Source organism: Balaenoptera musculus, chromosome 4, assembly GCF_009873245.2.
Source record: "Balaenoptera musculus isolate JJ_BM4_2016_0621 chromosome 4, mBalMus1.pri.v3, whole genome shotgun sequence".
Lineage (NCBI taxonomy): Eukaryota > Metazoa > Chordata > Mammalia > Artiodactyla > Balaenopteridae > Balaenoptera > Balaenoptera musculus.
The window spans coordinates 128631512-128703600 of record NC_045788.1 but is presented as its reverse complement, the minus strand read 5'-3'; the positions used below and the strand labels follow the sequence as shown (position 1 = coordinate 128703600).

Genomic DNA, 72089 nt, shown 5'->3' with positions numbered 1-72089 from the left:
TGGATTGGGTTGTTTGTTTTTTTGATATTGAGCTGAATGAGCTGCTTGCATATTTTGGAGATTAATCCTTTGTCAGTTGCTTCATTTGCAAATATTTTCTCCCATTCTGAGGGTTGTCAGACTTAGGTTTTTTTTTTTTTTTTTTTGAGAAGGGAAATTCTTTTTTATTTATTTATTTTATTTATGGCTGTGTTGGGTCTTCGCTTCTGTGCGAGGGCTTTCTCCAGTTGTGGCAAGCGGGGGCCAGTCCTCATCGCGGTGCGCGGGCCTCCCACTATCGCAGCCTCTCGCTGTGGAGCACAGGCTCCAGTCACGCAGGCTCAGCAGTTGTGGCTCGCGGGCTCTAGAGCTCAGGCTCAGTAGTTGTGGCGCACGGGCCCAGCTGCTCCGCGGCATGTGGGATCCTCCCAGACCAGGGCTCGAACCCGTGTCCCCTGCATTGGCAGGCAGACTCTCAACCACTGCGCCACCAGAGAAGCCCAGACTTAGGTTTTAAAGAGCATTATCGGCTTCTTGAGATCCAGCATCATGCAAGGGAGCTTGAGCTTCATCAGCTCCTAGAATTTTTAGTCACTCTGGATGTCACCAAATACTGAGAGTAAAACCATCTTAGAAGTTCAGCTCCAGTCCAACACCCTGTTAAGTGTACTGTAATATCATGAGAAGCAAACCACCCATCTAGCTGAGCTCAGCCAATCCATGGAATTAAGAAAACTATAAAGCTTTTTGTTGTTTTGAGCCACAAAGACTTGGGATAGTTGTTAGGCAGCAATAGATAACTGATACAATCACCAAGTCAAAAGATGATTTTGTTTGCACATACACTTCCATTCTCGGAGTGGAAATAGAGTGTGGTTTAGTGAAGTAGTTGTTGGGGATGATGGAGCCCTTCTTCAGTTTTCCCCCCACTTATTCCCATACCCTTGTTCAAGAAAAACAGAGACTGTTAAATGAGGCAAAACTGATTGTATTCAGACTACTGCAATAGGGAAGAGGGACTCCAGTATAAAGTGAATTTCACTCCAATTAAGACATCATTGACTGAGGTTTTTAAAGGAAGAACAGATAGGGAACAAAAAGGGACCATAAGGAAGTAAAATGGGAAGGGACTAGGGGGCGAAGTGGAAGTAGAAAAATTACAGAAGGAGATAGGCGGAAAATTACTGAAAATGGTTTAGCAAGGTGGGTTGGGACAGTGTATTTTTTTGCAGTTTGGCAGCTTTGTGTTTTCTTGAGCAAAGACAGCCTGAGGGTTAGGGTTACTTTTAGGATTATGGTCTAGTGCAGGTGGAAGCCAAGCTGACGTTTGGTCAAGTCTCTTAGCACAGTATTTAGGCAGGTCCTCTGTGTCACGTGGGAGCTCACAGTTCACATCCCTCCATGCAGATAACCTCAAGTCCTTCTTCAGAGATGAGATAGAGCGTGAACTCTGCCTCCACACGGATACATTCTTCATGGGAGGATGGGGTGTTCCTCTGTTTACATTTTCCATCTCTTCTCTTTGCTATCTCCCACTTTATTTCCTTATGGATTTGCTTCATAAAATAGCACTTCTTCCTTCTCTATTTTCTATCATAACCTCTGCAATAGATCCTCCTCAACATTTCAAGTCTCTCCACTATTATTATGATTCTCCTCTCACCTTGAACTCTTTCTAAATTCTTTTCTTTTTCTTTGCTTCATGGCTGAGTGCTATGGGGATTATTTACACACACTTTCCTCACTTTTTATTACCTACTCTAAGTAAATTTCCGTCTCAGTTGAACTTTTGCTGGAACAACTCACCCATGATCTTTGAACTTCCAAATCTAGTGCGAATACTCACCTCATCAGGAAACCTATTTTTCCCAGTGCTTTTGTGGTTTTTCCATTCATCTTTCTCACTGTTTGTTTCCAGTCATGTTTTAACTGCTCATCAATCACTTTTTTTTTAATGTAGGGTTGTGGACCAGTGTTCTTCCTTCAAGCCTCTTTTCTCATTAGACTTTCCCTGATTTAACTCATTTATTATGTTACATGCTGAAGATTATTTTTTTTTTAACATCTTTATGGGAGTATAATTGCTTTACAATGGTGTGTTAGTTTCTGCTTTATAACAAAGTGAATCAGTTATACATATACATATGTTCCCATACCTCTTCCCTCTTGCCTGAAGATTATTAAAGTATGTTTTTGGTCTAGTCCCTGTTATTGAATTATCCTACTGTCTTTTGACGCTCTCTGCCTGAATATGTGAGAGGTAATTCAAACTCAGTAATTTCTTGCTGCCACCCCTGACACTTGCCAAACCTTGGCTCCTGTGTTTTGTTTGTTAGCATAATCCTTTTGCCAGGTCAGAAACATGGGCTTGATCCTACTCTTCTGGACTTCCCCTTACCTCCTGAATCTTATCAGTTTCTGTGTCTTAAATATATTATGATTTCTACCTCTGCTGGTCATTTCCAATTCCACGGCCTTAGCTAAGCTCTCTTGCCTAGACTGTTTCAAAAGTCAGTTTTTGAAGTTGCTTTTCCCTTTTATTAATTTTTAATCTCTCTGCATTCATAACAATAATTTTTTTGAATTGAACATTTGATTACATCGTACTTTACACTTCAGCTATACTCAGGGCTCAGCTGAAGCGTCATTTCCTGTATGAAGCCTCCGTAGTACTTTCCTTACCACTCTTCGCTCTCTTTGCTCTTCCTACTCTAACTTGCACAAACCTCTAGCAATGCACTCAGCCCACCATTTTGCAGTTTACACGTTTTAAGGTCTTAAGGATTGCAGCTTCCGTTGTTGACCTCTAGAGATCTGTGTAAAGAAGCTTGGGCTCAGTCAGCCCCCAGATGTTTCAGTCACAATGGATGAGACACCAGATCGCAGTGTGAAACCATCTTAGAAGTTCCAGCCCTAATCAAGCACCCTGAAAGCTAAGTTTCTAGTTTCTTTTGTGAAGGGACTGTTATTCGATTTTTGATTACCTATCATTTATCAGAGGGGTTGACAAAGTATACCATGGGCTAAATCCAGCATGTCTCTTCTTTTTGTAAATAAAGTTTTTTTGGAACACAGCCATGCCCGGTTGTTTGACGAATTGTCTGTGGCTTGTTTCATGCTACAATGACAGAGTTGAACAGTCACAACAGAGATCCTATGGCTTACAGTGCCTAAAATATTTACTATTTGGCCTTATAGGGAAAAAGTTTGGTACTTCTGTTTGTGAATGAATGGACATAAAGTGCCATGAAAAGGATAGGTCACATTATGAAAAAAAGAATGGTGTATTACTTTGCAATCATTGTTGCTTTTGTTGTGGTCATCCATTTACAATACTTGATGTCAGTTTATTTATCTCTTATAAAAATAAAATACAGTGTGTGTGTGTGAGTTGTGAGCAAAAAAAAAAAAAAGAATGGTGTATTACTTAGGGTAACTATAGCTGTTATACAAATTAACCCCAATATTTTTGAATGTAAACAAAATCAAAGTTTCTGTGTAGTGTATATTAACAGTTAACAGGTTAGCAAGAAGCCCTCCTCCACACAGTCATTCAGGGAACCTGGTAAATGCAAGTTCTTCAACAGGCAGCTTCCAAAGTAAACTTGGATATGAAATAGGCTGTGTTCCCAGGAAGGAAAATAGAACAGAATATTATGGTAAGCAGATAGCAAACTCTGCCACACATAGTATCATTATCACTGGTATAATTTTATTAACAAGTGTCTCCTTTATGCGAACGCTTGTTCAAGTTAATGTATTAAGCTAATGCTCATTCATGTTAATTACTTTAGTAGAATTCTTCTACCAGACATTATGGTGAGGTAAAGGACACTTTAGTGAGAGTGGTGACATTGGTAAGGACTCAGTCGGGGAAGAAAGCAAGTAACTTTTGTATATGTGCTGCCGAAGCGAGCACATCAAGTAACTTTTGGAGAGTGGAACATTTTGAAGGGAAAATAGGTGGTTTATTGTAGGGCTTTTGTTAGTCAGAAAAAGAATGGAGGCCTTGAGTTCCTAGGAGGTTGAGGTGAGAAAAGAGAGAGACAGGAAAGGAAATGTGAGGATCTGGAAGACAAGCTTCGCATCTTTGTCTTGGGCTTCTCAGAGCACAAGGTTTCAGGGGACATATGGCAGAGATGATCAGGCATTTAGGGATTGTTTTAGGGGTTACCACAGAGCAGGATACAATCTCTCTTCAGGCAGTGACTCACTTTTTTCTTTATTTTTAATTTTTTTTTAGAAATTTCATGTAATGTCTGAAACATTTATATTAACATATTTCCATACAAATAACCCAAAGAAAGTTTAGTATAGGTTGATTTTGTTTGTTTGTTTGTTTGTTTGTTTATACTGCAGGTTCTTATTAGTCATCAATTTTATGCACATCAGTGTATACATGTCAATACCAATCACCCAATTCAGCACACCACTATCCTCACCCCACTGCGGTTTTCCACCCTTGGTGTCCACACGTTTGTTCTCTACATCTGTGTCTCAACTTCTGCCCTGCAAACCAGTTCATCGGTACCATTTTTCTAGGTTCCACATACATGCATTAATATAAGATATTTGTTTTTCTCTTTCTGACTTACTTCACTCTGTATGACAGTCTTTAGATCCGTCCACATCTCAACAAATGACTCAGTTTTGTTCCTTTTTATGGCTGAGTAATATTCCATTGTATATATGTACCACAACTTCTTTATCCATTTGCCTGTTGATGGGCATTTAGGTTGCTTCCATGACCTGGCTATTGTAAATAGTGCTGCAATGAACATTGGGGTGCATGTGTCTTTTTGAATTATGGTTTTCTCTGAGTATATGCCCAGTAGTGGGATTGCTGGATCATACGGTAATTCTATTTTTAGTTTTTAAGGAACCTCCATACTGTTCTCCATAGTGGCTGTATCAATTTACATTCCCACCAACAGTGCAAGAGGGTTCCCTTTTCTCCACACCCTCTCCAGCATTTGTTGTTTGTAGATTTTCTGAGGATGCCCATTCTAACTGGTGTGAGGTGATACCTCATTGTAAATTTGATTTGCATTTTTCTAATAATTAGTGATGTTGAGCAGCTTTTCATGTGTCTCCTGGCCATCTGTGTGTCTTCTTTGGAGAAATGTCTATTTAGGTCTTCTGCCAATTTTTGGATTGGGTTGTTTGTTTCTTTGATATTGAGCTGCATGAGCTGTTTATATATTTTGGAGATTAATCCTTTGTCCATTGATTTGTTTGCAAATATTTTCCCCCATTCTGAGGGTTGTCTTTTCGTCTTGTTTATGGTTGCCTTTGCTGTTCAAAAGCTTTGAAGTTTCATTAGGTCCCATTTGTTTATTTTTGTTTTTATTTCCATTACTCTAGGAGGTGGATCATAAAAGATCTTGCTGTGATATATGTCAGAGTGTTCTTCCTATGCTTTTCTCTAAGGGTTTTATAGTGTCCGGTCTTACATTTAGGTCTTGAATCCATTTTGAGTTTATTTTTGTGTATGGTGTTAGGGAGTGTTCTAAGTTCATTCTTTTACATGTAGCTGTCCAGTTTTCCCAGCTCCACTTATTGAAGAGCTCCACTTATTCTTTTCTCTATTGTATATTCTTGCCTCCTTTATCAAAAACAAGGTGACCATATGTGCATGGGTTTATCTCTGGGCTTTCTATCTTGTTCCATTGATCTATGTTTCTGTTTTTGTGCCAGTACCATATTGTCTTGATTACTGTAGCTTTGTAGTATAGTCTGAAGTCAGGGAGTCTGATTCCTCCAGCTCCGTTTTTTTCCTTCAAGACTGCTTAGGCTATTCGAGGTCTTTTGTGTCTCCATACAAATTTTAAGATGATTTGTTCTAGTTCCATAAAAAATGCCATTGGTAATTTGATAGGGATTGCATTGAATCTGTAGATTGCTTTGGGTAGTATAGTCATTTTCACAATATTGATTCTTCCAATCCAAGAACAGGGTATATCTCTCCATCTGTTGGTATCGTCTTTAATTTCTTTCATCAGTGTCTTATGGTTTTCTGCAGACAGGTCTTTTGTCTCCCTAGGTAGGTTTATTCCTAGGTATTTTATTCTTTTTGTTGCAATGGTAAATGGGAGTGTTTCCATAATTTCTTTTTCAGATTTTTCATCATTAGTGTATAGGAATGCAAGAGATTTCTGTGCATTAATTTTGTATCCTGCAACTTCACCAAATTCATTGATTAGCTCTAGTAGTTTTCTGGTGGCATTTTTAGGATTCTCTATGTATAGTATCATGTCATCTGCAAACAGTGACAGTTTTACTTCTTCTTTTCCAATTTGTATTCCTTTTATTTCTTTTTCTTCTCTGATTGCCGTGGCCAGGACTTCCAAAACTATGTTGAATAATAGTGGTGAAAGTGGATATCCTTGTCTCGTTCCTGACCTTAGAGGAAATGCTTTCAGTTTTTCACCATTGAGAACGATGTTTGCTGTGGGTTTGTCTTATATGGCCTTTATTATGTTGATGTAGGTTCCCTCTATGCCCACTCTCTGGAGAGTTTTTATCATAAATGGGTGTTGAAATTTTTCAAAAGCTTTTTCTGCATCTATTGAGATGATCATATGGTTTTTATTCTTCAATTTGTTAATATGGTGTATCACATTGGTTGATTTGCATATATTGAAGAATACTTGAATTCCTGGGATAAATCCCACTTGATCATGGTGTATGATCCTTTTAATGTGTTGTTGGATTCTGTTTGCTAGTATTTTGTTGAGGATTTTTGCATCTATATTCATCAGTGATATTGGTCTGTAATTTTCTTTTTTTGTAGTATCTTTGTCTGGTTTTGGTATCAGGGTGATGGTGGCCTCATAGAATGAATTTGAGGGTGTTCCTTCCTCTGCAATTTTTTGGAAGAGTTTGAGAAGAATGGGTATTAGCTCTTCTCTAAATGTTTGATAGAATTCACCTGTGAAGCCATCTGGTCCTGGACTTTTGTTTGTTGGAAGGTTTTTAATCACAGTTTCAATTTCATTACTTGTGATTGGTCTGTTGATATTTTCTGTTTCTTCCTGGTTCAGTCTTGGAAGGTTATACCTTTCTAAGAATTTGTCCATTTCTTCCAGGTTGTCCATTTTATTGGCATAGAGTTGCTTGTAGTAGTCTCTTAGGATGCTTTGTATTTCTGCGGTGTCTGTTGTAACTTCTCCGTTTTCATTTCTAATTTTATTGATTTGAGTCCTCTCCCTCTTTTTCTTGATGAGTCTGGCTAATGGTTAGATTGTTTATTTGAGATTTTTCTTATTTCTTGAGGTAGGCTTGTATAGCTATAAACTTCCCTCTGAGAACTGCTTTTGCTGCATCCCATAGGTTTTGGATCGTCGTGTTTTCATTGTCATTTGTCTCTAGGTATTTTTTAATTTCCTTTTTGATTTCTTCAGTGATCTCTTGGTTATTTAGTAATGTATTGTTTAGCCTCCATGTGTTTGTGTTTTTTACATTTTTTCCCCTGTAATTCATTTCTAATCTTATAGCGTTGTGGTCAGAAAAGATGCTTGATATGTTTTCAATTTTCTTAAATTTACTGAGGCTTGATTTGTGACTCAAGATGTGATCTATCCTGGAGAATGTTCAGTGTGCACTTGAGAAGAAAGTGTAATCTGCTGTTTTTGGATGGAGTGTCCTATAAATATCAATTAAATCTACCTGGTCTATTGTGTCATTTAAAGCTTCTGTTTCCTTATTTATTTTCATTTTGGATGATATGTCCATTGGTGTACGTGAGATGTTAAAGTCCCCCACTATTTTTGTGTTACTGTCAATTTCCTCTTTTATAGCTGTTAGCAGTTGCCTTATGTATTGAGGTGCTCCTATGTTGGGTGCATATATAGTTATAATTGTTATATCTTCTTCTTGGATTGATCCCTTGATCATTATGTTGTGTCCTTTCTTGTCTCTTGTAACATTCTTTATTTTAAAGTCTATTTTATCTGATATGAGTATAGCTACTCCAGCTTTCTTTTGATTTCCATTTGCATGGAATATCTTTTTCCATCCCCTCACTTTCAGTCTGTATGTGTCTCTATGTCTGAAGTGGGTCTCTTGTAGACAGCATATATATGGGTCTTGTTTTTGTATCCATTCAGCAAGCCTGTGTCTTTTGGTTGGAGCATTTAATCCATTCACACTTAAGGTAATTATTGATATGTGTGTTCCTGTGACCATTTTCTTAATTGTTTTGGTTTGTTTTTGTAGGTCTTTTTCTTCTTTTGTGTTTCGCACTTCAAGAAGTTCCTTTAGAATTTGTTGTAGAGCTGCTTTGGTGGTGCTGAATTCTCTTAGCTTTTGCTTGTCTGTAAAGCTTTTGCTTGTCTGTAAAGCTTTTGATTTCTCCATCGAATCTGAATGAATCCTTGCTGGGTAGAGTAATCTTGGTTGTAGGTTCTTCCCTTTCATCACTTTAAGTATATCATGCCACTCCCTTCTGGCTTGTAGTGTTTCTGCTGAGAAATCAGCGTTAACCTTATGGGAATTCCCTTGTATGTTATTTTTCGTTTTTCCCTTGCTGCTTTAAATAATTTTTCTTTGTCTTTAATCTTTGCCAATTTGATTACTATGTGTCTCGGCGTGTTTCTCCTTGGGTTTATTCTCTTGGACTCGCTGTGCTTCCTGGACTTGGATGGCTATTTCCTTTCCCATGTTAGGGAAGTTTTCAACTATAATCTCTTCAAATATTTTCTCTGGTCCTTTCTCTCTCTCTTCTCCTTCTGGGACCCCTATAATGCGAATATTGTTGCATTTAATGTTGTCCCAGAGGTCTCTTAGGCTGTCTTCATTTCTTTTCATTCTTTTTTCTTTATTATGTTCCACAGCAGTGAATTCCACCATTCTGTCTTCCAGGTCACTTATCCGTTCTTCTGCCTCAGTTATTCTGCTATTGATTCCTTCTAGTGTAGTTTTCATTTCAGTTATTGTATTGTTCATCTCTGTTTGTTTGTTCTTTAATTCTTCTAGGTCTTTGTTATACATTTCTTGCATCTTCTCTATCTTTGCCTCCATTCTTTTTCCAAGGTCTTGGATCATCTTCACTATCATTATTCTGAATTCTTTTTCTGGAAGGTTGCCTATCTCCATTTCATTTAGTTGTTTTTCTGGGGTTTTATCTTGTTCCTTCATCTGGTACATAGCCCTCTGCCTTTTCATCTTGTCTATCTTTCTGTGAATGTGTTTTTTTCCCCACAGGCTGCAGGATTGTAGTTCTTCTTGCTTCTGCTGTCCACCCTCCGGTGGATGAGGCTATCTAAGAGGCTTGATGGGAGGGACTGGTGGTGGGTAGACCTGGGTGTTACTCTGGTGGGCAGAGCTCAGTAAAACTTTAGTCCACTTGACTATTGATGGGTGGGGCTGGGTTCCCTCCCTGTTGGTTGTTTGGCCTGAGGCCACTCAACACTGGAGCCTACCTGGGGTCTTTGGTGGGGCTAATGACCGACTCTGGGAGGGCTCACTCCAAGGAGTACTTCCCAGAACTTCTGCTGCCAGTGCCCTTGTCCCCACGGTGAGACACAGCCCCCCACCTCCCTGCCTCTGTAGGAGATCCTCCAACACTAGCAGGTCGGTCTAGTTCAGTATTCCCTGTGGTCACTGCTCCTTCCCCTGAGTCCCGATGCACACACTACTTTGTGTGTGTCCTCCAAGAATGGAGTCTCTGTATCCTCCAGTCCTGTCGAAGTCCTGCAATCCATTCCCACTAGGCTTCAATGTCTGATTCTCTAGGAATTCCTCCTCCCGTTTCCAGACCCCCAGTTTGGGAAGCCTGACGTGGAGCTCAGAACCTTCACTCCAGTGGGTGAACTTCTGTGGTATAAGTGTTCTCCAGTCTGTGAGTCACCCAGCCACCAGTTATGGGATTTGATTTTACCATGAATGTGCCCCTCCTACCGTGTCATTATAGCTTCTCCTTTGTCTTTGGATGTGGGGTATCTTTTTTGGTGAGTTCCAGTGTCTTCCTGTCGATGATTGTCCAGCAGCTAGTTGTGATTCTGGTGTTCTCGCAAGAGGGAGTGAGAGCACGTCCTTCTACTCCGCCATCTTGGTTCCTCTCTTCCTCACTTTTCTTTTTAACAGTTCCCCAAATAATAGCAATAGCAAAAGTGATGGAGAAAGCAGATTACAGAGTTCTAGAATTTCGATGATAGGAATGTGAAAACTATTAAACTGAAAATGCTTTCTTCTGGCAGATCAGGCCATTGTTGTATGTTGTATGATCAGGCTGTTGTTTTATGCTCGTTGAGTTCTGGGGCTCACTGAGGTTGAGCCTTGGAGAAAAAAAAAAAAAAAAAAAACACAGGAAAGATAAACTAATTCCTCAAAAGGGAAGTTCTCTCTCTTTTGACATTAGGGGGGCAAAAGAGGGTGAGGTAAGAAATAAGGAATTTTAAAGAATCCTTCTCTGTCTAGAAATTTTAGGTTCCCAAATAGTCCATGAACTAATTAAACATTTACTGAACCATAAAAGAAAAGCTAAGACATATTCCCTCAAGTATAAATTTTTTATTTTATTAATTAGTTTCATGTGTACAACATAGTGATTTAATATTTTTATAGATTATACTCCATTTAAAGTTTTTATAAAATATTGGCTTTATTCCCTGTACTGTGTAATATATCATTGTAGCTTTGGCTATTTGGGGTCTTTTGTAGTTCCATATAAATGTTAGAATTATTTTCTCTAGTTCTGTGAAAAATGTCATGGGTATTTCAATTGAGATTGCATTAAATCTAGATTATTTTGGGTAGTATGGATATTTTAATAATATTAATTCTTCCAATTCATGTACACGGGATATCTTTCTATTTCTTTATATTATCTTCAGTTTCCTTGATCAATGTTTTGTAGTTTTCCGAGCATAGGTCTTTCACTCCTTGGTTAAGTTCATTCCTAGATATTTTATTTTTTTTTGATGTGATTTTAAATGGGATTGTTTTCTTGCTTTCTCTTTCTGATGGTTCATGTTTAGTCTGTGGAAAAGCAACACATTTCTGTATACTAATCTTGTGACCTGAAATTTTACTGAGTTCATTTATTAGTTCTAGTAGTTTTTTGGCAGAGACTTTAGGTATACTATATATAGTATCATGTCATCTGTAAATAGTGACAGTTTTACTTCTTCCCTTCCAATTTGGATTCCTTTTATTTCTTTTTCTTGTTTGATTGCTGTGTCTAGGACTTCCAAAACTGTGTTAAATAGAAGTGACAAGAGAGAGCATTTTTGTCTTGTTCCTGATTTTAGAGAAAAAGCTTTCAGCTTTTCACCATTGAGTATGATGTTATCTGTGGGTTTGACATATACGACCTTTATTATGTTGAGATATATTTCCTGTACACCAACTTTGATAAGAGTTTTTATCATGAATGGGTATTGAATATTGTCAAATCCTTTTTCTGTGTTTATTGAGGTGATCATGTGACTTTTATCCTTCATTTTGTTAATGTGGTGTATCATATTGATTGATTTGTAGATATTGAACTATGCTTGCATCCCTGGAATAAATCCCACTTGATCTTGGTGTATGATCTTTTTAATATATTGTTGAATTCAGTTTGCTAATATTTTGTTGAGGATTTTTGCATTTATATTCATCAGAGATATTGGCCTCTAATATTCTTCTTTTTATGAATCTTTGTCTTGTTTTGATATCAGCATAATCATGGCCTTGTAGGATGATTTTGGGAATGTATTCATCCCAATTTATTAATTTCTTCTAGCTTGCCCAATGTGTTCATATATAACTGTTTGTAGTATTCTCTTATGATTTTTTGTATCTCTGTGATATTGATTATTGCAATTTCTTTGGTTTATTTTCTTATTTTGTTTATTTGTGTCCTCTCTATTTTTTCCTGGTGAACCTGGCTAAACACATCAATTCTGTTTATCTTTTCAAAAAACCAGCTCTTGGTTTCATTGATTATTTTCTGTTATTTTTTGGTCTCTATTTTATTTATTTCCTCTCTGATCTTTATTATTTTCTTCCTTCTGCTGACTTAGGATTTTGTTCTTCTTTTTCTAACTCCTTTAGATGGTATGTTAGATTGTTTGTTTGAGATTTTTCTTGTTTCCTGATGTAGGCCTCTATTGTTATAAACTTCCCTCTGAGAACTGCTTTTACTGTGAACCACAGATTTTGGAAGTTGTGTTTTTACTTTCATTTGTCTTGAGGTATTTTCTGATTTCCTTTTAGATTTCATCATTGATCCATTGGTTTTCTTCAGTAGCATATTGTTTAATATCCACATGTTTGTGTTTTCCTCATTTTTCTTCCTGAAATTGATTTCTAGTTTCATGCCTTTATGGTCAGAAAAGATGCTTAATATAATTTCTATCCTCTTAAATTTGTTGAGACTTGTTTTGTGGCCTGGAATGTGATCTACCCTGGAGAAAACTTTCTGTATGCACTTGAAAGGAATGTGTATTCTGCTGTTTTTGGATGGAATGTCCCACAGTTATCTATTAAGTCCAACTGGTCTAATATGTCATTTAAGGCCACTGTTTCCTTATTGATTTTCTTTCTGGATAATCGGTCCACTGATGTAAGTGGGGTGTTAAAGTCCCCTACTAGTATTGCATTACAGTCAACTTTTCCCTCAATTTCTCCCTTTATATCTGTTAATATTTGCTTTGTATATTTAGGTGCTCTTTCATGAGATGCATATATATTAATGAGTATTATATCCTCTTCTTGTATTTATCCTTTATCATTATATAATGCTCTTCTTTGTTATATATTTCTTCTCTTGTTACAGATTTCATTTTAAAGTTCATTTGTCTGGTGTGAGTATTGCTAGCCCAGTTTTCTTTTCATTTACATTTTCATGGAATACCTTTTTATATCACCTGACTTTCAGTTTGTGTGTGCCTTTAGCTCTCAAGTGAGTCTCTTGTAAGTAGCATATAGATGGGTCTTTTTTTTTTTTTTATCCAACCACCCTATGCCTTTTGATTGGAGCATTTAGTGCACTGACTTTTTTTATTGAATTACAGTTGATGTGTAATAAGTTACAGGGTACAACATAATGATTCATAATTTTTAAAGGTTATATTCCATTTATTGTTATTATAAAATATTGGCTATATTCCCCATGTTGTAAAATACTTCCTTGTAACTTATTTTATACCTAACAGTTTGCAACTCTTAATCTGCTACCCTTATATTGCCCCTCCCCCTTCTTTCTCCCCACTGGTAACTACTAACTTGTTTTCAATATCTGTGAGTCTGTTTCTTTTTGTTATATTCACTAGTTTGTTGTATTTTTTAGATTCCACATATGTGTTATCATACAGTATTTTTCTTTCTCTGTCTGACTTATTTCACTTAGCATAATGCCTTCCAAGTCCATCCATGTTGCTGCAAATGGCAAAATTTCATTTTTTTTATGGCTGAGTAGTATTCCATTATATATATATACCACATCTTCTTTATCCATTCATTTGTTGATGGACACTTAGGTTGATTCCATATCTGAGCAATCTTAAATAGTGCTGCTATGAACATTGGGATGCATGTATTTTTCAAATTTGTGTTTTTGTTTTTTTCAGGTGTATACCCAGGAGTGGAATTGCTGGGTCATTCATATGGAGTCCATTGACATTTAAAGTGATTCATAGGTACGTACTTATTGCTATTTTCTTACTTGTTTTCTGGTTGTTTTTGTAGTTCTTCTCAGTTCCTTTTTTCTTCTTTTAGTCTCTTCCCCTGTTTGATGATTTTCTTTAGTGATACGATTGTATTGCTTTCTCTTTTGTTTTTGTGTATCTGTTGTAGGTTTTTGATTTGTGGTTACCATGGGGTTCATATATGTTGATTTATAATTATATATACTTATTTTAGACTGATAGTCATTTAAGTTCTAACATGTTCTAAAAGATCTACATTTTTTAGTCCCCCCCCCTGCATTTTGTGTTTTTGATGTCATATTTCACACCTTCATGTTTATCCCTTAACTGTTTATTCTAGTATAGTTGATTTTTTGCAATTTTTGCTTTTACTAGTGGGATTTTTTTTTCTTTCCTATAAATTCTTATTTCTTGTAGCTTTTTCTCTTCTATTAGGGAAGAACCTTTAACATTTCTTATGGGGTCAGTTTAGTATTGATGAACTCTTTTAGTTTTTGCTTGTCTGAGGAGTTCTTTATTGTCCCTCAATTGTGAATGATAACCTTGCTGGGTAGAGTATCCCAGGTTGTAGGTTTTTCCCTTTCATTCCTTTAAGTATATCATGTCACTCCCTTCTGGCCTGCAAAGTGTTTGCAGAAAAATCAGCTGATAGCCTTATGGGGGTTCCCATGTTACTCTTTGTTTTTCTCTTGCTGCCTTTAGAATTCTCTATTTTTAATTTTTGCCATTTTTATTATTATATATCTTGGTGTGGGTCTGTTTGGGTTTATCTTGTTTTTGACTCTCTGTATTTTCTGTATCTGGATATACCTCTTTTCTTCTTCAGGCTTGGGGAGTTTTCAGCCATAATTTAATCAAATATATTTTTGGCCCCTTTCTCTCTCTCTTCTCCTTCTGAGATCCCTATCATGTGAATATTAGTATGTTTGATGTTGCCTCAGAGGTCCCTTAAACTATCCTCATTAAAAACAAAGCAAACTGTTTTTTCTTTTTGCTGGTCTGATTGGTTGATTTCCACTATTCTATCTTCCAGACTGCTTATGCATTTTTCTATATCACCTAGTCTGCTGTTAATTTCTTCTAGAGTACTATTCATTTCAGTTATTGTGTTTTTTAGTTCTGTTTCTTTTTTGTATTTTCTAGTTCCTTGTTAAAGTTCTCACTGTGTTCATTTATTCTTTTCCCAAGTTCAGTTAGCATTTTTATTACTACTGCTTTGAACTCTTTATTTAGTAATTATTTATCTCTGTTTCGTTAGGGTTTTTTTCAGGGTTTTTTTTCTCATTCTCTTGTTTGAAACATTCTTCTATCTTCTCAGTTGTTTAAATTTCTTTGCCTCTATGAAATTAGGTGAAAGAGTTACCTGTCCTGGCCCTGAAGGGGTGTACTTTATGGGAGCGTCCCTATGTGGTCTGTATGTGGCCAGTGACTTTGGTGGGAGAGCAGGATCTTAAGTGAGCATGGGTCATGTCTTATCCTTGGGTGTGCTGACAGCTGCTGTCTTGATGTGAGGTAGGGCTAGAGCCAGATCCAGGTGTGAACTGAGGCTTATCCTGTGCTCAGTGACAGTCACCACCTTATGAGCTGGTTGGGGCCCAAAGGGTTGGAGAAAAAGTCCTGAGGGTTGGGTCCAAGCTGGTTTCATTTCCTCTATGTATATGTGTACCCTCTTTGGGAATGGTAGCGTCCAGCCTAGTGGAAAGCAATGCTGGAGCAAGAGAGGCTGGAACAGGCATCTGGTGTGAGCTGGGTTGCAGGCTGGTGTGGTCGCAATGAGCCGGTCAGAGCTTCAGGCAGTTTTCAATCTGCTTCCACCATGCTGTTCCTGGGAGTGAGCAAGCATGTACATACACTCTTGCATGTATGAAAAGAGTCTCACTTTCTTATAGTTGTTTTCAAACCAGCTAAATGGACTCCTTTTCCCAGTGTTGAACCCCATGGCTGTGGTGCCCAATATGTGGCTTGAACTCTTCACTCCCCAGGGAGGATCTCTGAGCCTGTGATAGCCACCCCCCACTTCCACGGATGTGGGTCTCAATCTGATTGCTTCTCTACCCTTCTTACTTGACTCCATGTGGATCTTTCTTTACAACCTTCGTTGTAGAAGAGTTTTCCTGCCAGTCTTGTTTCTAGTGAGAGTTGCTCCACATGTAGATGTATTTTTGATGTGTTGTTGGGGGAGGTGAGCTCACCATCTTTCCACTCTGCTATCTTGATCTTTCTCCTCCTTCAAGCAGTTTAGAAACATCACTTCACAATATAGGACAATATATAATGAAGCATAAATGTGTGGGATTCATTGTAAATATATGGTGAATTCTCTGCGGAAATGAGAGGAGGAACAAATCGTTATTTATTGCAAAAATAATGTTGAACAGGAAACCACCCCAAAACTTAGTAGCTCAAAACAAAAATTATTAGTTCTCAGAAATTTACAGTTTGGCTGGGTATCTTTTAATCTAGGCCAAATACATCTGCCCTTGGCTGGGCTTATACAAATGGTGGGCCAGCTGATTGAGGATGGCCTCAGCTGGAAGAACATGGCTCTATTCCATGTGTTCTCTCATCCTTTAGCTTCCTTTCTGAGCTTGTTCTAAAAGGAATTTCTCTATTTCAGCCATTGTCAAACTTTTTGATCTCAGGAACCCTTCATATTCTTAAAATTATTGAAGATCCCAAAGACCTTTGATTTAGGTTAGTTATAGCTATCAATATTTACTGTATTATAAATTAAAATGGAAAAATTAAAAATCTTTATTACTACATTACAAATAACAGTAATAAACAAAAGTAATAAAAAGCAATAATAAAAATTTTAACATAAATGACATATATTTGTGAAAAATAACTATATTATTCAAAATAGAACATTGAGAAAGTGGCATTATTTTAAATTTTTCACAAATCTTTTTATTGTCTGGATTAATAGAAGTTAAACTCTCTTATCTACATCTGCACTGAATCTATTATGATATGACTCTATGCAGATCTTTAGATGGAAGAGGGAGGAGATTGTAGACTCTCTAAAAGGGGCTTGGGGACCCCTAGGATTCCTTGGGCCATACTTGGAGAACTGCTCCATTCAAGTTCTCCATAGAATTTATCATGGCAATCTTTGGAAAAAGAGTTAAAAATGCAAAAAAAACATATAACAAATTGTGATTTTTTTCTCCCCAAACTGGCTATTCACGGTGAATGTTTAAAAAAAAAAAAAAAAAAAGATTTCCTCTAATTTGTTGTAACAAGAACAAAAATAAAATCCATGATTTTTGGGCCAGTGCCCCAAATCACTTAGTCATCATGCCAAAAATGCAACAAATAAGAATTTTAATCATGGGAAAAAGTTTCAAAGGATCTGACTAAATGCTTAGGTTGAATTTGATAAAACTGTGATCTTAACTCCCATATACCATGCTTTATTGAAGGGATATTTTTTTCACCATTCAAAAAATTCCAGCCAATTTCATTGAGATTCTTCATGTTCCAGAAACTTCCTCAAAGCTGACCTTTCATTCTCTGGTGACCTGGGCATGAATTTCTCAGAAATCAAAAGCCTGACTGCTCAGTCAGATTGGGAGTGGCATTTCCTAACATTTTGATTGGAAAAGAAAATTTGAGTTCTAACAAATTCATTTCAGAAAGAATGAGCTGAAGTTTCTTTGCCTAATGCCATTTACAAAGCTCATTACAAATTCTTAAACTAATGCAGTTGATGAAGAAAGTGAATTATTAGTTCTGGTTTTAAAATTCCATTACAGTATCCATATTTTTGTGTTCCATTTCAAAAAGTAGATTCTGATATTAGTATGCAGCCCAACCCTTATTTTAATTATGGATTATAGAATAAATGAATTTAAATAACAAGTATCTTAAAATCCAATTTTAAAGCATAGAAAATTTTAAAATTAAAAAAGCACACAGAAGGAAAGATAATCACATACAATCTTACACAAAAGCTACCACTGTACCAGTTGATTTTTCCCCCCAATATTATTTAATTTTTGCTGGCATCGTTAATACAAAGTTATTTTACATTAATTTTATACCTTTCCTTTTTACTTAAAATACATGATGGACTTTTTTCCCTTTCCTCTGTGATTAACCACAGAGACAGTTTAAAAAAAAAAAAACAAAAAACATATAGCCTACTTACTAAGAGGAGTTCTATCTTTATATGTAAACAATGACTTGTAAAAGGCATTAAAAGTGACCTCAGAGGGAGAGAGATGAACAGTCCCTAGGAAGCCTTAGATCCTCCCAGGCAGCGATGGCTGTGCGTTTCCTTCCTATTACCCTTGAGAGGGACGTGTGGTTTGTGCAGTCCTCCGGGTTGACCCCTCCTGGGAGAATAATTCTGTCATTTCCATTAGGAAGATGATTTATTGAGGGCAGTTCCTTTTTAGGACTGGACAGGAAAATCACCCTTGCAACCTGATGATGCTTATTTCCTCTGCAAAACCCTTCAATGACGAGGTCGTAACAATTACGTTGGCCTTAAACGGAATCACAGGCACCTCTCTAATTCCTTCTGTAATCTTATCTGGTAACACAAAGGTAACCACTGTGTCCTCGTGGTTTGGGATGGATGTAAAGCAGGGAATGTAGCTCCCAGATTTCTCACAAGAGAACATCCAGCCCAGTAACAGATATGCCCTAAGGCCATGCTGGAGAAGCCGGATGCTGGACGGTGGGTATTACAATTGCACATGCCCTTGTAAAAGTGAATATGATTGCAGCTGGAAAATAATTTTCTATCAAGGCACATGGCAAGACATTTTGCTTCCATCTATTGATATCTCTGCTTACTCCCTTTGTTTCTCATTGAAACTCAGGGAACTCAATGGTTCAGTCCCTGTTTTTCAAAAACTGTTCCTTTAGGTACAGTTAAGGGATGCGCCTCTGCATCCCAGTAGAGGGCAGTTTCCTCAAGCCTACAGTAGTACATCATTGCTAAGCTCCCCTCACTTCTCAGGTGTGGTTGTTCACACCTTGTCCTAGAGAAAAGTAAACTTGTAGTCAGGTAACATGATTACACTGGCTACACGTCAGCTTGCATTGTGCTAAACTGGTCATTCACGCAGATACTTCCTTTAAAAAATAAACGTGAATGCAGTTGTGGTTGTGAGGAGTGAGTGCCACAGGGAGAGTAAAGAGATCTGGGTCCTGGTCTTGGATTTGTCACTAAATAGCTATGTGATGTTAAGCAAGTCACTTTAGTTCAATTCTGCATCTGCAATGAGGCGTTTTGAACAGTATGACCTAAAAACCTTAGATACAGGAGAATTTTCCTATAATATTTTTAAAGCCCCAATAAAAATGTATTTCAAGGCTGAGAGTTTGAAGTTAAAGAAATGGCACTATATATTAAGTAACATTAATTCAAATAGTTTAACTGATTCACAATATCAACTTTATAGATTGTCACCAGTCTATGGGAGTCAGACTAAATCATCTTTAATCTTAGGAAAATTCAACAGGGCATGACATTTGGGAGTGAGAACTGATTTCTGACCCCGCATTGGCTTCTCCCTAGCTGTCAGACTTTGGGTGAATAATCTTAACTTTCTGATTCTCAGTTTTCTCATGAGCAAGATGAGTGGGGTGGGCTAGATCAATGTTTGCCCAAAAAGGACCAGTAGTTGAATAAGTTTGGGGAAAGATAAGCAGGGGTCTCTACTGCAGCAAGTCTTGAACCCTTTCCACAGGGTCATCTAACACTTATTTACTGGGAGCCCTTTCCCAGAGTGACAGCCGGAACATTGAACACCTGGTCAGCCTGTCACTGACCCATCATAATGAATTCTGGCAGCTCTGAATCCACTCTGGAGGCCCCCAGTGGCATCTGTCAATTGTTGTTGGGTCCTGGGGAGGCCTAGAGAGAAGCTGGATTACCAGGGAGAGTGGGCCCTGGTCCAATGGCTGTTTATTAGTCTCTATGGAATTATGTCAGTATTTTCACAACTGGCATGGCACCATAGTAAGTACACACTATCACATCTGCACTGCTCTAGGGTGAAGTGGTCTCTCTAACTTTGTCTCTTAAAACATGATGTCTGGACAAGCAGCAGGAGCAGCTCCTGGGAGCTGCTTAAAGAGGCAAATTCCTGGGTTCCACTTGAGATCTGACAAATCCAAACCTGCATTTTGACACGATCCCCATGTCATCAGTGTGCACCTTACGATTTTGGAAGTGATGGTATACAAAATAGGCCTCAGTTACTTACAGTGCACAGGGATTTTGGCTGGTGCCCACAGGCAATCACCGAAGAGTGCCGGTTTTCACTGAGAAGAAAGAGATAAATAGTTTCTGCTGAATCGGAGGACTCCTTTCCCTGCTGGATGCCAGGCACTGAGAGCATGCCTATTTTTTAGTTTCCTCTGCTCTCCCTGGTGACTGTGTACCGTTGGCTGCTCCTCTGTTTCCCTGTGGTTATTAGTAACCGGGCAAACACTCCTGAGTCTTTCCTTCTCATAATTAGATGGGTTCTAGGTGGGTTCTTGATGGGCTCAAGGCTCTATCTTCTCAAATTCTAAGTCTAGGAACCGACTCTCCTTAGCTGACTTTGGGATGATGGCCAAGCCATTTAACCCTCACGGATTTTAGTCCTCTCAATGGTAAAATGGTCTCAAAGGCCTTTTCCTCTCAGGCAGGGATGGCTATGTCATTTTCAGGACACAATTGAAAGTGATAATTCAGGGTCCCTCATTCAAAAAGAAAATTTATGAAGTTCAGTTGAAAGAGTAAAATATACAGCTTTTTCCTTAAAACATATTCTGTTACTTATAAAATGAAATAGGAGTAATAGTGATAAATGTATAACAGCATAAACTTGCAAATACAAAATACAGTATTTCTGTGCCAGAATAAAATAATAATACTACATCTTTTCCATCAAATGTGATGATCTTTAAAGTTCCCTTCCCAAGCCTGCAGATAACTGCTTTGCAATGTTGCAGCCGTTTTCAAAACCAGAGGCTCTAAACTCTGACAAATCTAATAGCTCCCTGATATGTCTTATTGCAATGTCCACTTTGACTTTGTAATAATTTACTGACAAAGTTTATTGCTTGTGTACTGGAAGTTTCTGTCCCTGTGCTAGTCCAGAGAGTTAATAGCTGTGCAGATGCTGTGAGGATGAGCTCCAGGCAGGGTCAGACCAGCTGCTTTCCCACTGAGGGTCCTTCCCCCATGGGAGGCCCTCCTTTCCTCCAGGGCTGCAGCCGCTGCTGTCACTGCTGCTATTGCTGCCACTGTCAATGCCCATGTGGGTCCTGATCTTACCACGGCTGCTCCTGGAGGCCCTGCGGAGCCCAGAGCTACCCCACGTGTGCACAATGATTAGCCAGGCCAGACGCTCCACACTGCCTACCTCCAGCAGTGACGGGCTGAGCTCACCTCCTAAGCCCGCACATGTGCTGGCTGCCTCCCAGTGGGTTATATCTCCTCTGCTCATGTACGTGCTTCATGGTCCCAGTGGGCTCAGCTTACACAACTCAGGTTCAAAGTTTGGATTATTAATAATTTCAAGAAGGCAATAGCAGTTCATTAAACCAAGTGCTGGGCCTCTTCTGAGAGTGAGACCCTGTGTGACTACACAGGTGTAACACTCATGAAAGCCATCATGCTGGAAGGTGTGAAGGAAATTATGCTTCCAAATTGGATCTGTATCATTATATTTTTTAGCATCTTTATTGGAGTATAATTGCTTTACAATAGTGTGTTAGTTTCTGCTTTATAACAAAGTGAATCAGCTATACATATACATATATCCCCATATCTCCTCCCTCTTGTGTTTCCCTCCCACCTTCCCTATCCCACAGATCTCCTATCTGTAACATTATTGATTCAAATAAGCCATTCTTTATTTATTTTTTTCTTTTAGGGGGGTGCTGCACCGCATGGCACGCGGGATCTTAGTTCCCCCACCAGGGATCGAACCCGTGACCTCTTCATTGGAAGAGCAGAGTCTTAACCGCTAGACCACCAGGGAAGTCCCGCACTCTTTATTAATGTACCAAGTTTATAACCTTTCTTATGGAGCCATTGATATTCATAATGATGGATTCAAATGAAACATTTAAGAAATTGTTTTTGCCATTAGAAATTTATTCCAAATGAAAAATTAATAAAATTAATTAAATTTTAATTAATAAAATTAAAAATCCATGATCTGCAGAATATATTAATTTCTTGATTAAGCAGGTAGTTTTCTGTAGGAGGTTAAAGACACTTAACATATTTAAGCTCAGGCTAGTTTTCTTTGTGAACCTGGAAGTCTGAACCAGGCCTTTAATGAATAGTGAATGAATGAATAAAAGTCTTCTTGAGGAAAATGTGGAGAAAACCTAAGTTCAAGGAAGTTAGAAATTGGGTCAGATGTTCTAGAATGGTGATTTTCAAACTATATTTTGCATTGGGAATCACTTTGGGAGCTCAAGAAAAAGGCAAATACCCATGTCTCTGCTCCCCAGAGAGTTCTTATGGAACAGGTCTGGGGTGAGACCCTGGGGTTTGTATATTTAATAAGGATGCCAGGTGATTCTGACTCAGGTGGTTGGTGTACCAGGAAATTCAGTGTTTTAAGTCAGCATAGGGGTTCTGGATTTTATCCCCTAACAAAACCAGACCAAGAAATTAATGGGATTGGGCAGACCATGATGGATAGGGCAAGAATTTTCCTGCCTGGCTCTGAACTAAAAGAGTATCTACCCCTTTAGTTATTTTTATCTCCAGATATTGATATTTTTATGGTCTTTCACTTTTATCTAGGAGCTTGAATTCATCTAGAAAAGGTATCTGGGAAGTGGGCTATTCTTTTGAAAGACATATGCTTAAATCGGGTAATGGTGTGAGAAAGAGGTGAAAGGAAAGAAGAATGAGGAGAAGAAAGGAGGAGAAATGAAACTCAAAGATTGGAAGAAAACATTAATTCCATTATGTATATTTATTGTATGTCTGTTTTGTTACAAGGACTATATTAGACCCTGGGGAATTATAAATTGAAAAGACCCAGTTCTTAGAAGAAGGTGCCCATGTTATTTTCCTTCCCAGCAATTCTGTCTACTCACCCCCACTCCCATCTTACTGTCCTTCTCCTTCCCCATCTTAAGAGAATCAAGATTAATGAAGGAGAGAGGAAGAAGATGAAACAAGGACAATGAAAAATTCTGTACAAGTTGTTCTTGCCTGTTATTGTGTCTCATCGAAGTTCAAACATTTTTGTATTTCCATTTTTATTTTGAGCTACCAGGAAAGAGGTGAATTTTTACATCTCTGCCTTCATCTGGACTCTATTTAGTTGCTACAAATTGATATTTTCTGATTTGAATAAAGCACATATAACTGTTATCATCTTATAAGTTCAAAATTTTAGTTTGAACTTCCTGTTTAGTTGATGGTTTCTAGACAGTTAAATATGTTTAATTTTCTGAGTTTTTCTTTCTGTTGAAATGATTTGTAACATGGATAACTATTTTAGTGGACTCTAGTGGCTAAAAAGAAAAAAAAGATTAAGGAATGAAGTATTGCTGTTTATATAATAGGATGACTTTTCTTGAACATTTTGAGAACTTTAGATTTCACTGAGTTTCCATTTCTGGTGAGATATCTGAACACTAATATCTGAGTTTTCAGGCAAGCCACAGCTTAACTCTATTGCCATAGTTATCTAAAATTGCTCTTTCAACTATTTATAGTTAAAAGCTAATTTAAGAAATAATACTTGAAATAAGTTTCATTTAGTGGGTTATATATATATACCTTTATTATAAAAAACTTTATAAAATTACCATTTGATCTAGACTAAAATTTATCGGTCAACATGGTACTCTATTTAAAGGGCTTTTAGGACAAATATTTACCATATTTGTGAAATTTCTTTATAATAAGGTACACAAGTACCTTATGAAGGATTCATCTGAGACTCCTGAATATGTGTACATATATATTTTAAGGTGGGATCCGGAGAGACTGAAATGGGTCTGTTGAACCACAAGATCTCATTGTTGGTGATGTTTATCTTCATGGCTCCAACTTCTAGCACGACACCCCAACATGTTTATTAAATAAACTTTTATGTCCCTTTGATTTAATATTGAGTATATTTTGAATTTGATACTAAAATTGGGCTAAGAGGCACTTCCAGGCCTCCCAGCAAAAGGCTAGATGTTGCCAAAGTTCTTCAGAACACTGTCGGAGTGTTAGCATTGTGTTCACAGCTCACCCAGGGTGTTTGCAGAAAGGCAAAGATATAGAGCTTTGAGGAAATTATCTGGGTAATTCATGGAAAAACAACAACAAGGAACAATGATATTGAGGAAAAGAAAGGTTAGGGCCTGAATTAATTAGTCTATATGTAATTTATTTAATTTAGTGATTATCAATTTTATTCTTAATAATTATAATAAATTATTTGTATAATCACTTAAAATGATTTTTTTACACAAGTTTTATCTATTCACAGCTAGATACAAAGACTTCAACATCACAGATCCTATCAATTTGGTTAAACCCAAGCCATATAAGTGACCTATTTATTTCTTCCTTTTTTTGCAGGCACAGAACTAATCCCAGGGCAAAGCAATGCCATTAGGTAAGCCCTCATCCTTCTCTTGTGACTTTCCTCCCTGCCCAGTTCTCCAGCCTGTTACATATATATTTATGTACTTGGTTTGCTCCTACTAACATTTCTAGCACTTCTGCTTGCTTAGTTTCTCCTTCATATGGAGATGATGAAGGTATAAAAATACTGTCCCTGTGAAAGAACCTTATAGCTTTATGAAGCCCACACTTCAGGTAGTTTGGGCACTTATGCAAAGAACGTTGAAAATAACAAGATCAGCAGTAACTCTATATGTTTATGCTCTATACATTTCAAGATACTAGGTTCTTAACTCTGGAAGAGACATAAAGATCATATAGCCCAGTTGCCCTTTGGTAAATTAACTTTCCCTTCAGCTCCTATAATAATGTCTGATGTCTTTTAACTTATATTTGTACATCTCCGGTGTAGGAAAATGCATACTTCTCAAAGTTCTTTAGAAATGCCTTCCTTTCCATTGACTCCAACCCATTTCTCTGTTATTATATATCTATTAGTTTGTGTGTTCATGCACGCGTGTGTGTGTGTGTGTGTGTGTGTGTGTGTGTGTATGTTGAAGGTACTATTGAGTAGTTCTAATCTTGCTTCTATGGATTAATCCTTGAAATATTTGATGACATCTATTCCATGCAAACCAAATCATCTCTTCTCTAGGCTAAATACGCTCAAATTCTCTCAACTATTCATTACATGATCCTGATATAGCTCAGGTTTCGAATTCTTTCACATACGTCACTTGAATTTATTCTCAGAGTAACATTGTAAAATAGGTAAGGATTTGTAAAACTCCACATTTACAATGAGAAAACTGAGAGGCTAGGATATTGGTTGGAAGAGAAGAGAACTGATACCCACTAGCTTTTTATATTATGGCCTCCTTGTTGCCATCTTTAAAAAAAAATAACTATTGCAAGAAAGAAACAGTTTAGACATAAATTTAGGTCACAGAAAATTACATTAAAATTTTAATTTTCAGGTGTTTTAATGTTTAATCAAGGATACAAATTTTGGAAATTCCTGAATATTAAGTTGGTAAATCATAAGATAAGAATGTGAGAGAAGCCATCCATTTTATTTACCCAGTGCTCTTCAAGAAATATGTTTTGACTGGATTTTTTTGTTGCTAGAAAACTTTCTAGACTCAAGTTAAAAAATCGACATATACCATTTCCCTAAATGAAACAATCTCTCTTTGCTATATTTTTATATAGCCTTGATTTTCACTCCCTCTTTTTGGCATCAGGAGTCCTAGAGATTTTACTAATGAGCTCATAGGTTTCCAGTTATTTTTGCATTAAGAATTAGAGAAAGAATACTGTTGGTCTCTTTTTAAATAGAAGGTGTACTTTCTCATGGGAAAAATACTTATACCTGAGAGGTACAATTTCATTTTGTACACCCTACCTTCTAAATGTTACTTTTCATGCTGTAATGAATTCAAGAGGAAACTCTACCCTTTCCTCTAAATGACTCATGATGTAATGCTGTTACAGATTAAAAGCACAATTTGACTAATGGACCTCCTTCTTACTTGTAAGGTTTTATACATTTCATCATGTTCACCCTATTGGACACACCACAGACTACATAACTTATACATTCTAAAAATAGAACATATGAAAATTGTTGATTCAAGAATCAGAGGTCTCATTCTAATTGAGTGCTTTAGCTTGGAATTTAACCACTAATAATGTTAAATTATAATGTCATGTAGGTACTTTTATGGATGGGTCAAGTGTAAAAAATAAAACCATTAACAGCATTATGGGATTGTTTAAAGTAAAGATTATCACGATGAACTGTTAGATTAGAACAGTAACCAAGTGTTACAAATAAGCAAAAATAAGTCCACTTGTAGTAATGTCTATTTTCTGATATATTGAATATTTTGATTTTTAAATAGCTGGTGATCCATATTTGTTTTTGAAACTAAAGAAGTTTGTTTAGATAGTTGATCATATATTTTTAATTAATTGAGCCTTAAAGATCCTAAATAATAAAGTAAATAAAATGAAGGATAATAGGTAAGTAAATACGGATGGGAAGAAGGAGGGAAGACACACAGGAGTTTTAGGGGAAAATGGTGTCATAGGAACACATTATGATTAGAATAAAGGTACTTAATAACATCAATTTTTTTAACCTAATAATTACCCATGCCTTTAGGAGAATCAAAAAAGCAAGTAAACACTGGAATAATATTAACTAAGGTATTAATGTCCTCATTCCCGTATAGTTAATTTAGTTTTTTATAGTAGCATATTCTACTTTTTTTTTGTCTGCAGCATGTGAGATCTCAGTCCCCAACCAGGGATCAGACCCATGCCCCCCTGCATTGGAAGCCCAAAGTCTTAACGACTGGACTACCAGGGAAGTCCCTAGCATATTCTACTTTTGTATTCACCTGTCAAACATATTTTTTAATAGACATAAAATATGTCAAGTTTAGGAATTTCAGATGCTTGTTCCATTTTACTTAAAGGAATTGCTTCAGTTGGGATATATGAGGTTCTGGTACCAGTGAACCATTTGAGCAGAGATGTCAGGTAGACCTTTGGTTATGGGGAAGGCAAAGGAAGAAGCCTCAGCTGGTGGTAGTCATGGAATAAGATGAAATTGCCTTAAACAGCAAAAAATACAGTCACATACAATCTCAAAGGGCTTTTATAGAAATGACAATTCATACTGTATTTACACATTCATTGGAAAAACCCTGAAGATTTACATCTTTTTGCCAAGCCTCCAGAGTTTAAGAGGAGCCAAATCTATAGCTGTAATAATTTCACTCTGTACTGATGATAATTATGGGCTTCTTATCTTTCACATTCCCCTTCTCCTCTCTCTCTTCTCTCCTCCTACCCAATTTACTGAGAATTTTATTTAGAGAATTTGTTTTTCTAATAGTTGTAACTAGCATAATTCACCTACCCATAAGTTTCCATAAATAGACAGCAGTGAAGGAATGAGAATAATATCCAGTTAATAAAATGCATCACTAATGGTTTTTTGTCCCAGAATTTTCCTAGTCATGACTAATATTAAGCAGTTGCCTTTTATACTGGGTGAAAATTTTTGTATCAGGATTGTGAGCTAGGATGACCAAATGTTCTTGTACCAGGAGACTAGTAGTTAGGGATGTTCCTGCTTCCCTTGAGAACATTTGGAAAATGACTTCTATTTATCAGAAAGGATTTGGAAATTTCTGTGATAAGATGATAAATTCAGAATATTAATTGCTTATTAGTAGACTATTCCCATTTGAAACAATAGAAAACTCCAGGAAACCTGATTAAGAAAAGGGAAAACCCCACCTGTCCCCTCCCTCTTTATAGATCCTTGGGAAGGGTGTGGACAGGAAGAGGAATGATATGTATTCGCTGTATTCATTAGAATGGAATATAAAACTGAACACAGTATTTGCATCTGAGCATGAGCGACAATGATTCCATTATGTACTGACCTTTAGAGGAAGGGGTCAGGGAGGTTTGAATAGTCAGTATTTGGGCTGTAAGACAAACCATTCCAGGACACAGGCTTTCAGTACGTGATGAGGCTTATCCCAGAGATCCATAGCAGCAAAAACAGCACAGAATGAAAAGGAAGTCAAGCCAGGGATCTGACAAGAGAAAGTGGTGCCTACATAAAATAAAATAGATTGCTAAGAAGCCAGCCAAGATGCTGTCATAACATTGCAAGGATCTCATTTCCATCTGTGCCCCTTGCAATATTGTTTTGTTATGTACCAAATGATGCAAATCAACAAACATGGAAGGTGGTCCTCTGCTTCAATTATTTTATAATCTAAGATACTTATAAAATTATTTCCTGTCAACCGAAAGCACTTTGGAATATTTAGCTACCAAGCTACATTGTACAGTACACAGTGTTTAAATCAGCAGATCAACATGGTAGTCTGAGAATTGTCATTTATTAACTTTGAGTGAGTTACTTCATCTTTCTTTGCCTGATTCTTATTTGAAAAATGAAGATAATTATTGAGATAATGGACAAGAAAGCACTTTGTGAACTCAAAAGTTTTACATGATATTACCAATCTTTTGGATAAAAAAGCTAAAAAAACCTATTGTCATAGAATTGAGTTTGCTTTTCCAGTGAGGGGGAAATGGAAAAACTGTTGGCTCAAGCAGAAGTGGGAAGATCATTTGAGGAGATCAGAGGCTTTTGTCCAGGGTGAAAATGGTATAGGGGTTGCCATTAAACATTTACAGATTCACACCTGCAGAAATATATTTTTTAAAACAACTTTTCTATACCCAAGCCTAACTATAACAGCTTCCTTGCCACTGTCAAGGAAAACTCGATTTTCCAATTTAAGTTGAAATAATTACTGTGCCTTTACATTTATCAATTTAGTATTTAAATTTTGTCAGTTCAAGATTTTCTCTTTCCCATTGACCTTCTTATCCTTTGGATGTAATTTGAGTCCCAGAATGGGCATATGTACCATCTTGGCTTTCATGACATCTGCTTCTACTATTGACTTACAAAACCTATTCAGTGCTTCAAGTAACTTTGTTTCAGACTATATCTGTCCAGGATTGTATAAAGAAAGCCCTCCCTGTTACTTCAGTTATTCAGGGAAGAATATGGTAAAAGAAATGAAAAAGTACAATGACAAATAATTAAACATAGTTATTATGCCTCAGAGGGAAGACAATTCACTCTTTTTCAGGGTCCATCAAATTACTGTGCCAATAAAGACACAGACCTACTAGAGAATGGACTTGAGGACATGGGGAGGGGGAAGGGTAAGCTGGGATGAAGTGAGAGAGTGACATGTACATATATACACTACCAAATGTAAAGTAGATAGCTAGTGGGAAGCAGCCGCATAGCACAGGGAGATCAGCTCGGTGCTTTGTGACCACCTAGAGGGGTGGGATAGGGAGGGTGGGAGGGAGGGAGATGCAAGAGGGAAGAGATATGGGGATATATGTATATGTATAGCTGATTCACTTTGTTATAAAGCAGAAACTAACACACCATCGTAAAGCAATTATACTCCAAGAAAGATGTTAAAAAAAAAATCATTGTGCTAAGGTCACAGTGATGCCTGATGTCTAGAGCCTCTAGCAGTTAATTCTTTGAGATGGACTTAACTTGGAGGGGATAGCTTCACAGGAGAGGTCTGTGGAAGGAGAATAGCCTTTAGCAGCGCCATGATTGCCCCTAGAGATGGTGGAATGGAGCAGTGATTAGTGGTTAGTAATTACCTCTCCCTGGTAGAGACAGCAGGGATAGTAGAGTAGAGGTGGTAATTAAAGGGTGCAACAAGTGGTGGTAGCAGTAGGGAGAACTTGTTCCATTAATGCCAGAGCATCAGGAAGATCCCCTGAGTGTTCTGAAAGACCCAAGTCAAGGAAAGCTTGATGGGTGAGAAATATTTAATGTAATGCTATTGCTGTGTGTTTCCTCCATTCAGACAAGGCAGTGGTTCTCAGCTGGGGCTGATTCTTCCCTCTAGGGGACACTTGGCAATGAAGGAGACATTTTTGGTTGTCAAAACTGAGGGAGAATGTGCAGTACTGCACCTAGTAGACAGAGGCCAGGGATACTGCTAAACATCGTATCATGCACAGGGCAGTCCCTCACAACAGAGTCATCCAACTTAAAATGTCAATAGTGCCAAGGCTGAGAAACCTTGACCCAGGGAAAGATATTTTCAAGGGCTAAGATTCTGCTGATCTACATGGTGGGGTGGTAGGAATTTGAAATACAAATAACTTTTTTGGACAGTGTTAGGCAGGAAAGTACCTACTGTAACTATTCAACACAAACTCAAGTGCTTAATTCAGACTATGCCTACTTAATGTTTTTAAAATGAGTAAGGAAAAATAGCAATCAGTGATTAGAATGTTCTTTATGAGTTCCAAAAAAATCAGAATCGTTCAGGCCTACATATTTCCCAATTTTGGCTGCTTCTCAAAATTACCAGTGGGGGTTTATGAGTATTTCAGAAATTCTGATTCAGTAGTATGAGTGTGGAGCCAAACATTTATATTTTTTGAAAGATTTAGATGAGATTCTGTTGCCCACTCAGGGTTGAAAAACACTGTCTCACAGTCACATTAAGAAAGATAAACTGACTTAAATAACATTCTCACTCTTCTCTGCTTGCAAATCTGATGGTTTAGTAGCTTTAGTTGGGGAGAGAGGGTCATGGATATGTAGAAACATATACCACTCCACCTTCATTCTATGTCGTATCCATAGCCTAAGTTTAAAGAGCTATAATAGTTTTGGGATATATAGATAGATGTACCTACAAAATCTTTTCTCTTTCTTGCTTTTTATAATGAATTCTCCCAGCAAAAATGTGTGGCCCATGAAGGCTTGATGAGATATTCAGGCAATCTACGTTACTACTCTTAAAAAAAGTTATCCCTTGTGTTTCTCCCTTTGCCCTCTTGACCTCCGTGTGACTTTCCCACCGCTCCACCCTCACCCCCAACCACATTTGAATAAAGTTACTGATGAGGAAACAGGGTACAGAGATTAAGCTCTCCAGGTTACACAGGAAATCAGGGAGCCGATTGGGATCGCATTTCCAGCAACCAATCCAGAAATCCCACCTAAATAGTTTATCTGAAGTTCTGGAAGGGCAATCCTTGCCAAAGCAGGTTTCAGATGAAAGAAAGTACAAGCTGGTTTGCCCATTTGAAGAAAATACACACAGAGACACACATCCACACACATGCAAGGATTTAACTTTTAATTTTGATCCTCTCCATTGTTTATCTCTTGATTTCCATAGTTCAGTGTTCAAAACAATATCCACCGGATTCAAATGAGCACAATATAAACTGTTAAACTTAAATTATATCTTTTCCTAAGACTGTTCTAAAGAAGGTGCTTTTTTTTTTCCTTTTTCTTGTTTTTCCTGCTTCAAACAGGAGGTGCATTCTCCTTATTTTCCTGTCTTCAGGAAAGTCAGATTCCCTAGTGTTATCAGTATCTAGGAATTATAGAGGGACATCTTCAATTCTTTGAAAAAAAAAAAAGCAATATTATTTTAGATTTTGCCATTGAATCCACTGCAAGCACAGCTCAAATCATTTCTAGCCCTCTTCATTTTCATGGAAGAAATGACTAAGAGTGATTAATGAGAGCTCTTTGAGAACTTTTGATGACAAGTTTATTGGGAACTGTGAATATGGAAACTGCTATCATTTCTGTTTCTAAAAATCATTGCCACGAAATGAGTGAAAAACATTATTAAGCCCAGAAAGCCTTTGCTTTTACACCAAACAGTGAAAATGGAATAAAAAGGCAAATCAATATAAACATTATGTGTTCCAGATGAGTTTTACCACATGACAACAGAAGAGTGAGACAGGGTTCTGAGAACTAAGTGACAGAGACTGAAGGAATGTAAACTGTAAGCCTTTTATGTTATTATCTTTAAAAAGTGTCACATTTTCTCTTGTGACTCTGGAAAATTGGTAGCTGATAAATATAATTTATTGTCCAATGCCAAAGGCAGATGTAATTGTCAAGATACTTCTCTTTTGCTCTTTACTCTGGGACTTATGAGCAAGAAGGATAATCTTATGGGTAAAGAATTGCTTATTCACTCTGAAGGTCTATAAATGGGTACAATCTAAATTTTTATCACTCGTTATAAAATTTCAGTCAGGTTTGAAAATGCAGGAAAGGTATACTACCTAGAACAGGGGTCCCTATTATCCAGTACTGTAGTTTATTGCTTTATTTGTCAATAGAGAACTCAGGAAGCCACAGTTCTGAGGTACTCTCTGGAGTTATTAGGTAGAGGTAGCTCTGAGCTACCAACCTAGAGTAGAGAATTCTCAAACCTGGCAACGTTCCTGGAGACAATGTGGCCAAGCAATTAGGAAGTTTCTAAAAAGAGAGGAGGACCTTTGGTATGTCCAGATATTGGGAGCACATTTCAGAGCTTCTGGACAGGATGTTCCACTTTTGAACGACTTATGCAAGGCCTGTGTTCTGATTCATCTTAGCGTGCTGTGTTTGAGAGTCCTCGTGTTGAGAGCACTGTGGCAGCTTTCTTTGTACTTGTGCTTAAGTGGAAAGGATAGAGGTTATCCCAGAGGCCAGAAAACAGTAATGCATCTCCAGATAGCCTGATGGCATTTTAGTTCCAGAACTGCAGAACAGAGCCCAGAGCAGGCTACTGAGACTCTGAAGTGTAACTTTAGCTTGGTTAAATTCTTGGTGGAGAATATGGCATAAGAAAAAGGGTTATGGTCATATAACAATGATTATCTTTGGTTTCAAAACATTTACTTACAAAATGATCTTCAGGGGCATGTAATCACTGTGAAATTATAGTGTAACAACTCTCCAATCAAACTGTATATGATCATCAAAGCAAAGAAAGGAGTAAAGTCAGTTCAGTTGAGATCTGTGAGCCAAGCTTGTAGAGAAAGACTGGATTTTTGTAGTAGCTTACCTTCCACTAACTCCATGTTGCCAGTCAAATCACTAAACTTCCATGTGCCCCACATTCTTCAGCTGCAAAATAACGTGCATACCTGGCTCAGAAGACCTTTGTAGGGAAAGACTAAGAAAGTGTTTTTTTAAAAAATTAAAAAGAACAAGTTGTTATAAAAATGTATAAAATTATTTAGGGGTTGTTTCTGGCCTACAAATGAAGGTATCTTGTTTTCATTGGGATGAAAGGGGATTTTTATATTACATGATTTTATAAATCGATCGTATGTTATATAATGCATTACATGTTAAATGTTTTATAATAACAGCAGCTGTAATTATTTGTGAGTTTTATAATACTGTGTCAGATACTGTGACAGTAATTTATGTGTATTATCTCATTTACTCCTAAAAACAATGGCAAGGCAATCTGCTGAGGAGATATTATGATCTCTAGTTTTAGAGATGGGACAACTGGGGTTTGGAGAGTTTGGAATAGTTGGTCATCTAGTTAGAAAGTGGTGGATGCATGATTCAAATCCACTTCTCTTTGATTCCAGATCCTATGCTCTTGGCCACTGTTATGGCTGAATTGTGTCCTTCCCAAATTCATATGTTGAAATCCTAACTTCTGGTACCTCAGAATGTAATGGTATTTGGAAATAAGGTCTTTAAAGAAGTAATTAAGTTTAAATGAGGTCCTTAGGGTGGGCCCTAGTCCAATATGATTGGTGTCCTTATAGGTAGCAGAAATTTGGACACAGACACACACTGAAGTAAGACCATGTGAGGACACAGGAAGAAGACAGTTATCTACCAGCCAAGAGAGAGGCCTCAGAAGAAACCAACCCTGTCAACACCTTGATCTTGGACTTCCAGCCTCCAGAATTGTGAGACAATAAATTTCTATTGTTTAAGTCACCCAGTCTATGGTATCTGTTATGGCAGCCTTAGCAAACTAATGCAATCACCATTATATCTTGTCAGCTCACCATTATATCTTGAATATCAGGAAAGATATTCAGCCTAAGAAATCCTTAGCTAATCAGAGAAAATCATCAAGTCAGAGGCAAATAATTTCAGCTTGTTTCTATCTCTACCTTATGTCATCTAAACATAGAAATTTCTCATCTTTTCTGTGGTGGATTACCTTACTATTTAGCAAATATTCACTCTCCTCATCTCCATGGAGGAATATACCTCCCTGCCCCACTTCTGTTTACTTGGTCATGGTACTTACCTTAGTCAATTAGATGTTGAATTGAGGTGAGGTCGAGACATTGAATTGAACAGAGGCTTGAAATGTTTTTGCACACTAACCTTGCCTTTCTTGCCTCTGAAATTTGGACCCCAGAAAAAAAAAATGTTGAGCAGACTTGAACCTATCCTGCAACTTGGATCAGGAGTCCAGCCTGGCTCAGCCAAACTGTAGCTGACACTCAGTTCTGTGAGAATAAATAATTGTTGTTCTAAGCTATGGATAGTCGAAGTGGATGTTTTCTGTGCAGCATTATTGAAGCAGTAATGATGTACCTGTTATCATTTTATCACGTGGTATCTACTAGCACACTATGTGTGGGTCTTATTGTGTAATGAAAGTCTCCATGCGTTTTCCTGTTTGATTTGGGAAAAATCATGCCAGCCATCCTCTGAATATTTCCCACATTCTGAAGTTCAAGTCTAGAGAGGCATCCCATTCAGTTTAACTGATTTCTGGTCTTCTGGAACCTCCTTCTAAAGGGAAATTTGGGCAGAGGTGTAACTTCTGAAGACTAAATCAGCAAACCTTATTGTTATTAATTGTTAAGCAGCTGGAACAGGATAGAATCTGTAGAGAAAAAAGACATTGAGAAGGGAGGAAAATATACAGTGGGATGCCCAGTATAAAGAAATAAGCAATGTCAAAGGCAAACTTCATGCTCTTTGATTTTGTCAAGGATCGACCCTGGTCCCATTGTAGAGTAGCCTGAATTAGGTATTACCCAATATCCAACAACAGTAGAATGAATAAATAAACTGTGGTATATTTATACAATGGAATAATTTATAGCACTTGTTATGGATTTAATTGTATTCTCCTCCAAATTCACATGTTGGAGTCCTAATCCTCAGAACCTTAGAATGTGACCTTATTTGGAAATCAGGTCATTGCAGATATAATTATTTAAGATGAAGTCACACTGAAGTAGGTTCGGTCTCTAATCCAATATGACTGGTGACCTTATAAAAAGAATGCCTTGTGAAGAGAGAGAGATACAAACAGGGAGAATGCCATACGAACATGAAGGCAGAGAACAAAATGATACACCTACAAGACCTGAAGTGCCAAAGATTGCCGGCAAACCACCAGAAGCTGAGAGACGAGCATGGAACAGGAACAGATTTTCCTTTACAAGGAATTAGCCCTGCTGACACCTCGATCTTGGATATCTAGCTTCCAAAATTGTGAGACAACAAACTTCTGTTAAGCAACCTAGTTTGTGGTTACAGCAGCCGTAGGAAACTAATAGAGCAATGAAATGGACATACTTTTCTTCCATGCAACAATATGGATGATTCTACTGACTATATTTTTGAGTGGATGAAGCTGGATGCTACAGAGTGTGTAATATGAATGCCAATTTATATAAATTTCAAACACAAGGAAAATTAACTCCTAGCGGTTACCTTTCAGGTCAGGGGACTAATATATAGACTAGAGTATATATAGACTTTCTGGGTATTGCTGTATTCTATTTCTTGACTGTGTAGTGGGTACATAGGTGTGTTTTTCGTTCACTTTGAAATAATTTATTGTGCTGTACTCATGAATTGCTATGTTTTTCAGGCATGTTGCATGTCAATACAAATGATAATTTAAAGGATATCCATGGGGAGACATAGAGGGGGAAGAGACTGAAGCTAGAAGATTTAGAAGCTGTATTTGACTTTGTAAGTAAGTGCATGAGAAGGGGACATGGGATGACACCTAGGGCACAGCAGAGGGTTTGGCTCAGACAGGAGGAAAGACACTTCTGTGCTTGCTGAGAAGGTTCCAGGTGCAATATAACAGAAGCGGAGTTTGTGAAGTTTCCACTTTATCAGAGTTCTCTTCTTTCCTTTGTCTCCAGTAAAAATTGAATTTAGTATTCCCAAAATATTTTTTGGCAAGTCTCTTTACATTTTCTAAAGTTCATTTAAAACACCATCCGTTTCTCTGGCAAAGCCGGGGAGCGCTTGTGTCCACATGACATGACTCCTGTTGCTATGGTAATTGAATGTTTACTAGAGAAAATATTACCAGTTAATAATAGCCTGGATGGAAATAATAGCTACTGCTAAGCCCTTCAGAGTTACACACCATCAATTTCCAATTTGCTGAAATAGGTGCAATTTGCTTTTTGAGTTTCAAAGTATTAATTTTTCCAGGCCTTCATGATCCTTCCCCCACACCATGCACCACAGACCCACACCCACACATCCATATGCTTCTAAAGAATGTTCTGTTTGTCCAAAATGATGATTGAGGGAAGCTGTTATGTTGGAGCCTCATCATAATCTCAACAGTAGGAATAATGAATAAATGAGAAGTTTACTATTTATTGGCTTTGGTTAATAGTGAAATCACAGAGGGAATAATCACAGAAAGAGAGTATAATTCATACTATTTCTTATACTCAATCTTTTCCAGAATCTCATTCCCAAAGAGTAAACCAACAAACAGATGTGTTGAATTACTGTGTCAAAAATCATGCTTGAATACAGCAGAAACTAACACAACATTGTAAAGCAATTATACTCCAATAAAGATGTTAAAAAAAAAATCAGGGTTGTGCATAACAAAAATGACTTTTAAGGTATTCAGCCCACGCTCTCCGTGAGTCTGGGCTTTTTATTCATCTGTTCCTTTCTTGATAGATTGCTTCTTTCTATGATTCATTAATACAGCAAATGTGTATTGAGCTAGTCACAAACCTGGTTCCCAGGTATGCAGACCCTGCCCCTGCCGTCAGAGGAGCTTTCGAGATAGGGGATGCAATGTTTTGATGAAGTCACTCCTCCCACCACCAGCTTTCCCAGTGGATGCCAACAGAGGTGCAGCTGGAAGAACACAGCTCATGCCTCAAGTTCCATGTCCTCCCACAATTAGACAACTTTCACCCACATGGTGGAAGCTGTGTGAAAGCACAGGGTGGGGGCTGTAGTCTAGTGCCTGGGCTTGTGGGAGGGAAAATGCCACCTCCAAAAGTCAAGAAAACAAACAGCACCTCTGAGAGTCCAAGCTTATGCTTCCAGAAAAAATCCTTGAGAAACATTTAGCTACCATGATGACCAGCTCTATCACATTTTCACCGGACCTGTGAGGGTAGGAGAAAGGGTGAGTGGACCAACTTGACACTTTGTAGACATGCAATAAAAGGCCAGGTCATCTTTGGAGATGGGCTCTTTTCCTCTAAGCCAGTGGTTCTAACACTTAATAGACAAGAGAATTACAGGGTGGGAAAGAGAAGGGTTAAGAAATGAAGACATGCAGATTGCTAAGCTCCACCCCTAGACTGTGATTCAGTATTTCCAAGGGTGGAGCTCAGGAGTATGCATTTAAACTAGTTCTCCTGCTTGTTTTGATGATGGTGGTCCCCAGGCCACACACCTGTGAAAGAAGGCACAGGTTGGCACTTTAGTTAAAACATTCTTAATGGTGGAGGGCATGTGAAATGGGGCAAACAGATGCAAGAGAGATTAGTTAGAAGGATAATGTTCCAGGTGATAGATAATAAGTCTGGGTAGCAGCTGGGGTTTGGAGAGGAAAGATGGGTGAAACTTCGAGAAAGATTAGGTCAGGAGGTAGAACAGTTACAAGCCTGGCTATCCACATTGCCCAGGGAGAGAAGTCACAGCACAAGGACCCAGGCTTTCTATTTACTTGTGTGAGTCTGTATGGACTGCCTTTCACCCCAGCATTTATCCAGATTCTGAGACAGAGAAGGTTAAAGTGAATGAAAGCAAAGTGCTGTACATCTGAGCCTGTGGGAGATACATACCAGATAATACTGCATTGTAGACTCTTAATGATGGTAACACATGTAGAGATGGAGAGATTTTTAAATTTTATTTTTGTTTGTGTGTTTTTCTATATGAGCATGGTGAGAGGTTATGCCTGGAACCAATGTTTGGAAGGATCAAGGGGGACAGGGTAGAGGCCAAAAGGTGGGAGACACTCTGACAATTAATATGCAATTGTTGAGGAGTTGCTGAAGTAGACACACTGATTTGACACTACATACTCCAGAGGAGTGTGACCTAAAAATAACTTGGATTATAATTCTGCTGCTGTTTAATATTTCCTTGGGTACTACCCCTGCTGGCTAGAGCAAAGACAATGACAGAAGTTCTTCAGTGGTGGCTCCAGAGCAAGGCATAACGGAGAGGACAGGTAGCCAAAAGGATAGTCAGTACACCTAGAAATCGTGCATTTGGCAAGGTCAAAATGCAGGATGTGATGATGGGGACTCAGTTACTCTAAAATAGGAAAACCACAGTCTGGAAGTCTTTGCATCAGAAACCCTGTGCCATAAGTTCCTGTTTCCTTCATCAGAGCCTTATTCTCTATCACTTACCCAGAGAGAGAAAGTGAGAAGTGTTGACCAGCAAGCCACTCCTCCACAGGGCTACCAATGGCATTTTGACATCAGGGGGGCCTGCCCACAAGGCGTGGGACCATGGAGTGGAGAATAGATTGCACTTGTGTAAGAATGCACATCATCTTTACTCTTTGCTTATGAGCTGTTTGTTAGAGAACTAGTTTATGTGGAGGCTAAGATGAAAGTCAAGGAAACAGGTACCATCAAGTATATTGTTTGGTCTAAGAGGTGGAAGAATGAATGATTAGTTTCAAAACAGATGCCTTGGCTCTTTCATATTTGTAATGAACATATATCCCTATTTTGGCACTTTGTCTTCAGAACAGGGATTGGCAAAAGACAACTTGTGAGCCAAATCTAGCCATGTCCACTTGTTTACGTATCACCTATTGCTGCTTTTCCCCTACAACAGCAGGGTTTCACAGTGGAAGGGACTCTATGGTCTGCAAAGCCAAAATGGTTTACTATCTGACTTTTTACAGACAAAGTTTGCCAACCCCTACTTTAGAAGAAACCTTTAAAAAGTTAGAATCACTGGGATGTCTTTCCCTAATGATTAACATTAATGAGGAAAATAAATTTCATTAATGAAGGTGACTAATATTTGTAAAATGTTTTTACATACATATTAACCTCATGATCTCCATGAAAGTGTTTTGAGGTAGGTATTCTGAGACCTGCTTCATGGATGAATACGTGGAAGAGGAGAGGTAAAATGATTTACTTGACTCTCACTTTGGGGAATCAGAACCAGTGTCCCAAATGTCCTAAATTCATGTGATTTCTATTATTCTAACTCTACCCTAGAGCTGAATGTATCTGTTTATGGAAAAAAACCATCTAGTATAATAGCACTCCAAAGTGCTGAGAAGACCTTTGAGCTCCCAGACATCTCAGCCCAAATCCCAGCACCAGAAACTCATTTCTTGGGGGCAACATGTTCCTTTTGAGATGTAATATGCCTCTGGGAAGGTGAACCTGTTAAGTCTGGTTACAAGTCATTTGCATTTTCTGACGAATGTTTTTCTCCTAACAACGAGACACGATGCCCTGTGGTGAAGGTGGTTTGGAGGAGACTGAGCAGAGTGGTGGGTGCAGAAAGACGGATTTCTCAGTGTGGCCAGGAATGCAAAGGAATAGATCTGAAACTGGGTGTCAGGCTGTCAGGAGAAATAAAAAGTGTAAGTCTCCAGAAGGTGATAAGTTTCCTCTTTATTCACAATTCTTCTAATCGGTGTTACAGTCAGAGCAGTGCTTAAGCTTAGGCAAATGGGTGATGGGTCTCATTTATTTGATTCATACATTCTTATCATCTTTTCTCTCCAGCCCTGTGACCAACCTTGTTCATCATCTCACAGTTGCCTGGATACTTGCAGCCTGAGTGCTGACAAACTTCTTCAAGATGAGAAATTTGCTTTTGTGAAAACTCTGGAATTATATCCCCAAGGAGGTTTCTCACCACCAGAGGGTCCCTGGAGCAAAGATGAGTACTCTCTGGCAGGTTGTAAATTTTGTATATGGCGCTAGCAGAGAGAAGAAGGGGCAGCAGCAAACGTCAGGACCACATGGTTTCCAGTTAGATTGTAGTCAATGTGATATTTGTATGATACACTGTGTTCTCTGTTCAAAGATGTTCTTGAGAGAGAAGAAATGTTGCATGTTTCTTTGGTGCCAGGTGATGAATAATCAAGGGGGAAACGGGTGGAAAATCAGTTTTGGATTTGAGTGTTGTTAGATAGAAGCTAGAATTGTGATCGTTTATGTTGGTGGCACTGTCTTAACAAAGTGGAAATGTGTTTTTCTGTCTCACTTTGTAGTGGATGACAGAAAATGATGTTCAAACCTGATATGTATGTGTTATGGACATTCTGTTTCTTTTAAAGAACACTCTGTAAATAATAGAGTTGAAATACACACCCTGAAAATATGAAATTAACTCAGTGAGTAGGTTAATTCATCTATTTTAGGATATTACTAATTAAATATAGAGAAAGATGTAGCTTTCATAGATGAAACCCAGTAACCATTATATTTTTATAATGGTGCCATCTGTCCCTGGTTTTTTTTTTTTTTTTGGAGAATTTTATTCATGTGTGTGGATCTTCCTTCATAGGGTAGAGAGAGAACTGAACTGGGAGTATCATTCTTTGTGTGCCATCTCTATTCTTGCTCTTAATCAAATGGCTTCAGGTAGATCACTGTGTTTTTCTTACTCGATTTTCTTATCTGCACAATGAAGAGACTGGATTAGGCAATTTCTTTATTTTCTTTTACTTCTTAGGATGTAATTAATTCTCTGCTTCATTTGAGCCGTAGACTCTTGTCAGCCTTCCTTTCCTCTCCTTTTGATCCTCTGAAATGCTGTTTTCTCTTGACATGACTCACTAAAATTAAATTATTTGACTTCAAGCTCATCATCTCTCATTCCTTTTGTTTCCAGTCATTTTGCCCTCAGTGTTAGCATCTTGGCTGCATAGAATTTGAAGATGCATAGGTTAGAGTCGCACCTCTTATCCAAAATATCTGTGACAGTCATCATCCTGATTCCTTTTGTTCCTCTCCAGGAAAAGAAAGCCTGTGATTTCCAAAGCTCGAGACATTTATGCTGGCTTAATTTTAGTTGTGTCAATTATGACTGAAGTCTTGTATGAGTCTCTGATTTTTAGATTTAGTTAAGGATGCCATCATTCTATTATTTTAAAACCCATTTCTTTGGGTAATATAATAGACTTATTGACCCTACATAAGTGTATCACACAACCATTCTAACCAAAGATTATGAATCATTATAATTCATCAAGTTTGAAGAGAAGGAAGGAATCACCAGTGGTATGAAGCAATGCCAAAAAAAAAAAAAATCACAGAAAAACGTATTTCTGTTTTTAACATTCGTGAAAGTGTTACATGTACAATCTTGCTTCAGAGTGAAGGAGGGAGGGAGAGAGGGGACTGGCTTAGCAATGATGATGTGCTGCACATTATAATGACAAGGAGAGCAATGTCCCAGTCTGCTCTGAAGAATCCATTTGGAGTGAGAGGTCTACTTCTAACATGACTGTGTCCATATGAAACAAATGCATCACATGACTTTGCCCGACATCATTTTCCCTGCTTCACTGCAATTGTCTGGAGACCATGGAATGAGATGCTGTTAAGTCATAAGCCCACAGATATGTAGGAGTGTTGAGCCAAGGCAAGGTTGGCAGCTTGGAAAGTTGTTTTATGACAAATACTAGGTTCATCTTGGCCTTTTTGAGAAAAGTTCCTTCAACACAATGAATGATTCTGGGTTTCCCTGGGAAATGAAAGTTCAACAGTGGTGTATACACATGAGCAGTGGTCAAACACTTTTTTTTTTTTTAATTAATTAATTAATTTATTTATGGCTGTGTTGGGTCTTCGTTTCCGTGCGAGGGCTCTCTCCAGTTGTGGCGAGCGGGGGCCACTCTTCATCGCGGTGCACGGGCCTCTCACTATCGCGGCCTCTCATTGCGGGGCACAGGCTCCAGACGCGCAGGCTCAGCAGTTGTGGCTCACGGGCTCAGCTGCTCCGCGGCATGTGGGATCCTCCCAGACCAGGGCTCGAACCCGTGTCCCCTGCATTGGCAGGAAGACTCCCAACCACTGCGCCACCAGGGAAGCCCAGTGGTCAAACTCTTGATTAAAAAAAAAACTGAAAAAACCCAATGGCCATCCTGAGACTGCTCTTAGTCTAGGATTTGTTAGGAATAGAATTCCCTCACGTACACACAGATCCCTCATGGGGCTGCCGCATGAAGATGGGACACGACTAATGCTTGTCGACCATTTCGGCTGAAATTTTTCTACATAAAATGCATCATTTTATCTTCAACCTTCTTGTACTCTTTGAATCAGACTGTTTCAAATAATAACATAAGTGAACTATTAATAGTATAACCTTTTTCTTAATTCAAAAAAATTATTTATTTTATTTATTTATTTTTGGCTGTGTTGGGTTTTTGTTGCTGCACGCGGGCTTTCTCTAGTTGCTGTGAGAGGGGGCTACTCTTCATTGAGGTGTGCAGGCTTCTCACTGTGGTGGCTTCTCTTGTTGAAGAGCACGGGCTCTAGGTGTGTGGGCTTCAGTAGTTGTGGCACACGGGTTCAGTAGTTGTGGCTCGTGGGCTCTAGAACACAGGCTGAGTAGTTGTAAAGCACGTGCTTAGTTGCTCCTCAGCACGTGGGATCTTCCCGGACCAGGGAAACCCATATCCCCTGCATTGGCAGGTGCATTCTTAACAACTGAGCTACGAGGCAAGCCCAATAGTATAATCTTAATGTTAAGATCCCAGGCCCAATGTCTGAAGACATTCATCTTCTTTTCTCCACAACATCCATTTATATGCATTAAAATGCATATCAATAAATGGAAACAAAAATTGAAATTCAGAGGGAGAGGTCATGGAAGGCTGCAGTTTTTAAATATTGGGACTTGAGAATGACAAGCAGAGAGGAAGAAATAGGACAAGGGTATCAGTGTCCTTAGCTTCTGATTTATTTCAAATTCAGCTGACTTGGGAGTATGATCCATTTCTTCTTAGTCTACATTTGTCCCACAAATGTTTCCTGTGTTTAAAAAAATGGGATGCATCTTGGCTGTGTATGTGTGGGGGAGGATGGTGGAGAACAGCATTTCCAGAGTGTTTTCTTTTCTGCCTTTCAGTGTTTTACAATCCGTGTTATGGTTATTAAGGGCTGATATGCCAATCTCATTTGTTCTCGAAGTGAACTATTTAGAATGTTCATCTTAATAGTTCAATAGATTTTTTTTGGCCACCCCACCTAGTTATTGTCCCAAATAAGTATCCCAAGTAAACGCATATGGAATAATTGCGGACAACTGTTTTCAGCAGTCCCTTTAATCTATAAAACAGATATTTTATTCTGTCACACATTTTCTACTGACATGTATTTAAAATTTTTCATCTCTAGTGAATATTTTAATTGCTATAAAGTGAAGAATTCAAAATGGATGTATGATTTGATTTTCTCAGAGTTAAGCAAAGGCCTGTATATGACTCATCGGGTTGTTCTATTCATTGAGAGACTTAAAATTAAGAATTTGGAGAAAAACTAGAGATTTGGATTATTTCCAGCCAAAGACTAAAAATTTTTGTTACTCTAATATATTGATTTTTGGTATATGATGTCCATAAATGGGAAAAAGAAAGAATAAAGAATCTTTAGCCCTCAATTTGAAACTGTATGGACCATTTACTACTAGGCTGATGAGAATTTTATCACCAGGATGTGGATATGCTTAGAAGAAAGCAGCTGATAAGGTTTACCAATTTCAGCCCTTCATCATCCTGTTTTCAGCCTCTGGACATTTAATTCCAATTTTCTCTACTTCAGAGGTCTCTCTAAGCTGAGACTCAGATTGAGAAGTTTCTTCTCTGGAACTTTTGCCATCTGGAACAGACTCTTTGCATTTTCATCCCTTGCTCCAAATCTCAGCTGGGATCAATCATGTCTCCCTTATTTTATGTCCCTTATCTTCCTGTATGTGTTGAACAATTCCCACAACTAAGCAAATGACCCCAACTTGAGTCAGGCCTGTGTGCTTTGAAGGGAGCCTGTCTAGCACCAGCCTTGACCCACAGGTCCTGGGTGAAAGTGCTAGACAGTTTAGGGCTTCTCCTTGGGAAGCACTCCTCACCCCATACTTTTGGGAAGTTAGTTAATAGGACAAAATTTACTTAATAAGAATTAATGAAAAGGTTTTGTAAAACCAAGAGTTCTGCTTTGTTCCAGGCCTCCCGGGAGCCCTCTGGTTATTCAGACATTAGAGGAAGATGCATCTGCTTTACTCTGAGCCTGCCAATGGCAGTTCTGCTTCTGTCCTTTGTCACACACTCACCTCTTAGATTTCCTCTGGTTTTGAACATACTTTCAGCTTTTCCTTCCCAAGGTCATCCTGGGTCTGCTCTTGTTGTGTCTTTCTTGGCCATTCCAGGTCCCTGCATATTTCATAGGGATATTCTTGGCTTTTGCTGGTGAAGACATTCACTTCCTGCCTAGTTGCACACATATCCCTCTTCCACCTGCCTCCTGGAGCCTCAAGTCCTGAAACAGCATTTCAAAAGTGTCATCTGGCAATATTTTTCCCTCTTCTTTTTTTTCTGGCTACAGATCATCAAAATTTACTGTTTATCCCATTTGCAATCCCTCTTCTCTATAGTAGTGCTTCTCCACGAATGGGCATGTGCATCACCTGGTGAGGTTGGTGAGAAGCAGATTCTGAATTTGTCGGTCTGGCCTGGGCTCCACAGTCTTCCCTGGTGGTGCAGGTGCTGCTGGTCCCGGGATCACACTAAGAGTAGCAAGGCTTTACAGTTCTTGATTTTCATTTGTTGGAGGCTTGCTAGGTTTCCAGGGCTGCCATAACAGAGTGCCACCACCTCGGTGACTCAAAACAACAGAAATGTATTCTTCCACAGATCTGGAGGGTAGAAGCCCAAAATCAAAGTGTCTACAGGGCTCTGCTCCCGCTGAAAACTGTTGAGGAGTCTTTTCCTGCTTCGTCTTAGCTTCTGGTGATTTTCTGGCAATTTCTGGTGTTCCTGGGCTTGTAGATGCATCATTCCAGTCAGATGGCCATCTTCTCTTCATGCGTCTTCACATTGTCTTCCCTTTCTCTATCTCTGTGTCTACATTTCCCTTTTTATAAGGACACCAATCATATTGGATTAGAGCCTACCTTAAGGACCTCATTTTAACTTGATTAACTTTATGAAGATTTTATTTGCAAATAAGGTTACATTCTGAGGTATGAGGGTTAGGATTTCAACATATTTTGGGGGGAGCCACCATTCAACCCATAAGAGAGGCCTACCCTCCCACCCCTAGCCAACTTTATGTTATTTTTTTCTTAAATAGAATTCACTACTTCGATCAATAACTAAAACATGAGAAACTAAGTATCTTTAATTTAGAATGGGCCAAAAAATATGTAGATCTGGAATCACTAAGAAAGAAACAGTAGAGTAAGGATATTTAAAAAGAAAAAAAAAGGAGCCCTGGTGCTATGTTCTTTTAGGTTTAATAGTGGGAGAAAGCATGGACTTTTGAGTAGGCCAGTTCTAAAATTTGAATCTTGACCTGTTACTTATTGGTTCTGGATTTGGGGGGCAACCTACTTGCTTCTGCTAAACTTGTTTCCTCATAAGAAGAATGAGCATAATGACACTTGGTAAATGAAGGATGGTTGAGGAAATCAATAAGGCTTCCAAAGCACCTGGCACGTATCAATAGTAGACATTGAGTATATGTGATCATTAGTTTTGTAAAGTCTGTATTCTGAATATCCCAGCAGAACTGTCAGTGGTACCCAGCCAGGTCATCCAGTGGACCCCCCCAGGGCTGCCAGATCAGCTTGCAGTAAGTCACTGTCTTTCTCTCTCCTCCCTAAACCACAACAGTGATTCAGAAGTGCAAAAATGAGAAAAGAACTACATTTCATTGTGTTTCTGTGTGATTTTCCATCATGGATCTAAAATGCTGTTTTCTCCCATGTTTCTATATTTCAATGTATATCATAATTTTCCCTGTTGCATTCACTATTTTTTATAAATAATTTTCCCTAAGTGGATGCTGTATAAAGATATTTCCATCCTTTGATTATTGTTTGTGTATACAGGTGGGCATATGAAATGTGGGTGCTTCTAAAAGGAATGTAGCAGAACTCACTTGAATAGAGGCCATTCACTTTGGTGTTTGGATGGAAAATGGCATCATCTGTCACTAGTCTGGCATGTGAACACTCATCATTGGTCATTTATGTTAGATATAAGATTTCCGAAGTAGAGTTTGAATGAAAAATGAGAATAGTTGAGGAGGATATGCTATAGTTGCAAATTCGTTTGTTTTCTAGGTCTCTGTGAATCTTATAATGCAAAAGCAAAAAGATCTTGCTTAGGCTAGGTTGAGGTTCCAAGTTGAATTTGGAGCAAGTATCATTCATCTCTCATGTGCCAACCGTGTCAGAAGCTTACATATCCAAACAGTAGTGTATGAGACAATGGAAAACTTTGTCCTCACGTTTCTGTTAATGTTAAGGCAGACATCATTCCTGAACTGGCCTATTATTATAGGTCCATATAAACTACAGTGAACTAAGAAGATACTTGGTGTGTGTGGGTGAGTTGAATATGCAAACATTACACATACATGTAATGTGCTTACTCCTATATTTCTGTATTATTTTGCAATTGCCAAAGGGGGGTTTTTAAGGAATTTTTTTAAAGGAATAAGGGCAAAACTTTTTTTGAAGATTATTTGATTTCCCCCCTCCACCCTGCCCGGCAAAACATCTAGTAATGGTGGAGGAGTTCGAAAGACCTTAGAGGAAAGTGGCACTCCAGATGAGAGTTTACTTGAAATGAAGTGAAACTCAGTTGTTTCACAAGTGAAACAAGCTTAAAGGAACGTGCAGGGCATTCTGAATGCTTGCATCTGGTTTGATTCAAATCGTCTCACATTCGTAGAGTTTCAAATGAAAATAAATTTCATAGCAAAACAAAATGCTATTTAAACCATGCGAACTGGAGCCAGTGAAAAATTCATCCTTATAACTGCAATGTGTGAAGTTCTGGTTGGTAAGTCATTTTTCAGAGAAGGTATGCAAAATTAAACCAGATACACCTTCATGCTTGGGTTAGTTCTTGGGGTTAAATTAGGTCAACCTTTCTCATCCAGTGTCTCAGCAAACAGTTTCCTCAATTTTCTATCCTCTAACAACTATTTATGGAGCTCCTACTATGTGTGAGTTTTTGCCATAGGTGTATTGGTGCTACAGTGTTGGCGTGTGTAGCATATGATTCATGCTCTTGAGGAGTTTACACTCTAGTGGTAAAGATAAAAACACATGTTTTTATGTGGTAGAATAATTTATTGAATACTAATGAAGCTGATAAAAGAGGGGAAGGAGGTAGAATTTGTTGTTCCACTCCTTAGGCTAGAGAGCTAGAAACACATGGTTTCTAGACCCTCCTAGGACTTCTGTGTTGGGGCTAAGGAGATTATCACAGCTATGAAAAGCCTAAACTTGCTACTTTGCAGGGTTTGGGGGAGAACTTTATCATGGTCAATCACAAAGTTATCTGGATCTGGCACCTCAAATAGGCATTATCTACCTGTATTAGTCAGGGTTCTCCAGAGTATCAGAACCAACAGGAGATAATAGGAGAGAGAGAAAGAGAGACAGAGAGAGACACACACACACCACACACATGCGTGTGCATGCACACACACACACACATGGATTTTAAAAAATTGGTTACATGATTGTGGAGGCTTGGCAAATCCAAAATCTGCAAAGTGGGCCAGCAGGCTAGAGAGCCAGGGAAGAGTTGCAGTCCAAATCCAAAGACAGTCTCCTGGCAGAATTCCTTCTTGATCAAGGGAGGTCAGTCTCTGTTCTATTCATGCCTTCAACTCATTGGATGAGGCCCAACCACATTACAGAGAACAATCTGCTTTAGTCAAAGCCCACCAATTTAAATGTTAATCTCCTTCAAAGCCACCTTTACAGAAACATCCAGAAGAGTGTTTGAGCACAGTTACGGGCACTATGACCAAGCCAAGTTGACACATAATTAACCATCACACTGCTCTTGATGGTCTGGAGTACACATGGTGAAATGTTGTCTCAGCAAAGATCAGACCCTATGATATACCTAGAAAGAGTCCTGTCTGGTTTCAGAAGAATATTAAGAGGTTTGGACTTACCTTTTCTGGAAGATGGCACCCACAAAAGAAAACATGGTTACCGGAGACAGTAACATAGAAGTAAAATATTAGTGATGTTTCTCAGTGCTTAGTACATAGTAGGTACTCAATAAATACTTTTTGAATTAATAACTTAATAACTCCCCTGGTTGGAATGTAGCTAGTGAGAGTTAGAAAGAATTTCTCCAAGGGGACATAGATGTTTTGAAAGGCAAAAATCGTGCCTGGCACCCAAGCTTACCTACCTGGTGCTTGGGAGAATTAGGGCAAATAGACTCAGCCAGCTTTTGAATGAGTGCTAGGGTTACTATTCTTAATTCAGGATAGAGAACGGGTTCCATCTTGTTCTGGATGGGCTCTGGATGAAAAGTAAATTTTCCCTGTGGGAAGAAAATATTTGTTTAGTAAAAGAATAAATAAGACTAAAAAACTGAGGTACCTAATTGGTTCATTTTTCCATTTTCCTCTTTCAAATAGATAGATAGGTCTCTCTATGCCAAGGGGACATGCATATTTTAGAAAAGTCAGGGTCCACTTAAAATATTGTGATAGGTATCCTGAGGGGAGAATGGGGAGGGATAGAGAAGTGGGGAGACCTTTGAGAATCAGGTTGGGATAGGGAAAATGGAGAATTGTCAAGAATTAAGAGAAAATGATAATTAAGTAGTGGTCTCCAGACAGAACATGGATCCAAGCCCTTCTGGCTGGTTTTGCCCTTAGGTAGGTTACACTAGAGGCTGGATCTCAACCATAGCCTGGGATAAGAGATCCACTAAACTACCACTGAGTAGAAACCACAGATGTCAGTCATGCCCATGATTGGTAGGGAGTGAGAACCTCCTTTTCCATTTTAGGAGTCCCATTAGCATCCTGGATTCTGGAGCTGCCCTGAGATGGTAGGGGCTCCAGGACTGTTTGAGATAGACTTTCTTAACATCTTTGTGGATTAGGAACTCTGGAACCGTTAAAATTAGATCTAAAGTTTTAAAAAATATTGGATTTAAAGTTTAAAAAATTAAAGTTAAAAAATGGGTCTGTGAACTGAGATTTGTAGCTACTATATTTATTAAACTAGTTAGAGAATAAAGTACTGGAGGTAGAGTGAAGGACAAAAGATATCTTTAATCTGAACATCAAGGAAGACTGTGTTAAGAAATTAACATCTGAGTTCACCTTGATGACTTGGAAAAATAGGGCAACTCGTTATTGCTCATCCTCTCTGGGTAGAAAAATTAGGTCTTTTTCTGCAACCCTATCTTATATTCTGCCCTCCTCTGACTTCTTGGAAGCAATAGAGGCCTATAGGCCATGCAGCCTTCACCTCATGGTCTCTCATCATCCATCATGTTCACAGTGCTCTGAGGTTGTATACACCAGAGCTCCTACTTTAAGCCCTAAATACAGTTGACATATACAATCTTTGAATTTCTAAAACCGCACATTCTCTTTTCTCTCTTTTATTCCTCTTCCATCTACCTTCTCCTTTTCCTTTTCATTTATCAGTTTAGCATGTCTCTATTTAAAAAATATCTCTCCTCTCCAACCTCAACATCAATTTTTATTAGTGTGAACAACTAGAACCCTACAGTAGACTTAAGTCTTGGCATGGAAATGAGGTAAGAGGTACATATATTAAAAAAATTATAGTATATTATTACATATCCAAATTTTAAATACACCAAATAATATTTTTCAGATCACAAAAGAGACAATTTAACAAAAAAACCATATGAGGTGGTAAGGGATTCAAATGAAACGGGAGTTTAGTGGTCACTGCTGTATTCATAACTTTGAACCATACATTTTTTTAAATTTATTATTTTATTTTTTTGAATTTTATTTTTTTTATACAACAGATTCTTATTAGTTATCTTTTTATACATATTGGTGTATATATGTCAATCTCAATCTCCCAATTCATCCCACCACCTCCCTGCCCCACTTTCCCCCCTTGGTGCCCATACGTTTGTTCCCTACATCCGTGTCTCTAGTTCTGCCTTGCAAACCGGTTCATCTGTACCATTTTTCTAGATTCCACATATATGCGTTAATATATAATATTTGTTTTTCTCTTTCTGATTTGCTTCACTCTGTATGACAGTTTTTAGGTCCATCCATGTCTCTACAAATGACCCAATTTTGTTACTTTTTAGGGCTGAGTAATATTCCATTGTATATATGTACCACATCTTATTTATCCATTCGTCTGTTGATGGGCACTTGGGTTGATTCCATGACCTGGCTATTGTAAATAGTGCTGCAATGAATATTGGGGTGCATGTGTCCTTTTGAATTATGTTTTTCTCAGGGTATATGCCCAGTAGTGGGATTGCCGGATCATATGGTAATTCTATTTTTAGTTTTTTAAGGAACTTCCATACTGTTCTCCATAGCAACTGTATCAATTTACATTCCCACCAACAGTGCAAGAGGGTTCCCTTTTCTCTACACCCTCTCCAGCATTTGTTGTTTGTAGATTTTCTGATGATGTCCATTCTAATTGGTGTGAGGTGATAACTCACTGTAGTTCTGATTTGCATTTCTCTAATAATTAGTGATGTTGAGCAGCTTTTCATGTGCTTCTTGGCCATCTGTATGTCTTCTTTGGAGAAATGTCTATTTAGGTCTTCTGTCCATTTTTGGATTGGGTTGTTTGTTTCTTTAATATTGAGCTGCATGAGCTGTTTATATATTTTGGAGATTAATCCTTTGTCCGTTGATTCGTTTGCAAATATTTTCCCCCTTTCTGAGGGTTGTCTTTTTGTCTTGTTTATGGTTTCCTTTGCTGTTCAAAAGCTTTGAAGTTTCATTAGGTCCCATTTGTTTATTTTTGTTTTTATTTCCATTACTCTAGGAGGTGGATCAAAAGAGATCTTGCTGTGATTTATGTCAAAGAGTGTTCTTCCTATGTTTTCCTCTAAAGGTTTAATGGTGTCTGGCCTTACAATTAGGTCTTTAATCCATTTTGAGTTTATTTTTATGTATGGTGTTAGGGGGTGTCCTAATTTCATTCTTTTACATGTAGCTGTCCAGTTTTCCCAGCATCACTTATTGAAGAGGCTATCTTTTCTCCATTGTATATCCTTGCATCCTTTGTCATAGATTAGTTGACCATAGGTGTGTGAGTTTATCTCTGGGCTTTCTATCCTGTTCCATTGATCTATATTTCTGTTTTTGTGCCAGTACCATATTGTCTTGATTACTGTAGCTTTGTAGTATAGTCTGAAGTCAGGGATTCTGATTCCTCCAGCTCCGTTTTTTTTTTTTTTTTTTTCCCTCAAGATTGCTTTGGCTATTTGGGGTCTTTTGTGTCTCCATATAAATTTTAAGATTTTTTGTTCTAGTTCTATAAAAAATGCCATTGGTAATATGATAGGGATAGCATTGAATCTGTAGACTGCTTTGGGTAATATAGTTATTTTCACAATGTTGATTCTTCCAATCCAAGAACATGGTATATCTCTCCATCTGTTTGTATCATCTTTGATTTCTTTCATCAGTGCCTTATAGTTTTCTGAGTACAGGTCTTTTACCTCCTTAAGTAGGTTTATTCCTAGGTATTTTATTCTTTTTGCTGCAGTGGTGAATGGGAGTGTTTCCTTAAGTTCTCTTTCTGACCTTTCGTTGTTCGTGTATAGAAATGCAAGAGATTTCTGTGCATTACTTTTGTTGTTATACAAAAATAATTTGTATCCTGCAAATTTACCAAATTCATTGATTAGCTCTAGTAGTTTTCTGGTGGCATCTTTAGGATTTTCTATGTATAGTATCATGTCATCTGCAAACAGTGACAGTTTTACTTCTTCTTTTCCAATTTGTATTCTTTTTATTTCTTTTTCTTCTCTGATTGCTGTGGCTAGGACTTCCAAAACTATGTTGAATAATAGTGGTGAGAGTGGACTTCCTTGTCTTGTTCCTGATCTTAGAGGAAATGCTTTCAGTTTTTCACCATTGAGAATGATGTTTGCTGTGGGTTTGTCATATGTGGCCTTTATTATGTTGAGGCAGTTTCCCTCTATGCCCACTTTCTGGAGAGTTTTTATCATAAATCGGTGTTGAATTTTGTCAAAAACTTTTTCTGCATCTATTGAGATGATCATATGGTTTTTATTCTTCAATCTGTTAATATGGTGTATCACATTGATTGAATTGTGTATATTGAAGAATCCTTGCATCCCTGGGATAAATCCCACTTGATTATGTTGTATGATCCTTTCAATGTGTTGTTGGATTCTGTTTGCTCGTATTTTGTTGAGGATTTTTGCATCTATATTTATCAGTGATATTGGTCTATAATTTTCTTTTTTTGTAGTGTCTTTGTCTGGTTTTGGTATCAGGGTGATGGTGGCTTCATAGAATGAATTTTGGAGTGTCCCTTCCTCTGCAATTTTTTGGAAGAGTTTGAGATGGATTGGTGTTAGCTCTTCTCTAAATGTTTGATAGAATTCACCTGTGAAGCCATCTGGTAATGGACTTTTGTTTGGTGGAAGATTTTTGATTACAGTTTCAATTTCATTACTTGTGATTTTTCTGTTCATATTTTCTATTTCTTCCTGGTTCAGTCTTGGAAGGTTATACCTTTCTAAGTGAAACATACATCTTAAAGTAGCAATAATGCACAGTTTTACTTTGAAGTGCTGATGATAGAAAGTTTATTGATTGCAACTCTTCCAAGTTCTCAAGAAACTTTGTAGACTTCCTTGTCTTCTTATCTTCAGTCACTCAAGTTTCTTGTAAAGTGTTAGGTAGAAAACAGTTTCCTCTTTACATATATTAAAAGAAGACTTTCAAATAAAGATCAAAAAGATTGTTCTTTGATTTTTTTTTAACTAGGAAATCTTTACTTTTTTTTTAAACCAGCCTTAACATTAAAGAAGAATTCATTCCAATGCTTCTCAAACTTTTCCAATAAATAAAAGAGAAGAGAACAGTCCAAAACTGATTTTACAAGGCTAGTATTACCCTAATACCAAAGCCAGGTAAGGATAGTACAAAAAAAGAAAACTACAGGTCAATATCTCTGATGAATACAGATGCAAAAATTCTCAATACAATTCTAGCAAACCAGATTTAAACACATATTAAAATTATCATGCACCATGATCAAGTTGGTTTTACCCTTGTGATGAAAAGACGGTTTAACATATGGAAATCCAAAAATGTGATATACCACTTTAATAGAGTGAAGATTAAATTATATGACACTTTTGATAGATGCACAGAAAGCATTGACAAACATCAATACAATGTACCCTTTCATGATAAAGCTCTCAACAAATTGGGTATAGGAGGAACATACCTTAACATCATAAAGGCCATATATGACAAACCCACTGCTAACATTGTAGTCAACCACGAAAAGCTAAAAGTTTTTTCTCTCAAATCAGGAACAAGACGAAGGTGCCCACTCTTACCACCCCTCTTCATCATAGTGCTGAAAGTCCTAGCCAGGGCAGTTAGACAAGAAAAAGAAAGAAAAGGCATCCAAATAAAAGTGGAAGAAGTAAAATAATTGTCTCTGTTTGCAGATGACAGTTATTGATATACAAAATCTTAAAGCTCCACCAAAACACTGTTAGACTTAATAAATAAGTGAAGTTGTAGAGTACAAAATCAAAATACAAAAAAAGGTTGCAATCAGTTGCATTTCTATACATTAATTCTGAAAGAGAAATAAAACAATCCCATTTACAATAGCGTCAGAAACAATAAAATACTTAGGAATAAATTTAACCAAGGAAGTGAAAAACCTATACATTGAAAACTACAGACATTGATGAAAGAAACTGAAGAAGACACAAATGAGTGGGAAGATATCCTGTGTTCATGAATCAGAAGAATTAATATTGTTAAAATGTCCATACTACTCAAAGCCATCTATAGATTCAATGCAATCCCTATCAAAATTCCAATGGTATTTTTTCACAGAAAAAATGGAACTAAAAAAGACCCCAAATAGCCAAAGCAACCTTGGGAAAGAAGAACAAAGCTATAGGCATCACACTTCCTGATTTCAAACTGTGCTACATTGCTATAGCAATCAAAACAATATGGTACTGGCATGAAAAAAGACCAATGTAACAGAATTAAGAGCCCAGAAATAAACCCACACATATATGATCAACTAATATTTGGCAAGGAAGCCAAGAATACTCAATGGAGAAAATATAATCTTTCCAATAAATGGCGTTGGGAAACCTGGATATTCACATACAAAACAATGGACCCGTATCTTATATCACCCACAAAAATTAACTTGAAATGAATTAAAGACTTAAATGTAAGACCTGAAATTGTAAAACTCTAGAAGAAAACATAGGGAAAAATCTCCTTGACATTGGTCTTGGCAATAATTTTTTGCATATGACACCAAAACACAAGCAACAAAAGCAAAAATAAATTAGTGGGACAACGTCAAACTAAAAAGCTTTTTTATAGAAAAGAAATAATCAACAAAATGAAGAGGCAACCTATTCAATGGGAGAAAGTATTTAAAAGCCATATATAAGGTTAATATCTAATATATATAAGGAACTCATATAACTCAATAGCAAAAAATAAAAATAAAAAACAATCTGATAAAAAATGTGCAGAGGACCTGAATAGACATTTTTCCAAAGAAGACATACAAATGACCAACAGGTACATGAAAAGATGCTCAATGTCACTAATCATCAGGGAACCACAAATGAAAACCACAATGAGATATGACCTCACATCTGTTAGAATTGTTGTCATAAAAAAGACAAGAGATAAGTGTTGGCGAAGATGGGGAGAAAAGGAAATCCTTGTGTATTGTTGGAGGGAATATAAATTGGTACAACCACTATGGAAAACAGTATAGAAGTTCCTCAAGAAATTAAAAATAGAACTACTATATGATCCAGCAATCCCGCTTCTCGGTTTATATTTGAAAGAAATGAAATCACTGTCTTGAAGAGATAATGCACCCTCATGTTAACTGAAGAATTATTCACAATAGCCAAGACATGAAAACAAACTAAGTATCCATTGACAGATGAATGGATAAAGAAAATGAGATATATATGCATATGTATGTGTATATATGTATACATATATATTATTCAGCCATAAACAAGAAATTCCACCGTTTGCAACAACATGGATAAAATTTGAGGGCATTATGCTAAGTGAAATAAGTCAAACAGAAAGAAAAATTCTGTATGAGCTCACTTATATATGGAATATTAAAATAATCGGCTTCTCACAGGAAGCTTGAATATTTTGGCATAATTGACTTGGGGGCTGAGCCTAAGTCCACATCAAGGCAGGACTAGGATGAGACAAGAAGGAACTGGAAAGGTCTGGGCAGCCCGAGGGCAGAATCTTGACAATTGCCCCGCCAAAAAAAAAAAAAAGAAAATCAGCTTCTTAATCTTTTGGTTTTACTTAAAATCTGGCACATGTCTGTTGGAAGATAGAGCAAGCAGATGTTTGGACTCAACTTCTTGTCCTTCCCTTTTCTTAGATCCTGATACCTCAAGGCTTGTCTGTCTCAGTAGTTCTTCAAATATTTAATTATGTATATGTATATTTACATATATTTATGCATATATAATGTATAGTTATATCCATCTGTATAGTTATAATACTTTATTCATCTTTTCTAGTTGTTTTCAGTGGAATGGTTAGTATAATATGAGCTAGTGATATTGCCAAGTGTTACATTTCTGTTTTAAATGGTGAATATTTAAGGATACTAAATCATAAACTAAAACTTTCAATATAGTGATACTATTGGAAAAATAATTTCAGTCCTAGGAATGGCTTATTCACAACGATGAACTCTTAAAATGGGGTTAGAAATATAAGTATCCTTGATGATTTCATATGTCTTAGGCTTTCCAGTATGAGAGCAAAGCAGATGGCTAAAATAATTATTTAGGAAATTTCATGCAAAATGTTTAAAAGTTATCTGTAAGTTATTTGCTCACCAAAATCATATATTTTCTGTTGCTGAACTTTAACACTTAACATACAGGCCATGACTGTCTATTTAGAGGGGAGAAAAAATATATAGAGTTAATGTAAATTTTCTAAAAATGATCCAAGAACATATAGTTTCATTTCACTTTTCATGCAGTGCTGCAGTTAATTTTTTCATATATGAATACAGTATTCTAAAAGTTTGAACATCCTAGTACATAAGACTAACACAGCATATGGTTGTGGTGATCGAGATAATTAAAAATGGTAGGCATTCTGGGAACACATAGTCACAAAAGCTTTTTAAAAAGGTCAAAATGAAAACATATTTTGGAAGATGGAGATTCAAAAATCTCACTTTCCTCGAATAACATCTGTTCTTTACTTCAATAAAGATTCCTTTTCTAAAAAATAAATATTGCTCTTCAGTCAACTGGTAGAGGCTTTTATAGAATCTTCTTTTGCAGTAAGAGAGTGTCTTAAAGTGGAATGGGTGAAGGTAGGATAGGCAGAGGAGTGGGAGAGCACATCCTGTATACCTGCTTTATTATAAAATTAGTTTTTTTCTACAATGTCTGTGAATACTGGACTGAAATGCTCTATGATACCAAGGGGGACAGAACATAGAAGACAGTTCACATCTACTGAAATGATCCAATAATTACACACCATTTTTATTAAAAATTTATTTATTTATTTATTTATTTTTCAGACAAGAGCTGTACTTAATTTGTGTATTTGGTGCCTAAATGTCCTTTCAGAAAACTAGCATAGTATATGTTCTATAGCTAATGGAAACCTATACTTACAGGTCATAATGAATATTTCCTTCTCACAGGTCAAGTACACTCAAAAATATGTTGATTTAAAAAATAAGTAAATAAGGTTGTTTGGCTTGAGGTGACCCAGCACAGGAGACAACAGGCTCTTTGGTGGGGCTAATGGCAGATTCTGGGAGGGCCCATGCGAAGGAGTACTTCCTAAAACTTGTGCTGCCAGTGTCCTTGTCCCCCTGGTGAGCCACAGACACCCCCGCCTCTGCAGGAGACCCTCCAACATGAGCAGGTTCACAGGCCAGGAACATGCAAGAATCAAGAAGAAATGTATTTCCATCCGTATGGCTGACAGGGTCTTGGTGCTCTGGCTGGGTGTCAGGCTTGTGCCTCTGAGGTGGGAAAGTCAAGTTAAGGACATTGGTACACCACAGACCTCCCAGCTCCATGTAATATCAAACAGCGAAAGCTCTGCCAGAGATCTCCATCTGAACACTAAGACACAGCTCCACTCAACGACCAGCAAGCTACAGTGCTGGACACCCTATGCCAAACAACTAGCAAGACAGGAACACAACCCCAGCCATTAGCAGAGAGGCGGCCTAAAATCATAATAAGGTCACAGACACCCCAAAACACACCACCAGACGTGGTCCTGCCCACCAGAAAGACAAGATCCAGCCTCATCCACCAGAACAGAGGTACCAGTACACTATACCAGGAACCTACACAACCCACTGAACCAACCTTAGGCACTGGGGGCAGACACCAAAAACGACAGGAACTATGAACCTGCAGCCCGCAAAAAGGAGACCCCAAACACAGTAAGTTAAGCAAAATGAGAAGACAGAGAAATACACAGCAGATGAAGGAGCAAGGGAAAAATCCACCAGATGAAACAAATGAAGAGGAAATAGGCAGTCTACCTGAAAAAGAATTCAGAGGAATGATAGTAAAGATGATTCAAAATCTTGGAAATGGAATGGAGAAAATACAAGAAATGTTTAACAAGGACCTAGAAGAACTAAAGAGCAAACAAACAGAGATGAACAGCACAATAGATGAAATTTAAAATTCTCTAGAAGGAATCAATAGCAGAAAAACTGAGGCAGAAGAACGGATAAGTGGCATGGAAGATAAAATAGTGGAAATAATTATAGCAGGGCAGAATAAAGAAAAAAGAATGAAAAGAACTGAGGACAGTCTCAGAGACCTCTGGGACAACATTAAAAGCACCAACATTCGAATTATAGGGGTCCCAGAAGAAGAAGAGAAAAAGAAAGGGGCTGAGAAAATATTTGAAGAGATTATAGTTGAAAACTTCCCTAATATGGGAAAGGAAATAGTCAATCAAGTCCAGGAAGCACAAAGAGTCCCATACAGGATAAATCCAAGGAGAAACAGGCCAAGACACATATTAATCAAGCTATCAAAAATTAAATACAAAGAACAAATATTAAAAGCAGCAAGGGAAAAACAACAAATAACACATAAGGGAATCCCCATAAGGTTAACAACTGATCTTTCAGCAGAAACTGCAAGCCAGAAGGGAGCGGCAGGACATATTTAAAGTGATGAAATGGGAAAACTACAACCAAGATTACTCTACCCAGCAAGGATCTCATTCAGATTCAAGGGAGAAATTAAAAACTTTAGAGACAAGCAAAAGCTAAGAGGATTCAGCACCACCAAACCAGCTTTACAACAAATGCTAAAGAAATGTCTTTAGCATTTTCAAGAGAAGGAAAAGAACTACAATAACAATCCCAAAACAATTAAGAAAATGGTAATACGAACATGCATATAGATAATTACCTTAAATGTAAATGGATTAAATGCTCCAACCAAAAGACACAGACTGGCTGAATGGATGCAAAAACAAGACCCGTATATATGCTGTCTACAAGAGACCCACTTCAGACATAGAGACACATACAGACTGAAAGTGAGGGGATAGAAAAAGATATTTCCTGCAAATGGAAATCAGAAGAAAGCTGGAATAGCAATTCTCATATCAGACAAAATAGACTTTAAAATAAAGACTATTACAAGTGACAAAGAAGGACTCTACATAATGATAAAGGGATCAATCCAAGAAGAAGATATAACAATTGTAAATATTTATGCACCCAACATAGGAACACCTCAATCCATAAGGCAAATGTTAACAGCCATAAAAGGGGAAATTGACAGTAACACAATAATAGTAGAGGACTTTAACACCCCACTTTCACCAATGGACAAATCATCCAAAATGAAAATAAATAAGGAAACACAAGCTTTAAATGATACATTAAACAAGATGGACTTAATTGATGTTTATGGGACATTCCATCCAAAAACAACAGAATACACTTTCTTCTCAAGTGCTCATGGAACATTCTCCAAGACAGATCATATCTTGTGTCACAGATCAAGCCATGAAGGACCTAGGGACAGGACAGGACTAAAGATGCAGATGTAGAGAATGGTCTTGAGGACACCGGGAGGAGGAAAGGTAAGCTGGGAAGAAGTGAGAGAGTGGCATGGACATATGTACACTACCAAATGTAAACTAGATAGCTAGCGGGAAGCAGTCACATAGCACAGGGAGGTCAGCTCGGTGCTTTGTGACCACCTAGAGGGGTGGGATAGGGAGGGTCAGAGGGAGACGCAAGAGGGAGGAGGTATGGGGGTATATGTATATGTATAGTTGATTCACTTTGTTATAAAGCAGAAAGTAACACACCATTGTAAAGCAATTATATTCCAATAAAGATGTTTTTAAAAAATAAGTAAATAAAAGGATATCCATAGATAGTTATTTTCTGTAGGCAAACTCAGTATAAATGAATCATCTCATTCTGTCTCTAGCCTTGAAGTAGTTAATACAAGTTTATGAAGGCTGTAAAAATGATTTCTGGCATATAAATGTGATTGAGTTGTGATTCAATCAACATAGCTTTAGACTATCCCCAGGCAGATGTTAACCGTCAAGCCCTAGTATTGTCAAGTGTCATGTTCTTTTACTTTTGTTAACCAAGACATAGAGTTTTTATGTATTAATCATTGTATCTCTTGGCATCCAGGGGAAAAAAAAGAGCCAGAAACACAAAGCATAAAATGAATGGCAATGAAACAGAAAATTGCTAAATACAATTTGGTGGTCAAATCATGCTTTAGAGGGAACTTAACTTTCAAGGAGTTATACAGCAAATTGACACCATATCTTGTCACCGTAATTGGTAAGCATGGCTCTAACATCCCCCTGTCAAAAGTAAAAGGAAATAACAAAATTTAAAAAAAACAACACTTGTACCTTGCGATAAATAATAATAAAAATATCAACTACACAAAAACAGGGTTTTATCATATTTGGACAAACAAGAGATGTACCATATCTTTAGTATCAAATAGTAAAATGCCTTATTAATATTTTCTGAAACAGTGTCCTGATGCCCTAAAATTTCCTTCCCCCATTACTTTACCAGGCTCTTCCCTAGTCATGTGAAATCTTTTCTTTCCTTCAAAGAGGCTGGAAGCTTTTCTTTGATGCTCCCAGTATATCTTGTACATACCTTTATTCATATGTTTAGCATTTTGATGTAAATTCTCAACTCTTTCCCTCATTATATTATGAACGATGAGGATTATATCTTATTTTTTTAAACATCTTTATTGGAGTATAATTGCTGTACATTGTTGTGTTAGTTTCTGCTGTACAACAAAGTGAATCAGCTATATGTATACTTATATCCCCATATCCCCTCCCTCTTGTGTCTCCCTCCCACCCTCCCTATTCCACCCCTCTAGGTGGTCACAAAGCACCCAGCTGATCTCCCTGTGCTATGCGGTTACTTCCCACTAGCTATCTATTTTACATTTGATAGTGTATATATGTCCATGTCACTTCTCTCACTTCGTCCCAGCTTACCCTTCCCCCTCCCCATGTCCTACAGTCCATTCTCTACGTCTGCGTCTTTATTCCTGTCCTGCCCCTAGGTTCTTCAGAACCATTTATTTTTTTAGATTCCATATATATGTGTTAGCATATGGTATTTGTTTTTCTCTTTCTGAATTAATTCACTCTGTATGACAGATTCTAGGTCCATCCGCCTCACTACAAATAACTCAATTTCGTTTCCTTTTATGGTTGAGTAATATTCCATTGTATATATGTGCCACATCTTCTTTATCCATTCATCTGTTGATGGACACGTAGGCTGCTTCCATGTCCTGGCTATTGTATTGAGTGCTGCAATGAACATTGTGGTACATGACTCTTTTTGAGTTACGGTTTTCTCAGGGTATAGGCCCAGGAGTGGGATTGCTGGGTCATATGGTAGTTCTATTCCTAGATTTTTAAGGAACCTCCATACTGCTCTCCATAGTAGCTGTATCAATTTACATTCCCACCAACAGTGTAGGATGGTTCCCTTTTCTGCACACCCTCTCCAGCATTAATTGTTTGTAGATTTTTTGATGATGGCCATTCTGACCGATGTGAGGTGATACTTCATTGTAGTTTTGATTTGCATTTCTCTAATGATTAGTGATGTTGAGCATCCTTTCATGTGTTTGTTGGCAATCTGTATATATTCTTTGGAGAAATGTCTATTTAGGTCTTCTGCCAATTTTTGGATCGGGTTGTTTGTTCTTTTGATATTGAGCTGCATGAGCTGCTTGTAAATTTTGTAGATTAATCCTTTGTCAGTTGCTTCATTTGCAAATATTTTCTCCCATTCTGAGGGTGGTCTTTTCCTCTTCTTTATGGTTTCCTTGCTGTGCAAAAGTTTTTAAGTTTAATTAGGTCCCATTTGTTTATTTTTATTTTTATTTCCATTTCTCTAGGAGGTGGGTCAAAAAGGATCTTGCTGTGATTTATGTCATAGAGTGTTCTGTCTATGTTTTCCTACACACCATTTTTAGCTCCAAAGATTTGAATGTATTTTTATTTTTCTTTCCCACTAAGATTAGAAAGAAGCCAATCTTCTAATTTCACATGTTGGAAGAATTAGTCTTCAGAATTCTAAAACAGACTGAATAGAATCAGATGATTAGTGTCCTACATTGCTGACCTAGTTTGTCTTCTTTCTGTTTAGTTTCCTTATAATTATGAACTATCAGAGCTGCGTGTGACTTCAAAAAGCAATGTTTATGATTCTGTAAATGGAATTTTAAGCTTCACATGGGTATGTGGTCATAAGATTGTATTATTTTTCAACAAATATATCCTATTTGGTGGAAAGTTTCATATTGCCCACTTTTATTGAGAAATGTTTAAGTAATTACTTTAAAAAATAGTCTGTTGAAAAATAGTTTTATATTGTGAAGGGTCATGGGTGACTTTTTCAGTGCCTCTTTGTCTTTCACAAGAGGACTATAAAATACCTTTCCAGCCTTGTTTCCTGACACCGTTCTTCATCTGTTCTGTGCTGCAGCTGTGGACCTTCCAGCCAGCACCTGAATAAACTGTGTTTGCTCAGTCAGTTCTGACTTTGCACTTGAAGTTTTCCTTGTGTGAAGGCTCACCCCCCACTTTCCCTAATTTTTCAAGACTGAGCTCAAATTGTATCTTTATGAGAACTCCAAGGCTTTATGTAAAAAATCATTCCTATATTGTGACAATGAACACACACTGTGTTATAATTATTTGTTAATGTGTTTATTTCTCCTTACTGATGTTGAATTTATGTGGGGGCAAAGTCAGTACTGTATTATTGGTCTTTGAATTACTGATATTTAATATGGTATTAGGCATGAGGGGACAATGGATACATCTTTACTGAATAAAAAAGAATGAATCTAAGCTAAAATACCAAGCACCAGCATTTCTTTCAACATAATGTACCTTATATTCCAGTTTTTCCTCTTCTTGTTATTGTTTAATTAAACATCTGGGAAGAGCAAAAGTCTATTTTTATTAATGTATGAGTCTATGAAATATCTGATACTTGATACTGTATTATTTCTAAAGATTTTAATTAACGACTATAATATATGCCTTTGAAAGAATGTCCATAGTGTTGTGCCTACAAGGAGTAGTTTAATCTCTCATTCCTGTAGAGGTTTCTGGCATTTCTGAAGTGAGTGATGGCATATATTGATTCAGTCTTAGCAGACTGTGACATCAGCTCACTCAAGATGGAGCTTTTTGATGCATCAGAGGTGGATGGACGTCAAGTGTCCCTTTGATCGGATTCTCTTTCTCTTTGGAATCTTAGTGCACAACTGTATATAGGGAAAGAGGGAATTGACTGCCTTTTCTCAGCATGAAAAAAGAATTTACAACATTTTCCCCAAAGTGAGAACCAACCTCCAGTCAAAGGATTGCATTTGGAAATTATCACCACCTTGTTTGATACAATAGAAACTAATATGCTGTTCAATTCTTGTATATAGTGTTCACTCAGAGGAATTTCACCATAGATGCAAATTACCCAGATCAAGAAATAAATATAATTTTTGCTAGCAAAGAGATTGTCTTTATAGGAAAATAATGGCTTGTTTGTGAAGAAAAATGTCGTGAGATGACTTAGAAATTTTTTTACTCATGAAATAGATACTGTCTCTTTACTAGTATATTTATATGGTACCATTGTGCCTAGGGCATTGCTCACCAATTTATTAACTCTGGATGTTACTCAAATGCAACCTACAGCCAGATTCTTCAACTTTGAAGGAATTCTTCAGCATCATTAATATTTCTCTTAAGTTCTCCAGTATTTCAGGTAATCATGCGTGTCCACCGCACAGGCAAGCAAATCTCTGAAGGTTCTATAGACTTCCAACTGTGTTTGTTAGCACAAGAACATTCAGTTCCTAGAAGTTAAAAACATATCTCTAAGCAGCTCATAAATTCTGGCTTCAGGTTTAAACTGATGTCAGATGTCAGAGTCAATAACCCCCACAGTTGGTGTGCTCTCAATTCCATATCGTGTCATTAATTCACTTGATCTTAAAGTGTGAATCTGCTCCACAGATGGTTACCTGAGCCAGAATGACTCCTATAGTTAAGCAAGTGACCTTCAGTTCAGCTCTATATAGAGAGACATTCATTACTTTGAAGTCTGAAGGTCATTTTCTTTAAAATACTTAGAAATACTGGAAGTAGTCAAGCCTGTGGATCTCAATGTTGAGTGTGTATAGTAATCATCTGAGGGAGTTAAGATGACATTCAAGAGATCCACCCCAAGATAATCTGGTTTATTGCATTGAGTTGTGGATACACACCCTGGTGATTATGATCCAGGTGGTCCAAAGATCATACTTTGGGAATCACTACCTTGAGCCTTATAATCCCTCTTCTTGGTAGGTTTGTAAGCCAGTTGTAGAACAACAGGAGCTGGTAGAGGTTCTTCTCAGGGGAGAAACCTTTAAGAGAAGGCTATGACGACTGAGGAGCAGAGTACCAAAAAAGAAGATAGAGGGCCTAAAAATCTTCGGTTCAGTTTAAAAATAGTACCTCTTCTTTGTGTTCATGATTGATAAAGAGGAATCATTTGGGATTATAATCACGTTCTAGTGAAAAGAGACTGCTGAAATATTGATAATTAAGGGAAATGACTTTATGTTAATGAGCAGTGGGTGACTTTTGTCTTTGGTGACACTGAAGTGATGTCCCAATCACTGTACCAATCGAGTTTGTATCCCTGGATTGGACTCTCTCTATTTTATCCTCCATGCACCTCACAGAGGATGAGGATGTCAGTATGAAGACCGTAGTTGGGGTCACATTAAAAAAGGGCAACAGGGAGCAGTGTAATCCTGCTTATTAGGAAAGAGGTTGGAGCTGGACTGCTCCTTGGCCTCAGCCAAAGCTAGAAACTCAGTAGGAGACCTGCATGGTCAGGCATCAGTCTGAAGGAGTAGGTGCAAATGTACACCTTGCTATTATAGTCCAGGAGGAGGGCACCACCATGTGTGAGCTCAACCCACCTTGAGGCTGAGGACTGGAGAACAGACATGAGAAAACCAAGTGAATGCTCAGATCTGTCATTTTTAGGTGTGTAATTCAACTAGCTGGTGTCTTCTATGCCTTTTCTTGTTCTATGAACTTATTTATACATTTATTCATTCTCACTTGTTAATTCTACTAACATTTTTTAAGGGTCTACATGTGCCAGGCACTGAACTAAATGAGGGAAATGAAACATTAACTGTGGAATTTGGTCTAGTGAGGGAAACAGATGAGGACAGGTCATTACAATGCTGGATGGTAAGTGCTATAACAGGGAAATATGGGGTGCCATAAGGGCACAGAGGAAGGGAAGCTTGCTCAGAGTTGGGGATCCAGGAAGGCTTCCTAGTGGCAGGAGAATCTGAGCCCTGAAGGATGAGTATTATTTGTCAGAGAGTTGAAGAAATAGTGTTGTAGACAAAGGGAATAACTCGTGAGAGTCATGAAGAGGGAGCAAGAACGGTGTGATCACGGAACCAAAAACTCAGCACATGCATGGACCATCCTGAAACCTGGGCATAGGGATGAGACTGCAGAGGCAATTGTGGAGAAAATGGAGCCTCACTGGCTTTAGGGAATTGTATAGATGTATAAGTTCATATTTGGGTATTGTCTTCCTGTTCCTTTCTTACAAATTTATGGACAAATTGGGACTATATATTGCCCAAATTCAATACATTCCATCCATCATTTTATTTCAATTTTTTTTTTTTTTTGGCCACGCTGTGTGGCTTGTGGGATCTTAATTCCCTGGCCAGGGATGGAACCTGCACCCTCATCAATGAAAGGGCAGAGTCCTAACCACTGGAACACCAGGGAATCTCCCCATCCATCATTTTAGACCCCAATATAAGCAAATCAAGCCATATGTTTTATTGAAATTGTTATTCTGTAGTTAACCTCAAACTTAAGCTAAAAAATTCAAAAATACTGAAGTTTTATTTAATAGGTGATAAATAACTTTCATGGACTCTGACCACGTGCTGAACACCTTTCAGAATGCTTTGCAAATATTAATATATTTAATCCTTACAAATAACCCTTTATGTAGATATGATTACTATTTTCCTATCACAGGTGAGAAAACAGAAGCAACGGGAGGTTAAGTCACTTGCTCAAAGTACATTAGAGTTACCTATTGCAGGACAAGTCTAACTTCAGAATTTATCCTCTTCACTCTTATGTTTTACAGACTTTTTGTTTAAGTCTATCTATTCATTTTTTAAAACTGACTTAACCAACACAGTTTATTACCTTACAGTTCTTTTTTTTTTAAATTTATTTTTACAGAGTTTTTGATTTAAGAAATAGCTGGTGCAAAGAAGCAGAGTGATAGCATTTCTCTAGTGGGTGAGAAGTATGGTTAGGGCTCAAAGTGGCTGGTTTCTGATCAGAAATAGAGAGGCTACCATTTTTACAACAGAAAACGTATACCGAAGAGGCACATTTTAGACAGCTCATGGACACCACTCTCAGTCCTTGCAGCCCCACCTGTTATTTCAGGCATCGTTTCGGAGCACTGTTTTCACCAGCTGTGTGCAGATGAGATAGACTTGACAGCATCTCTCCTTGCATCTCTTGTTTCCTACTGTGGGGATTCTTAGATGTTGCTGTGGGAGCCCTGTTGGTCTGTACACATGTGCAACCTGGAAATTCAGGGAGAAAATGCCCATGGCATCACCTTGAACCAGGGGGAGCTGGGGGACAAAAGTCTAGAGATCAATATTTTCTCCTAATTCTAAGCTGCATTTCATAAGGCTCATCAGAAGTCCTGTTGGTTTGAGCTGGATCAGTTGTAGCAGTTGACCATCTGGATGATGCAGCCTTGTACTGACTTTCCCTTGTTCCCTGGTTCACTTTTCCTGGACTTCATTTCTGCTCATTGGGATCACATTTGCATATAAATTCCTGGCATGCAGACCTCTGTCTCGCTCAGACTCTGCTTTGGAGGAACTAAGGCTAAGATGATGAGTTAGAACATTGGTCCCAATGTCAGAGTAGTTTGATAATTAATTATGGTGTAAATGGTAGAATATGACATTGCTATTCTTCTAGGAATAAAGCAATGGTGATTCCCTTTTTAGGTTTAAACGTTGGAAGGTGAGAGGTGTATAAAAGTCTCCAAACTGAGCTCCAGATGCAAAACTCCATAAGATTTTCCTCTGAAGTACAGAGATCAGAAACACTCATCAGGCAGAACTCATCATAGTAAAGTCAGACAAGCAACATTTAACTCTGGGTTCCATCACAGAATAGTTACAAGATTTGGGAAAGGTAATAGTTTCATGGTTTAGTACCTCCCTTTTCTGGCTGGAACACAGGCATGTGGATGATTGTTACTATCTGTCTTCAGTGTTTTGTACAATGGTGTTTATAACACTCTTGCTGCTGTTCGGAATAAACCCTTGGCATAATCACATAAAGAAGTGTCTAGAATTGTGAAGATGGTGAGATTTTTATCCTACTTGCAAACTAACAAATTAGTCTGCCACAGATTTTTGGATGCTGGTACGAGTTACAAGACCCCTGGGTCAGAGATAAAGGACAGTTTATTACTCACAGTAATAGCAGTAACCAGAGTATCAGCATTTTTGTACTGGTACTTCAGACCCAGTTCTCATCAGATGATGCAAACAGGTCCAGGTGATACCTATACATGTAGTGGGTTGCATTACAGGAAATGAACTCTGAATTTAGGGAACTCAAATCTTTAATAATGGGAAGCAAGATACCTGCCCTTGCTCTGGGCACTCGTCTTTTTTTTTTTTTTTTTTTTTTAACTTAATTTCCACACATTTCATGTTCACAAACATTTTACTAGTCTTTATTTATTTATTTATTTATTTATTTATTTATTTATTTATTTATTTATGACTGTGTTTTGGGTCTTCGTTGCTGTGCGCAGGCTTTCTCTATTTGTAGCAACTGGGGGCTACTCTTTGTTGCGGTGTGCGGGGTTCTCATTGCGGTGGCTTCTCTTGTTGCGGAGCATGGGCTCTGGGCATGCAAGATTCAGTAGCTGCAGCACGCATGCTCAGTAGTTGTGGTGCACGGGCTTAGTTGCTCCGAGGCATGTGGGATAGTCCCAGACCAGGGATCAAACCTGTGTCCCCTGCATTGGCAGGCGGATTCTTAACCACTGCACCACCGGGGAAGTCTCAGACATTATCTTTATTAATCTGTACAGTAATCAAACATGCCCTTTACTGTGGAGGGAAACATTATATTAATTTTCTAAGGCTGTAATCAAACCTTCCTTTGGCTTCAGAGGGAGATATCTATCTCTATATTCCAAGGCTGCTAAGTACACAAACATCCTTGAAAATATAATCTGGATAAAGGGCAGGACATGAAGAAATTTGACCCATGGAATATTACCTCCCAGTAGCTCTTCAGAAACTTTGTGTGAAGAGTATATGGAGTATTACACTTGCATGAGACCCATGCCTGCTGCCCTGGAGGGAAGAGTTTTGGATGCCAGGAAATGGAAGTAGTCATACTGATGCTACCCTGCACAAGGTAAGGAGAATATTTTCTTATCTCATTTACACAATCACCAGTTGTTTATTAACAATCTATTGTTTAGAATTGTTATATAAATACATATACATGTATATTTATAAGTAAATAGATGTATTAGATATATAGTCAGAGCTAAGCATAGATATATAGATATATAATTGAACTCTTTTGATCTTAGTATAAATGATACACGTGACTTATTTTATTATTGCCACTTGTATTTCAAGTAGTATTTCCTTGTATTAGATTTTTTTTGGAGAGTTATTAAAATTGTCATGATCATCAGAAAGATAGTGCAACACGACATGCTTATATTGTAATGATTTCACAAACTTTCACTGAAGGGGCATATGTATATTATCTGGGTAATATGCACTAGAGAAAGACTATGTAGACATTTCAAGGATAATTGGACATAGGGTCTGAGCTGCCATTTATACCCAGGGACAATCGTATTCCATTGTTGGAGAGGGCATATAAATGGAGAGCTAGCTTGGGTCAGGTTCATTGTGGGTGGGCTCATTCCTCATATCCATATGGCAGTCATATCCCTGGTTCCCCAAATGTATAATCGGAGTGGTTATACTGTACCAGACAGAAGCTCTTAGCCTGAAAGTGGAATGGGATACCTTTTTTGGTACAACTATGTCAACTTTGTGTTGGCACCTGGAAGGATGAGGTGCCATCCTCCAGGGTGTATTAAATAACCTAAATCAGTGATCATAAGATGGTGTTGTTTTCCCAGCAGGTGGAATAAGAGGGTCTAGAAATAGGAATGGAGTGGCCCAGCTTGCCACCACTCCTACGACCCACTTGAGGGAAATTTTACCTTTCTTTTCCTTTAATTTTAGGCTCTGTGTGTTTGGAGGTCTTTGATCCCAAAAGGAGAATGGTTTCACTAGGAGACAAAATAAAAATCCTATTGAACTTTAAGTTATTATGGCTGCCTGGTCATTTCAGTTCCCTCATATCAACAGACAAGAAGGCAAGGAAAGAAGATATGTCAAGGTAGGTGACCCCAATTATCAAGTGGAAGAAAGTTTGCTGTTTCACACTGGGGCAGTTTGGCACCACTGATCCACTAGTGTGTTTCTTGGTACTCACATACTCCATTGTGATGGGGTGTAATGTACAAGTACAGCAGCCATGACCCAAGAATTACATGGTGACCAGGGACTCAGATCCCTTAGGGAAGAGAGTTTAGGTCACCCCAACAGGTCAGCTACCTAGACCAACAGAGGCACAAACTGAGGATGTGGAGAATCTAGAATGAGTAGTAAAGGCAGGAACCGATGAGTATCACTTAGAGCCTTGAGAACAGCTGTGGTGAAAAGGGCTACAGTAGTTCATTCTACTAACCTTCCTTTTGTGAGTTTCACTGGAAAATGAGACCAATTAGAATCCTGAAGAAGATGTTCCTAGATGGGGAGAACTTATTACCAGCAGCAAGTAGATTCAAGCATCTTAAATTAGGGCGGACTGTAGTGAACACTATTATGTGCCATCCAGATCACCCTCTTCAGAGCCAAGGTGCTCATTCTCCAAGCCTGAATATGTTGGCTGCTGATGGCTCTGAGCTCTGCCCCTCTCTGAGAATTGCCCTTGGTAGACAGACACTCCTTCCCTCAAGGTTATGCTTCCTTGCTGGGAGAACTCAGCACCCAATAACTAGTCAGTTGGGGGTCCAAAAGCCTGACCCCCTTGACTTAGCTTGGAATAATTCTCAAGGGCCATCCTCAACTCAGAACTCTCCATGCTGAAGTTTTGGTGTAACTGCACCACAGTTCAACTTTTCCCTCTGCAAAATCCTACTTCCATCACTCCCTTACATGTATTATTCTTGTGAAGACTTGTCAATAAACCCCCTGTATGCAAATCTCAGTGTCTGTATTCAAGAAATCTGATTGAAGACAACCTGTACATCTATTTCCGTGTAGGACAGTTTGGGTGATTTAAATTAATAACAGCATACCACCTTTGGTTTAGTATTTACTTAGTTTGGAATGAGGGTGAGAGATTTCAGGTAAGAGAGAAAATATGTAACACAATATTTTTCCATGGTAGATGACCAAATACAGGGAAAGAAAACAGTACCTTCTCCCTTTGTAACAATTATAAAAGAGGAGATATGGTAGGGTGCCATCTCTTTTCTGAGGCTCTGATGCCTACAGAAACTTGAAAGGAAAAGGCCACTCCAATTCTGGTATGGACTACTTTGTCTTTGGCCTTGTAAAGGGCAAAATTGGGACTGCAAGAGTGAAAGTGAAAGAGTAATAGTTTGCTTCTCTCTCAATTCCCTTGTTATTGGATTTCACTCCGGGCTGGCTCGCCCAGTACTGTGAAGTTCATGAGCTGTCTTCTCATTCTGACTCAGTGTGAGGCCACACACTTTTCAGGTCACTTTAGTAGGACAGCAAAGAGGGTGAAAGTATTATTTGTAATCACCTCTTTTGTGTTCTTGCAAGTTAAGCAATGCTGGATAAAAACCCTCTTTTTACTCAATTCTGGACAATTTCAAATTGAAGCGTATTTTTACCATGAAGAGCAGACTAGAAATCCTGATACTTGACTGAATTTATTTATTATTAGATATTCTCTCACTATGGCAATGTGGTGAAGTGGCCGACAGCCCAGCACTACTCACTTTTCCCTTGCTTCCAGGAAGTAGTACAATGATGGTTAGCAGACATGGCTGTAGAAATCTTTTCTTTTAAAAATTCCTGTGATGACATTGAATTTTATGTCAAATATATACATATGTATAACCAAAAATATGGAAGCATGTATTTTTCCAGTCATATTTAATTGCATCAGCATAGAGTTCATATTGACTTTTGCAGCAATAGCTAATGAGCCATGTGTAGCAGAATCCAGATGTTTAGATTACATGCTCTGCCAATCCATTATACAAAGGTTCAATTATGACAATGTCTTGCATCGTGTGGAAAGAAGAGCTGCATCACCAATAAGGAAATACAATTGAAGGCTGATTACATTGTTGCTATTTACAAATATGGGGGAATTTTCCTACTGACAGTGTTATTTTCAGTAGGAAGTGGTGAGGTTGGGCAAAAGGATTCAAGGCTTGTGTTTCCATGAAACCCTTCTAATTGTTACTACTTATATGACAATGTGTTTGTTTCATTAACTCCAATCACAATCTCACTCATACACACACACCACAAAATACATGAACACAATGAATGCTTTAAGAGAGATGTAAAGTGCTCAGGGGCAGGGTGATTGACACCCATTGGGACAGAGTAGGGACAGCTTCCCTAAGGGATTCCTGGGGCTAGATACTGAAAGATGGGATTTTGGCAGTTGCAGACTGGGGAGAAGGTAAGTGAACAGAATTGAATGAGCCAAAGACAGATATGAGGAAAAGGCAATGTGTTTTAAACATCTGCTGTATTCCTGTCAGTATTTACATATTTAGGCTCTTCTTTTTGGGACAGAGCAGGGATGGGACATTTCAACAAATCAAGTTGAATTCATTTAATGATATCAAGCTGTAAAACTCAGTGTTCTTTAGTGGGAGTCACTATTTTATTTGTCCCAACAGCACTAAAACATACATGCCTCCCCCACAAAGCTCCCACCTGATTTGACACAGTTGAGAAATAAGTAAGAGAGACAGGTTCACGGACATGATTGTAGGATAACATGAACATATGGCTCTCAGAGGAGTAAGGAGAGAGAATGAAACATAGAAATGGTTTTATCAGGGAAAATCATAGAAAAGAAACAGTTCTAAGATCATGGTCACTCTTCCTGGTCCCTCAGCTGCAAACATCAGCAAAACCAGTATTGATTTTGCTCTTGCAGTTGTTAATGTTTAAGCAGAAAGCAAGACAGGGTGGTCTTACAGATGTGTGCTAAGGGTCTTT

At 37.9% G+C, this 72089-nt stretch overlaps 1 long non-coding RNA gene across 1 annotated transcript; it reads left to right on the top strand.

Annotated features, from left to right (window-relative positions):
- Positions 1-13578: 13578 nt before the first annotated feature.
- On the top strand, positions 13579-33424 carry LOC118893898. The gene is made up of 4 exons (XR_005019632.1): positions 13579-13604; positions 24169-24205; positions 31535-31613; positions 33391-33424. It is a non-coding gene; the product is annotated as an uncharacterized LOC118893898 (long non-coding RNA).
- Positions 33425-72089: the final 38665 nt, after the last annotated feature.